Here is a 72,089-nt window from a genome sequence, read left to right on the forward strand (position 1 = left end):
ACTTTAGTTACCCTTTTATGCGACTTTATAGCATTGCCATCTGAACCATGAAATGGTGATGCTTCTAATTTTAATGACTCAATCTTAAATAATAAAAAGTCAACATCCGGATGCTAACAGGGGTGTCTCTTTTCTTTAAGGGAAGCCTTCTCGGCAGTACCTGCCAGGGTGAAAAGAAAAGAAAGCAGCAGCGATGGGGTGAAGTCATCTGAAAAAATGAAAAAACAGGCCTCCAATGCAGGGGAAGATAGAGCAATGCTGCTGGGCTTCACTATGATGGGGCTTTCAGTGCTCATGTTTTTCTTACTGGGCATCACAATTCTAAAGCCATTCATGCTCAGGTAAGTTGGCCCATCTGATGTTGAGTATGTGAAAGAATGCACAGTCCTCAAATATTGTGTTGCAATATCTGCAGCTTATGTCGCAGTGGAGATTTATTCTGTATGGTACACAGGCTTCATTTTACAAGTCAACAAAATTCTACACTATTTCATCCAAAAGTAGTAATAGAATTGTCACACTACAAATGAAAAGCAAAATAGAAAATTGTGCTCGGTGCTAGAAACTAGAAATGGGTGCCAAGAAGATGTAATGTTCACACATATCAATATACTAAAGAACAAAAATCGAGGTTGATTTAATAATATAGGTGCACCAATAGGAGCCCATGACTAAGTGCCACAAGGGCATGAAACGTGTAGGGCCTGTGGGAGATGTTCACTTAACCATTAATAAATACAAGTATTGTTTTTTTACTATATTTTTGAGGCCCCTTGGTTTTTCTCAGAGTGCCTGGAGCCCCTAACTACACAACTTTTACCAATGCAGTTACCCTTAGTAACAATCTGCAATTTGTTTTGATCAAAGATCTAATTGGTTGCATTAGTGCACTTAAGACCTGGTGTCAGTAAATCAACCTATTAAGACAGAAAAAAAACCATTTTAAACTAAACAGGAATAGTTTGTGCAAACACTATATGGCTGAAATTACTTTCTAATTAATGAAATTGTGATTTTTAAGCCATACCCATTGCTGACTCTAAAGTATAGAGCATCACCCTTCTCTCACCCTGCTAGTCCTTTAACTTGTGTGTCATCCAGACTAGCCAGTTAGAGAGCACTGGTTAACAAACTAAAAGCAAACAAGATTCAGTTCCATATTTTGCTACATACTGATTTGCATATCCAAAAAATCCAAAAATTATGGATTCAGCGCATCCCTGCAAAAAACTGATTCTCTCCATATTCATATGTTTCCGTTATTCCTCTGTCCGTCATATTCTTTTTTTCGCTAGTTCTTCTGACCTAAATAAATGCACCAATCTGTAGGAAAATATGTAATACAATTTACAACATTTGCACTAGGTCTTATAACCCATAGCAACCTATAGCGGTCTGATTTTAAACTAGACTACTCTAATTACTCTAATACTCTTTGAAATTAAGGGGCCCATTTACTAACAATTGAATTGCGTTTTTTTCCACAAATCTCGAAAAATGTGTGGTTTTGCTATATTTTGCTCTGAAAATGTTAAATTTATTAAAGGGGACATATAGCATACATTTTCACAATGCATCAAGCCATGTAAAATAATGTAAAATAGAAGAAGTAGTTTTTATTTTAATAACTTTTGGATCAAAAAAAGTCTGTATTAGCTTGAAAACTGTAATCAGCCCTCCCATTTTGCAACTTCCTGTCCAGGACTCTCCAGTATCTGAGTCTGCAGCCGCCAGTTCTTTCTGCCTAAAGGTGGCCATAGACACACAGATCCTATCGTACGAATCGAGGATTCGTCCATTTTCTGATCGGATGTGGCGTGTGCCGACATCTTTCGTCCAGCAGAGATCGGTCGTTTGGTCGATCGGTCAGGTTTGATTTTGACCCGACCGATCCCGCCGGAGCCCATGGCACATCGTAATCGGATTGTCCGGCCATATGGCCGAACGATCAGATTACCCCCGATATAGCCATTATTGCTTGTTAATGGCATATCGGGGAAAGATCCGCTCATTGGCGATGTTGCCAAACGAGCGGATCTTTGTGTCTATGGCCACCTTTAGCTACAGAACAACAGCCAGTGAGGGAGGAGTGGGCGTGTTTCTGATGTCACACTCAGTCCTTCCCTGCAGATATGGAATGCATATTAGGATATCGTCAGGGGAAATCCATCTCCTGTATGCGATCTCCTATGTTAGAGGAATGCAACGTCGGCTGCTTTTCCACTCACCCCTCCTCAAAGCAGATGTCATACCTCGCTCCACCCATGTCAGCTGTCAGGTCCTGCTCCTCAGCCATCAGTCCTGGGTCCTTGCTGCTCCCTCCTCAGCCATCCGTCCTGGGTCCTAGCTTCTCCCTCCTCAGCCGTCAGCTGTAGCTCAAATTTGATTGCTTGGCAAGAACAAGTAACTATAATCAGGGCGCAGGGCTGAATATGCACACCCTTAGGAGTGAAGAGCAAGAGCTGACAACTGAGGAAGGAGAAGCTAGGACCCAGAATGAATGGCTGAGGAGTGAGGAGAAAGAGCTGATGGCTGAGGATGGAAGAGCGAGGTGTGACAACAGCCTCGGAGCATGGGTGAGTAAAAAAGGATGCCGTCTTGCATTCCTCTTGCTTAGGACAGTGCATGCAGGACAACAATTTCCCCTGACAATGTCCTAAAATGCGTTCCATATGCAGATATCTGTTTACCCTTACTGCTTGTTTTACCTTCCCTGAACTGCTCCTTTCTCTCCCTCTCTGTACTGTTCCTTTCTCCATCCCTGTAGTGTTTGTTTCTCTCCCTCTCTGCCCTATTCATTAAACCCCCCTCTCTGTCCTGTTCCTTTCTCCCCTTTCAAAAAAAAATAAAAAAATACCATAGTCATTTTCTACACAATATTATGTTGTATACAAAAAAAGCAATCAACATCTTTTTGGTTTTCCTTTGTAACTCCCTGCATCTGTTATTATGTTATACAATTCCAAAACATCAGCTGCATTTATTCCCTTGCAACTCCCTGCACCTTAACATAAATTGTTCCATAACAGCTGCATTTTTACCTTGAAACTCTGTGCACCTGATCATAAATTGTTCCAAAACAGCTACATTTATTCCATTGCAACTCGCACCTGACCAAAAAATGTTCCACAACAGCTGCATTTTCCCTTGCAACGCCCTGCACCTGATCATAAATTGTTCCAGAACAGCTGCATTTATTCTCTTGCAACTTCCTGCAACTGACCATAAATTGTTCCACAACTGCTGCATTTTCCATTGCAACTCCCTGCACCTGATCGTAAATTGTTCCAGAACAGCTGTATTTATACTCTTGCACCTGATCATATATCAATATGCAGTTAAACAAAGCTACAGCTGCTATTATGGAATATCATAACAGTAAATACTGTACACTGTTTGTATAACTTTTATAATGAAATAGAGGCAGGGAGTTGCATGTGTATAAAAATGTATTATGGACTATAGATTATGTCCAGCTGGGCAGGTACATTGTGGCTGATGCCTATTTGCTGTGGAACACAGGAACATACTGTTGTACTTTAAATAAAAGAAAATATTACTATTGCGTTACTATTACTGTTTGTATTAACCTTCACATCTATTTCTTTATGTTTAACATTTAAGGTATATTGTTATAAGTGAATGATCAGGCAGCAGCATAAGACATAAGTTATGTGCAGGCTGGAAACACATAGGACAGAGGGTGGGAGTCCATGCAGAGTTCAGTCTGTCAATCAGTGCTGTGACCACTTCCTGTGGGAGATTGAAGAGACACTCCCACTCTTCATTTCAGCCTAGCTTGTGACCTGTAAATATCTATCTACACCTCTGATACAATGACAGTTTTAGGAGGTAAAATGCTTTCAAAACATTTTTCTTTCTGCATCATTAAATGTTTTGAGGAAGGATGAGTAACGTAGCTGAATATGGAGGTTATATAAAATGTCTCCTTTAAGTGAAAAAACATAAACCCATTACGAATATTTAGGCAGAACCGCCTTTCTTTTTATTTATTACAATTTATAGTACAATTTTGATAACTATAGAAACAGAGTATTCTAATAGCATTAGTTACAGTTATGGTTTTATAATGAGAGCAACCCATTGTACTGTACTCAAATTCTATCACATTGATGTGACGGCATTGTAATAGTACTAAAAACCCACACATGTCTCTCCCTCCCTTCTAAATCATCCTATTAGATAACGGCCATCATCTACATTAAACTTTAAGGATGCATGTGATTTCAGGATAAATTACACAGTTCTCCTAGGTTTCCTCTGCCGAGCTTTAATACAAAGGGTCAGTCATGAGGATAAAAGAATATTCAAAGAACTGTAGGACAAAGTAATTCAAAGGCACAGTGGAGATAGGTATAAATAATTCTAAAACCATTAATAACTCGTTCAGCTCAGTCAAGATGTGAAAGGAGAATAAGTGCCTGAAAATGAAGTACCTTATGCCTAGGGCCTATTGTACTAACCCAGTAGTAGAGCAACCCTATCACAGCAAAGATCTTCTATAATTCTTTTTGGTCCCCTCACTGTATGTGAGATATTGCATATTCCAGGTGTCTCTGTATTGTTGTTTCTAATTCTACCTTTGTTAAAAGTATTCTCCTTTACCCTCTTTTTCACTGCCACTACCCTTACCTTTATTTCTTTCTTCCTTTGCTTTCTGCCTTCCTTTGTGGTTCTGCTGTTCTGTCTTTGACTTTTTACCTTTTCTTCTTTTTTGTCTCTCTGTACCCACAATACTGAGGATTGCTTCCATCTGTTTGCTAAAATCAGCTTTTTTGTGTAGCACAGAGGTTCACCCACATGTTGGGATGGGGATCTACTGAAATGCATGCCGAAAGGATCAAACTGCATATATTGCATTTAGAAAAAGATTTATATATTCTAAACATGCGTAAAATGCATATAAATGCATCATGTTGATTAGAAAAAATGACATAAAATGCAGGTTTGCTGAGATGCAGGTTTGCTGAAATGCAGGTCTGAATGCTCATGAGTTCAACAACAGGAAGGATAAAATTAAATCAATCAAATCATGTATGCACTCAAGACTGATTCTCAACACACAAAATTACAGTAAAAGCTCTTAATATAATTAACTAATGTTGATGGAGAGTAAGAAACCACAAAAAAAAGATTAGTAAGCCTTCCAAATACAGCAACGAAGATGCCTAATATGTATAACTATTAGATTATTAATCAAAGAATAAACTTTCACTGTTACCCATTGATAAATGAAAAAGAACAGTGACACTAAACAATGTTTAGTCTTTTAACATAATGAAAAGATAATATATTGTTATGCTCCACTGGTAAAACTGGTGTGTTAGCTTCAGGAATTGTGTAATTGTGTAACCCCATCTTGACCACCCCCCGGTGTCCTAGGATATACACCAATAATTTCTCACCATCCACAGGTCCTGAATCCCCTTTGCTAAATGAAAGGGTACTGGGAATTTACCTCTCATGGCAGTGCCTCCACCTAGTGGGATCCCGGGAATACACCTACGGGTGCCCCACTAGGAACGAATGATTAACCACACCATTGCAGTAAAACAAATAGAACTTTATATAGAAGGAAAGAGTAAATACAATTTACAATATCAATACCCTCTACCCTGGGGAACCCGTGTGGTAGTCCAACCCCTGGCACAATCCTTATCAGATGCAGTCCCACACTCCACTCCTGGTGGACAAAGAGAGACACAGTCCCTTTTCCCCCCAAGGGCTCTTAAACTTTCCCCAAGTAGCTCTACCTGCCCAATTTACCTCTCCAGTTGGACAGAGGTAGATGCTCCCACATAGCAGGTACATGAACAATGCCTGTTCTCAAACAGGGGACACACTGGAGCCTTACACTACCCTTCCTCAAACAGACTCACCCAGGGCTCACACAGAGCTAGCAGGCATCCAATGAGCAAACCAATACTCAGACTGCGCTCCCAAGCTTTCCTAGCGGGGCACACGAAACTTGCTTAAATCTTTAGGGCACACTCCAACACTATTCTCAGTGTAAGCACAACAAAGCCCCATCTCCAGGCATCTCTTATCAGGGTCTCGTTATCCCCAATCCCACACAGGACATCACTTTCCACGAGGTTGCTTTCCATAGTTGAACCCACAAGGCTTTGGGCCCTGTACCCCTAGCCCCTCAGGGCTACTCAAATTCCTTAGGCCTCTTACATCTTAGCTACAGTCCTGCACTTCTGACTGGAATGAAATCAGGAAGTAGACTGAACTGAGCATGTGGCTGTTCAGCTGTATGAAGTTACACAACAGTGACACCTTCTGGCCAAATCTGGAATCTGCCACGGCACACTGCACAGGGACAAAGGACCCACTCCCCCTCCCTTATCCAATTTAGGTCCAGCACATAGCTGGCCATACTATGGGATTTCCAACCATGTGGTACTTTTAGGACCCTAGGGGAACTTAACCTTATGGGTCCCTAGAATTATTTATATAAACAAGCTGCTGTGTAAGCTGAAAGCTGAAATATGAGAAATTGTACAGGATACACAGCAGATAACAGATAAGCTCTGTAGTATACAATGGGATTCTTCAGAACTTATCTGTTATCTACTATGTATCCTGTGCTTGAATAGCTGTCCCCATGGCTACACAGAAGCTTGTATATATAAACTATAGTAGTGTTTCTAAAGCAAACACACCAGTTTTACCAGTGCAGGACATTGGCATTCCTTTAAAATACTTTCACTTTTGGTGTTACTGTTCCTTTAAAACCCCAGTTTCTTTACAGTGGTGAAAATCTCTGCTAAATATGCACCTTTGTCTACAAAATTAATCACAACTCCAGAGAGGAGCATGTAAACAATAGACATTTCCACTGTGACAGCGGCATTAGAAGGGTTCAACTCCATATATATTGAATATCTTTTTAAAGACTGTACTGTAAAATCATCCAAGAGACAATTGTATACAACTGAACTCCTTGAAAAATGCTGCAAATCTAAGCAACGTATTCTTATTCCTCAAGGGACACACAGAAAATCATTTGATTCAAATAAAAATAGCAAAATAATTGGAATAGCTTACCGTATATACCCGTGTATAAGCCGAGTTTTTCAGCATCCAAAATGTGCTGAAAAAGTCTACCTCGGCTTATACGCGGGTCAGCGGTACCCGACCCGAGCTGCTGAGATTGCAGTCATTTTTAATCATTCCTATACCAACAGTACACTTGGGGAGAGACTGCAATATCCCACAATGCCCTCTGTTGGTTATATGAAAGAATAACAGTGCGCCATCTGTTGGTTGTATGAAAGAATAACAGTGACTGCAATATCACACAGCGCCATCTGTTGGTTGTGTGAAAGATTAACAGTGACTGCAATATCACACAGCGCCATCTGTTGGTTGTATGAAAGAATAACAGTGACTGCAATATCACACAGCGCCATCTGTTGGTTGTATGAAAGAATAACAGTGACTGCAATATCACAGCGCCCTCTGTTGGTTGTATGAAAGAATAACAGTGACTGCAATATCACAGCGCCCTCTGTTGGTTATATGAAAGATTAACAGTGACTGCAATATCACACAGCGCCATCTGTTGGTTGTATGAAAGAATAACAGTGACTGCAATATCACACAGCGCCATCTGTTGGTTATATGAAAGAATAACAGTGACTGCAATATCACACAGCGCCCTCTGTTGGTTATATGAAAAATTAACAGTGATGGCAATGTCAAACAGCACCCTCTGCACATGGTAGTGGGACAGTGGGACAATGCACACAGTAATCCGTTTGGCAATTCTCTGTCACCATCAACTTTGCAAAGAAGTCCGGTTGATCGCTGGGGGGGTCGCTTTGGCAGAATGTGCGCTGCTGGGAGACAGGGCTGTAGTTGTGTCTAGGCTTATACTAGAGTCAATAAGTTTTCCCAGTTTTTGTAGGTAAAATTAGGTACCTCGGCTTATACTCGGGTCGGCTTATACTCGAGTATATACGGTAAATCTTGCAGTTGGACCTACAGAAACAAGAGACATGTAAAAGACTATGGAAGGAGCCAAAGCTTTGAGCCCCATTTATCATCCATATAACCTGTGATGGAAAAGGGCCCATGGTTCCCTATAAGAATTACAGAGCCTGCTGAGGGTTTTTGGTTCACTCCACATACAAAACATCAGCCATGAAAGGACAGTGTGCCATTAATTTAAAAATAAGTTTCTTTTATATTTAATTCAAGTGATCAAAGCTCTGAAATGTTGCTAAATGCACAAAATATGGGAAACAGTAAGCTGTCAAAATGACTAGAGACAAGTTCATTATTTGGATGCATGCAGGGCAGCCATCAGGGGGGGACAGGGGGGAGAGTTGTAGGGGGCCCGAGGGTAAGGGGGGCCTTGCCATGCCATACTTACTTGATTATCCGGGCCCCCCATCTTTCTGAGAGCTGCTGACTTCGGGAAGGCATGGATGTTAAAGGGGCCCTGGCCACCAATTTTCTTATAATGTGTGTGGGGGGGACATATTTAACCACAAAAGGCTTGAGAATCTGTTTTTTTTCTTTGGATGAGACCCAAAGCCCAGTAAGATCACTGCAGAACATGGAAATGAGGACTCCATTAAAGGGGACCCGTCACCCAAAAAAAATATTTAAAATCCTATTTTATCACATTAGTCAAGCAAAATGAACTTTAATTACACTATATAAATTATTTGAATCTTGTTTCCTTCAGTCTGGGAATTCATAATTATAGCAAGCAGGCAGGAGACATTTTGTGGACACTGTATCTTGTTTGTGCACCGGAATGGGGGACCCATTGTCCATCCCCATGCACTGGTTACACAATTAAATTGTGAAGAGAACAGGGGGAATGTGGGGAGAGCAGTGACATCTAAGAAGTGCTGAGTGAAAGTGAAATGCATCTAGGCATAACGGAGGGGCAGATAATATTTGATTGACAGTTGAGATTTTTAAATGCGCTTACAACAGCTATGAATGCTTAAATAAAACATAGAAATTGAATTTCATGTTTAATTTAAAAAGGACTTTTATTATATAGCTTTTTGTGTCTGGATGACAGGTCCACTTTAACCCCAAAGATGCCAGCAAGTTCACTTCAGATATTAGACAATAAGCACTGCATTATCTACAGGCATGCCAACAAGATAACTGAAGAAAATGCACAATGAACACTTCATTAATACCAGACATGCCAGCAAGATCACTGCAGAAAATTAGCAATAAGCAATAACCCTAGATACACCATCATTCCGTCCACACACTGTCCACATCAGTGGACTGAAGTGGTTCCTGCCCAATAGGATATATAAACTTGCCCAATAGCTGGAGAGATCCATGGCAATTCCATAGAACGCTCTTGCAAAGATTTAAATGCATATGTCACGATCAAGACATTCCCAGCATGTGACTTTAGGTGTAGCTATAAGGGGTTCACATACACATACCCAGTCTCTCTCTCCCACCTTACACACAGGTTAGACTGGCACACCAGCACCCACTACCTTCACAAAACTTGCTACAGCTGCTCTCAGGACAACACAATTGCTTCCACAGCCACCAAAGGGTTAACTAACATACCAACAGACCAGTGTTTCCATTCTGTATGCAGAGGGTTTAGGCATGCAGTTACTCTCCAGCTAGGATTCTTATAGAGCATCAAAGACGTAACTTCAATTCTATATTTAATAATAAAATGTATTACAGGGCACATATACATAAAGGACATGCAGTAAAGTAAATAATCACAAACAGAGATTAGGAGAGGAGAATTATATTTGAGTGTCATCAGCACAGAGGTGGTATTGGAATAGATATGAGATAATAATTAGTCTTTTAATTGTAGCATTTAAAAGGTTATTCTCTTGTAAATTAACTTTTTTAACAGAGATAACAGCGATGTCTTGAGGTGATTTGTAGTTGGTCTTTGCAGTTTAGTGCAACTCATTTACCTTAAATAGCAGTCATTTTGGTCCACTATAACTTTGTTTCAGATAATATCGCTGACTAGTGTAAAATAAATTACCCATAAAGCTCCTGTCTTTACTAAGACCAAGGCCACGATCATGCAGGACACTGGAGCATATATATATATATATATATATATATAAAATATACAAGAGCCATGAATATCTTGTAAATTATATCCTATAACGGTGAGTTCTGATGTCATCAGTTATAAACGGTGAGTTCTGATGTCATTTCTGTCCTTGCTATTTGACATTATAGTCAAATAGCAGGGGACCTTTTTACCCATAATGAGGATCACCGTACCAGAGGCCACCCCTTCAGACTAGAAGAAAAGAACTTTCATTTGAAGCAACGTAGGTGGTTCTTCACAGTCAGGACAGTGAGGTTGTGGAATGCACTGCCGGGTGATGTTGTGATGGCTGATTCAGTTAATGCCTTTAAGAATGGCTTGGATGATTTTTTTGGACAGACATAATATCAAAGGCTATTGTGATACTAAGCTCTATAGTTTGTATAGGTATGGGTATATAGAATTTAATTAAAAGTAGAGAGGGGTGTGTGTATGGATGCTGGGTTTTCATTTGGAGGGGTTGAACTTGATTAACTTTGTCTTTTTTCAACCCAATTTAACTATGTAACTATGTAACATGACTCACAAACGTGTGTTTTATAATAAGTAAAGTACCCCCAGTTGCAAAATATAAGGGATATTAGAAGTTACCTCGGAGTACCATGACCTGTATAAAAACACTCGGCCTTCGGCCCTGTGTTTTTATATGGTCATGAAACTCCTCAGTAACTTATAATAGCCTTATGTTTTAAAAGCGGGGGTACTTTATTCACTATATATATATATTAAGTCTACAGCTTTCACTGACATATGTCAGTGCGGACTTCTTGATTGCCCGCCCTCTAAAACAACAAGATAATCAGGTCAACACAGACTCTCACTGAGGAACTAGAACACTTTCAATGCTGTATAGCTGTACAGCAATGTGAGGTGATAGTTTCTTCATTGCCTGATTCTGCTTGCTTGCTGTGGAGAGTTCTGTGAAGACTATGAAGCTGCGGTCAGGCAGGATAATAGTGGTGCATGCACCTAGGCAAAAAGAAAAATGGCACAGCTATTACAGTGCAGCGGAAAATTTTCTAAAGCTTATCAACTGAAGTAGGCATTTTTGAGAGAGAATAATTTAGCAACTGAGTAGAGCTAAGTAGTAGGCATCATATGGGGACAGTATAGAATACAGGCTTTCCTTGTCCTTTAAAGGAAAATTATACCCCCAAAATGAACACTTAAGCAACAGATAGTTTATATCATATTAAGTATCATATTAAAGAATCTTACCAAACTGGAATATATACTTAAGTAAATCTTGTCCTTTTACATCTCTTGCCTTGAATCACCATTTTGTGATGGTCTGTGTGCTGTCTCAGAGATCACCTGACCAGAAATACTACAACTCTAACTGTAACAGGAAGAAGTGTGGAAGCAAAAGACACAACTCTGTCTGTTAATTGGCTCATGTGACCTAACATGTATGGTTTGTTGGTATGTTTGTGAGCACAGTGAATCGTATGATCCCAGGGGGCGGCCCTTATTTTTTAAAATGCCAATTTTCTATTTATGATTACCCAATGGCACATACTACTAGAAAAGTATATTATTATGAAAATGGTTTATTTACATGAAGCAGGGTTCTACATATGAGCTGTTTTACTCAGTATCTTTTAATAGAGACCTACATTGTGATCTGGTTGTTAGGTACCAATATGATAATGAAACTAGGCAGTGGGGGCTTGTATAGAAAGATAGGTTAATAAAAAGTAAAAACAACATTTTAATTTCACAGAGCTATACATTGCTAGATGCCAGACTCACGGATCCCCATTTAAAAGCTGGAAAGAAGTACAAGAGGAAGGCATGTTTCAAAGCCTATAAAATGATTTCAAAAGTTGCTAAGAATAGAACCTTCTACTTTTACCTGGTGTTAAGATTAAAGGATGAATCATTTCAAAATTGGGGCTCGCTGGGCTTAGGCACAGACATTTTGCACTTTGCAGTGGTGGAAAATATACAAGGGTAACTTTTATTTGAATTAACTGATTTGCCTACAAGTGATTAAGAAAAATAAGTAGCAAAATAATTTCTTTTTTTAAAGCGTCTGGAACGAAGAATCGAACTGCACAATTGTCCAGGCTGATATAATGGAAGACTGGGTTGACTGTTCGTTTACATGTGGCGCAGATTGCCATGGCCAATCAAAGTATCCCTGCCTCCAGGTATTGGTGAATGTGTCTCAGTCTGGCCAGACGGCGGTCCTACATTACAATGAAGAAGCAGTACAAATAAACCCGAAAGTAAGTTATTCAATGAAAGGTGGGATTTTGAAGGAAATTTAAAAATTTATTTTACAGCAAAAAAAAAAAAAATCATCATTTATCTAAGCAAAATCTATGGTCTTCTGGGGGTGGGTGTGCACAAATATGCACATACACACACACCTGAAGTGCAAAAGGAAAAAAAAAGCGTAATTTTAAATAAAGGATTTTAAAATAAGTATCGAGGATTGATCAGAAATATGGGACACGTTTGCCTTTTTTTATTATTTTATATAGAATAATGCTATTTAGTTGGTAAACATTATCCCAGTTGTACATATTTGTGATAAATCATTAGTTCTAAATTCAAATGTCCACAAATTAAATACATTTCGGCCTTTTCCTTTAAAATATTTGCCATTGCATTCACTTATACAGGTATGGGACCGTTATCCAGAATGCTCAGACATGCAATTTGGATCTCCATATCTTAAGTCTACTAAAAAATTATTTAAACATAAATTAAACCCAATTATTTTGCCTCCGATAAGTATTAATCATATTTTCGTTGGGATCAAGGACACAACCTGGTTTTATTATTACAGAGAAAAGGGAAATCATTTTTTAAAATTTTAAATATCTGATTACAATGGAGTCTACGGGAGATGGCCTTCCCATCATTCTGAGCTCTCTGGATAAAAGGTTTCTGGATAATGGATCCCATATCTGAACTGAATAGCCAATTGTTATACAGTTTAACTCACAAATTGCATATTATGAACAAAGTTGCAACAATTCTGTGCATCGACAATATATTTTCTGTTTAAATATAACGGATTGTTAGCGAAGGTTATTATACTGTGGTATTTCAATATGCGCAATTGTGTTGTTTTATACAGTGCTTCTATATTCCAAGGTGCCAAAGAGATAAAGAAGATTTACTGGATGGCGTCATGAACATAAAAGAATATTTTGATCACAAGAACGACACACCCTTTTTATGTTTTCATCGCCCAGAAAGCAAACCAGAGGATGTCATCTTGATTAAAAAATATGACCGTTCAGTGGTCTTTCACTGCCTGTTCTGGCCTTCACTGATGCTTCTTGGAGGAGCTTTGATAGTAGGAATGGTGAAACTAACACAGCATCTCTCTCTGTTGTGCAGCGCGTACTGTAGTGCCTCTAAAGATGAGCTTGGCAACGTTGCATCAAGGCCTGACTCGCAGCAGAGCAAGACCAAGAAGGAAGACAAGTGTTTAAGGTGGAGATTAAACTCCCAAAGCATGAGCAATGAACCTTTTAACTGAATAATATGAAAAAGAAGACTTTTTACGGTATTAGTGAAGAAAACCCCACTTTTTTTATTCCGGATGTCCCAGGCACCTCAGGTGAAAGTTTTTGTGTCAGGGACAGGTGAGGTATCTGCACTGCTGCATGGTTGGAGCTCTCACCGTCCTCCACATAATACTGGCTACCAGCGGAGGGAGTTTAGCAAAATCTGGAGGTCTTCAAGTTGACTTTCCCTGATGTACTGTAGTTATGTGACAGTAGTTTACAGCAGGAATGATACAAACATAGAAGGCTGTGGCAGTGGTTAAGTACTTTTTTGTAGCTATAAGATTATTTTTAGATAAAGGATGTAAAGTTTTTTCGGCTGTTTACAATAAATAATTATAATAGCTAAATGCAATATGTGGGCTTCTTTATAACGACATGATAGAATAGAAAACTCAGTTGGCATTTAAAAAGAATGAAACCCAGGCCCCCTTCAAATGCCACCCAGTATCTTGCCACAAGAGCAAACATGCAGCTAATTCAGACCTGGCTTCATCTGTGCATGCCCTGCATCTCTGAGAAGACCTAAAGCCGTGCATGAGAAGGTGCATGAGAAGGCATCTGCCAATCCCACTGAGCTACTCTGCATTTTTTAACCAGTTACAGTGATAGGTGCAGTTATAGTCAATGTGGTGCTGTTCCAGAGTGAGACCTTTGGAGGGGAACTAGGGTTATAAGCACTTTCATTCTCTGTTAAAGATACGTACTACAGTTTTGTTACAGAACAGTCAGTTAGTACCTAAATTACTAGTACCAGTGGGGTGTTTACATTTGCCGACAAAATCCTTAACCAAATAACCATATATTTAGAAGGCGATGGAGAGAAATAGGGAGCCTTCAAACCTACGTAAAATGCCCCAAAACCAAAAAATAGTATTTGTATTTAGAAAGGAAATCTGTTAAACAGTAGTTGCAAATGGATGCAATTTTGTAAGTGGAATACGTCAGGGTTCAGTTCTACGTATGAATATTTAGTTCATAGTACTGACCACTGTACTAATAAAAAGAAAAAAAAGTTTTCAAACAATAAAATATGATCCTATCGTCAGGCCTGAATTTGTGGCGAGGCCACAAAGGCCCGGGCAGCAGAATTATAGGGGCGTTATGCCGCCCAGCTGCTTACTGGGGAGCTCAGCTCTGGTGCAGGCGCACATGTGCGCTTGCACCAGAGGGAGTTATGCGGGCGGGCGATAGGACCATGCGGCCGGGTGCACTAAATCCGGAGCTGCCTATCGTGTGGCCCTTGTAATTGCTTCTAATCTAGCCAATGAGGATATGGACTGCATCAGTGCGCAGATGCGGACCTTGATCCGATAGGAAAATCAAGCCAGCCTGATTGATATCTGCCCATTTTCCATCCAGAAATTGGTCATGCAGTCCCGTTGGCTGGCACCATACACAGGCCAATAGACTTCTGACTCAGTACAGAAGGACAGTCAGCAGCTTGGATCACCCAATTTATGGCCACCGTACAATAGCCCAGAAACATGAAAAATGTTTGTAGTCTCTTTGTATGCTTTGATATCACGGAGCATAGATTCCCAAACTGTGGGGTCATAGTGTTCATATAGTAGGCAAAATATCGGAAATGTTCTCAGTCAAAATCTTTATTAAATTGATGTCAAATGACTATGGAAACGAATGGAGAGTTATTCCATTCCCTTACTTTGTTCCCTGCTAACCAGCTCCATATATCAGATATACACATCCAACGAATGTTGACCTGGTTAAACTATATACAATTTCAACTTTCTCAGCACTCCAAATGTGTCTCTTTTCTGAACCAAATGCAGGTATTTCCCATATCGTCTTTTCTTGACATGCTCTTATGCCACTTTATAAATATATATTTGGAGTGCTGAGAAAGTTGGAATTGATTATAGTTTGTCTTGTGCACCCAAATTTGCCTTTTCAACTACAGGATGAGCAAAATTAGTTGGATGTGTATATCGGATATATGGAGCTGGTTAGAAGGGAGTTTCTCCTTTTAAAGTTAGCTCTCCCATCCAATAGCTCCCCAACTAATAAATAGCCGATGTGGATACATAGGGGCAGATTTCCTAAAGTGACTAACGATAGCGAAAATTCACCAGCGTGACGTAATTTTGGAACTTCGCTGATTCCCCAACGGGCGCAGGTGTCACTTCACTAGCGAAGGAGATAGACGCCAGCATTGCTTCGCACTTGAACGCCAGCCGAATTTTCGATCTGGCGAACAGACGCAACTCCGCAAATTCAGTAAGATGCGGATTTTACTGAACGTTACCTCTTGTGCCAGACTTGCCTTCGCCACCTCAGACCAGGTGAAGTGCAATGGAATGTATAGGATTTCCTCAAAATCAGAGTTTCAGAGTGATAGCCTGCAAAAAATTTTTTGGGGTAACCAGGTTCCCCCATACATTTCCTAACATATGTCACATAAACTATACACTGGTCACACGTATAGGGGATTATAACAACTCTGTTGTTTTATTAAGGTATTTGCTGCAACATATACGTCCATTCAACTTTCACTTCCCACCGTATGCAAATTAGCAAACGCTGGCGCAACTTCCCTTCACTTGCTGAAGTAACACTAGCACTACTTCGCCAGCGTTCCGCGCCCTGGACGCAACTTTGCATTTTAGGGAATTCGCGTTGTCCTGGCAAATTTACACCTGGCGAAGTGTTGCGAATTGGGCGAAGCGTACACTAGCGGATTTGCGCTGCTTAGGGAATTTGCCCCATAGCTTTTAAACTAATGTAGGACTGCCTTGACACAGCTTGTGCATGTTTGTACAAACAATGTGTCTCTTTTCTTAACTGAATGCAAGTACCCCCCCCCCAGCTTACACAGAGCTTTACATAGACTAGTGATCCCCAACCACTAGCTCATGAGCAACATGTTGCTCTCCAACCCTTGGATGCTGCTCCCAGTGGCTTCAAAGCAGGAGCTTATTTCTGAATTGCAGGCTTGGAGGCAAGTTTTAGTTGTATAAAAAAAACTGTTGTACTGCCAAACAAAGGCCCCTGTAGGTTGACAATCCACATAGGGGCTACTAAATGGCAATCACAGTCCTTATTTGGCACCCCAAGAACATTTTTCATGCTAGTCAAAGCTCAAACGGTTCACTCAGGAAATCAGCCAATTAGCAGAGCTTGCTGCAAAGTGTTTTATTCACGACATGTTTCGGGCTAAGCAGCCCTTTATCAAGTGATCACACTTGATTAAGGGCTGCTTAGCCCGAAACATGTCGTGAATAAAACACTTTGCAGCAAGCTCTGCTAATTGGCTGATTTCCTGAGTGAACCGTTTGAGCTTTGAATTTGATACACCTGTGGCGGGGGTGTCCACTAGGATTAACAGCCTCGAATGTACCACACTTAGTCACCTCTACAGATTTTTCATGCTAGTGTTGCTCTCCAACTCCTTTTACTTCTGAATGTTGCTCACGGGTTCTAAAGGTTGGGGCTCCCTGACATAGACTACTGTATAATAATCATTCAGATATTGTGACATCCACCCTTTATTTAAGGTTACGAGTCCCTTGGCTTTCCCTTGCCAGCACAAATGCCGACACCATTTTGCAGTATATAATATAATAAATACCCTATTTTTCTATAAAGAGCAGTCAAACATGCTCAGGATCAGAACAAAAAACATAAATACATTTATTTATATATTCTTACATAATGGTCAAAAATGTTGAAACAATAAAGGCATAGAATAAAAGAATTGATGTGATGAGTTACAGACCAAGATTTCACCCATTTGTGAAGGAGCTGTGGCACATTGCAGTACCATCGAGCAGACAAAGAGTCACCTCTAGCCCTGGAACTGTTTGATAGAGACCATGTGAGTTGCCCTTTCACGGACATAAGGGCCTAAATGTTATTTTAAGGCAATGCATAGCAGGTTTCCAGAGCAGTGAACAATATTGACAAAGGAGAATAGAAAGTCAGCAATAAGGATTTAAAACATTTTCTTAATATCTGACCAACATCCTACATTTATAATACAAACACATGCAGATGTCAGAAATACTTATTTTGGCTCATAACATTCCTGTAAAAAAACCTTCATATACATATATTTATATATATACAGTAGTAATGAAAAAAATAGTCTGTTAATGCAACACTTGACAATCATTCATGACATTCCAGGTTCAAGAAAGTGAGCCAACAGGAAGCAAAAAAATAATAATAATAATCCATTGCTGAAGGTAAACACAGCCAAGTATTATATTACAATTCATGATCATGTTGTAAGAGAATGTAGAGGGCTGAACCTGGATACAGAACATTGATATTTAATGTGCAGCAAGCCATTTCAACTCCTATTCTTTTTACCAAAGGATTAACCACTGTTAACTATTGAGTGAAAGTGAAGCCTCTTAAGTTCATTTCCCAAATAGTTTCCCTTTTATCCAATATGTTCCCTTTCTGTTAAAAGTATGGGGGTTGTCCTGATCAAAGTAGTCAGCCCGTGTTTATGTGTTCTTCAGAAATTCATTTAAAGCCTCAGGCTGGCCAAGAGAATGGAAGTCACCAGCACTCTCGCACCCTGTTGGCTAGAAGGCTTTTAGTTACAAAGCGAGTGCAGATTTTCCATGGAAGCCAGTGAGCTTACAAGTTTACAGCCATTTACAAGAATGTCGGAGAGGTTTATTGGCATCATCTAAAAACTCTGCATCACTAGAAAAGTTCCTAATTATGCCATGTAACCTACTTTTCTCTTATTTTAGCAGACTTTAGCAGAGCAAATATTCTCAAGTTTAGTACATTGCAGTGCTAAACCAATTCATTAGTGAGAATCACCCAGCAAACAGGTATCCATTTGAGTTCCAGACTGCATGTGCCATATCAACTGTTTCTCATCCAATTGGATCAATTGAACCGTAAATAAATAAGGATAAACATTTAAAATACACACATTCTGGTTGAAGAAGGAAACACACTTAGACAGCCTATTGTCATCATGTCACACGATTTCTTCATGGATTTTCAGAAAAGACCTGGACTCCGAAAAAACATTTACCCGACAGCAGAGGGATAAAGCATAGGTGTAGGAAAGCGGACAGATGGGAGCACAGACACCTGCATTTGAAGAGGCACATGATGGAACATAGTTTTCCCTACATCCCATACCAGTCTTCCTCTAGACAGATCACATTAAATGTTCACCACTTTTCATATGATATAGAGTGATATTCTGAGATAATTTGAAATTGGTTTTCATTTTCTATTATTTGAGTTATTCGGCTTTTTATTCAGCAGCTCTCCAGTTTGCATTTTCATCAGTCTGGTTGCTAGGGTCCAAGTTACCCTAGCAACCATGCATTGATTTCAATCAATATGAATAGGAGAGGGCCTGAATCGAAAGATCAGTAATAACTAGTAGCATTAGCAATAAATGTGTAGCCTTACAGAGCATGATTTGTTTTAGATGGGTCAGTGATCCCTATTTGAAAGCTGGCAATAATTAAAAAAAAAGAAAAGAAAAAAAAGGAAGAAATGAAAAAAGTTGCTCAGGATTAGCCATTCTATAACACACAAAGTTAATTTAAAGGTGAACTACCCCTTTAAATCCAACAAAGGCTCAGTCTACAGACAACTGAAGCAAAAGTAGATGTTTAAAGGGGAACTCCACAAAAACATAACTTAAGCTTTTTGAAAAGTAAACAAAATTTCAAGCAACTTTGCCATATACATCAATTAAAAAATATGCAGCCTTTTCATGATTTTTAATGGTTTCTGACAGGTCCCTAAGCCTAGCCCCCTGCTGATCTGTCTGACTACTTAGCTGAGCTGGCTGACTACTGTTACTTTGTATCAACATCCATCTGTCCTCAGCCTGCATCCTCCAAACCCCACAATTCCCTGCACATGTGATTTCAATAAAGAACAGAACATCACAGTAAAATGCATTGTGGGTTATGTAGTTCCTGCATGTTGTCTGTAAGTTGTAGAGAAGTTGTTACAATTTGTAACATCAGTGTTTAGTCCCTCCTTCCCTGCCAGGATTTCAAATGATGCAGAAAGAGAAGAACTGTTAAACAGCTGGATTTCAGCATAGAAAATGGCATGTATGAAAATGCAATTAAAATTTTGAAAATTCATTAAATCTAGACAATTCTCTGTATTACTGAATAAAATTACGTGGGGGTTAAGCAAGCGTATATATGCATGTTGATTGCAAGTGCAAACCGGGTATAGGAAACCTGTAATAATGGATGTGCAAAACACAACAGACATACCACATAATATCATGCACAGCAGCCTTCTTATTGGAAAGGCATTGTGAAGGTAGTACAGGTATGGGACCTGTTAACTGGATTTCTCGGGATCTTGGGTTCTCTCTATAACAGATCTTCCATGATTTGTATTTTCATACTTTGTCCACTAGAAAATCATATAAAAACTAAATAAACCCAATAGGCTGGTTTAGCTTCCTACATGGATTAATTATATCTTAGTTTGGATCAAGTACAAGGCACTGTTTTATTATTACAGAGAAAGGGGAAATCATTTTTAAAAATTTTTGATAATTTCATTCTAAGGAAGCCTATGGGAGGCAGCCATTCCCTGATTCGGAGCTTTCTGGATAACCAGATCCCATACCTGTATTACTAACCAAATTCAGCAGCCTGTTTTGCTGAAGATCTACCCCATGACGAGGGAGCACAGATACTATTCAAACTATTTCAGCAACCATGATCAGATTTTGTCTTACTCTGTTCATTTTTGTGCAACGTCAACATTTCACCTGTAAAAATCTGCTTAGGTTCTCCAGACATTAAGCCTGTAATTCTGTGCCCCTTTGGAAGACAATACATGCATCTCTTTGTAAGAATTTCATTCTGTTTTAAATGAAATGATTTATGGTAAGGACACACATTACAGACCTTTGTCCTAATCATCAGAACAAACACATTCCTTTAGGGAAAAACTGGTCTACACTGAACCCTTGCATTATCTGTGTCGGACTCACTGGCCGCCAACTATTGTGCACCAATATAGCACAAATATCTTTCTACAGCTTGAGTGTCATGTGTTAGGGTGACAATTCTTAAGGAGATCTTTGAAGTATTGATATTGGTTGGTTCCTGGATCATATATGTTGTAAATGTAATCTAATGATTTACCATGTCTGTATTTCACGATGCATCTATAGATGATGAAGTAAAAAGAGGCCACATACAGTATCCATCTATTTTTTTCCCCGCAGGTAAATCTATTACATAATGAACAATAACAGCCAGTGTATGACTGATCAAGGGCTTGATTCCCACTATTGAGCTTGGTTAGATCAGGTTCTGATCAGGTTAGATGTAGAGTGATGGAAAACTGCATTAGTGTCTAAAGTGTAAATATGTGCAGGTTCCTAGCACACAGAGAAATGTATAAATAACACTAGCAAGTTGTTCTGTGTGGGCTCAGAAACTGCTAACACAGCCAAACAGAGATAGAACAAAAACTCAGTAGACAAGAGAGAAATACAGAGCAGAAGGTTAAATGACAAGTCACTGCTAAACAACAAAATGCAAACCAAGCATCTGTATAATAAACATGCCTCTATAGTGAAGGATGCCATTTCCAAATAAATAAACCTGCCCATCCTACTATGCGTGTGGACCAGGGAAAGTCGTCTCTGACCAACAAAAAGCTGTTTCGCGGTAAATAATGATCCATGAATTAGTGCAATTACATCCTGTAAACATTCCATACATATATACATGAGTTTCAAAAACAATATCATGGCACGTGTAAATGAAAGGATAAATAAAATAACCATTGATGAACACACGTAGCAAAGCACGGAAGTCAGATCCATAACATTTACTTGAACCAAAGCTTTAAAAGTATGGGAACTGAAGGTAATGTTGCTCAGAGAGGGTATTAAAAAAAATATATGCAAATAAAGTTTCAGATTTAAATAGTATTTGGCCAGATTGATGAAACATTTACATAAGTGTTAAAAACAATGGATTACTGTTCAAGACTGGGGCTTTCGAGAAATGTATGTGAATGTTACACATGGAGTTTGTGTGTCGGGTCCTGCGCGGGTCCATTTTTTGGAACCTGTACCCGACCCGTACCTGCAATCCGCAACGCGGACCCGTATTCTTACCCGCTTGGACCCACTACCCGACCGGACCCACAAGTACCTTATCCGCAACCCGGACCCGCTGACCATCAAGAATCAGGAAATGCTGTCATTGTAAACCGGAAGTGACATCTTCGGAAGTGTGCATGATAAGGAAAAAAAGGAGTAAAACAGGAAGTGCTGTCATTGTAAACCAGAAGTAAAAATCGCTATTGAGAAGACCCGCTGCCAAACCCGCGACCTGCTGAACCTCCGACTCGCGTCTATACCCGCACCCGGAACTTTCTACCTGCAGGGAACTGCAGGTTTTTGCGGGTAACCCAAGGGCACCCGACCCGCTGCAGGACTCTATTGTGTACAATTAGTGACCGAGTGATTGAAATTGTTACACAATAGTTATTAACGAAACACCAGAAAATAACATTGCCAGATCATTTGCATATAGGGATCAGAGCACCATTTTCTTTGTACGTGTAAATCCTAAATATGTATTATCCCATTTCCCATGGTAGGGACAATACACATTTAAATCAGATGGAGCAGAGCAGATACAAGACAGGATGAGAGAGGAGTACAAAGTGCAGATAAAACAATGTCAAAATAAAGCATTCTTTTATGTCTCACTATGAAGCTTTTCAGGTAGTAGAAAACTCTTTACATTGAACATACATTCTCTGGTGTGCTGCAAGAGACAAAGTACAGGTTTCCAACCCCCAAGCGGACAGCTACTTCATTTTCTTCCCAACAGAATACATACAATAGTATTTAAAAATACATGTCAGCAGTGCAAATCAGCAGCTATGGACACTGCATTTTTCATAGGTGGAATGTGAGCTAGAATATAAAAGAGGAATTCTAGATAACATCCACAGCCCAGCCAAACCATACAATACTGCACACTTTTCTATTGAAATTATTCACAGACCTCAGCCTGGGGCTATAGGAGCTGCAAACAGCATTTAAAGGAAGAGTAACATCAAAAAGTGTTTTAAAGTAATAAAAATAGAATGCAGTGTTGCCCTGCACTAGTAAAAGGTTCAAGTTACACAGCAGATAAGCTCTGTAGAACATAATGGTGTTATCTGTTATCTACCATTTAACCTGTGCCATATAGGCTTTTATCAATATCTGCCATTGCTACACAGCAGCTTGTTTATATGAACTATAGTAGTGTTCCTGAAGCAAACAGATCTGTTTTACCAGTGTAGGACAACACTACATGATATTTTCCGTACTTTACAACACTTTCATTATTTGGTGTAAGGGTTCAAGCACATGGGCAGATTCGGGGAGATTTAGTTGCCTGGCGAATAATCGCATCTTATGTGGGGCGACAATCTCCCCGAACTGCCTTCCGCCTGCTATAACGAGAAAACGCCAGCACCAATGCACTTGCGGTGCTTCGATTTCCGAAGTCTCCCAAAGTTTCCTTGTGAGGCAACTTCGGACGAGTTCGGAAATCGAAGCGCCACGATTGCATTGGCGTAGCAGGCGCCAGGCAGTTCGGGGAAATTGTCACCCTGCAGAAGAGGTGATTAGTCGCCAGACTACTAAATCACCCCAAATCTGCCTGTGTGCTAGCTCCCTTACTGTTCCTTTAAGAACTCAGATTGCATCAGTCAATTGGCTCAATAATTTTGACTGAACAACCTATGATCCAGCGATTTGACATTTGCATTTCAAAGGTAAATAAAAAAACAGAAAAAAGGGCGCAACTTAATAGCAAACAACCACTTTGGTACAAATGTATGCAGTTCCAAATCTACATGAAGAATAAGTGCTGCAACATTAAAAGGTGAGAACACAAGTTACAGTGAAACCAGAGGATAATTTACTGTAAACAAAAACACCTCATAGGATTCAGAAAATTCACAATGGTAAAAGGTGCAGAAATGTGCAGGCGGCATTACACCTTACTCATGATGTTTTCCTTAAAAAAAAATAAAAAAGGTCAAAACTGCACTGAAAATGCCAGACAGCTTTGTGCACACATGCCTTCATACACTGTATAGTATGCAAGAGCATTTGGCTGTATAAATCCTAGTCAATGAACAGTTTAATGCAAAAAAGCAAAATAAATATAAAAGGGTTAATATCTTCATGAATGACACCGTGCTCTAAGATAAGCCTTCTGCAGAGCTGGATGAAGAACATTGCACCATCACTTTCAGTGCAAACCTGGTATTGCACAAGCAGTAAGTCTACAGAATGAAGCAGAACAGAAATGAACCCATGCATGTTAAACATTGATACAAACATTGCAAATGATGCATTTCAGATGTTATCTAAGTTAATTTGAAGCTTTTAGGACAGAAATTCAATGTGCACCTGATTATTTATTCTGCATGAGATCATATATATATATATATATATATATATATATACATACATACATATATATATATATATATATATATATATATATATATATATATATATATATATATATATATATATATATATATATATATATGTGTGTGATCTCATTTTTTTTAATGTAAATATAAAAAGTGAGCCCTACATTTTGATTGATGGTATGTCATGAAAGGTTTGCAATAGATAGTCAGCACATTCTTACCATTTCAATAACAAAACAAAAATATTATACAAGAGTTACAATGTGAAAAAAACAAATATAAAATATGAAAGGCCATTGATTCATTATTTCCATGGTTTGTGGTGCTTCCGGGACTTGCCCTTCTAATTCCACTATGTAATGAGGAGTAACAATGCTACGTACAAATGACTAGAGTAAAGTATTTGCAACATAAGCTAACCTTTATCATAGCATGTCATTTTGGTATTTTAATAAAGTTGAGTGTTATAATATTTCTATAAAGAAAACTATACACAGAACCCCGCCACAAGCTATCTAGGATTATATATATAAAACATTTAAACATCAGTGGCAACAACTGGGCTTTTACCTTGCTCTGTAATTTTTGTAAAGTGCATCTGGAAACAATTAAAGGGGCGAAAAGGATGTTGACTCCAATAATAACTACTGATGATCACAAAAAAAGTTGGTAAAGTGCTCGTTTCTATTTTGTTGATGAAATAGCTCGAAGGCTGCAGTTAAATGGCCTGTAATCAAGAAATCTAGAACAGAACTGTCTCAGGAAACAACTACATTCATCCGACTGTGGGATGAAAACTTTCCATCCTACAGTTGGATGAATGTAGTTGTTTCCTGCGATTTCTCCTTCACTTCCGTTTTCTGTAAAACATCAGACACGTCGCATGCGTTTAGTCGTCTGACAGTAGGATGAATGTAGTTGTTTCCTGCGATTTCTCCTTCACTTCCGTTTTCTGTAAAACATCAGACACGTCGCATGCGTTTAGTCGCATTGCGACGGGTTTGGTCCACGCGTACCATGAAGTCCTACCCTAACTTAAGCTGAATGCAAAGGACCAATGGGAAATCATATGTTTAAGAGTTGTGCAAGTTGATTTGCAAGCTAGTTATCCCTTAAAGGAGAAAGAAAGTCATTTACCACTTGGGGGTGCCACATGTTAGGCACACCAAGTGAATGTATTTACTTACATGAAACTCCAGGCCGGTGCTCCTATAAGCAGAAAAATGCAGCGGAAAACTTTTTAGTTAAAGTTCGGCTTTTCACTCCAATGCACAGCTGCGAGAAGAAAGAGGAAGCAGGAAGAGGAGCGCTTTGTGGTGCTCGCTGGAATAAACCTCGGCTGGTGCAGTTTTCTGCTGATAGGAGCACCGGCTTGGGGTTTCAGGTAAGTAAATAAATTAACTTGGGGTGCCTAACATTTGGCACCCCAAGTGGTAGACGACTTTGCTTCTCTTTTAACTGGAAACCAATTATCCAGAGAGAGCTTCAAATTACAAGAAGGCCATCTCCCAAACAGTCTTTTTTTCAAGCAACTAATTTTTTTAAAAATGATTTCTCTGTAATAAAAATCTCTACCTTGTACTTAATGGAAACGAAGTTGAATGAATCGATATTGGTGACAAAACAATCCTATTTGGTTTAGTTAATGCTTAAAGAATTGTGAGCATGGTGAGCCAAATTATGGAGAGATCCAGTATCCCAAGGTCTCAAGTATTATTCACAGGAACCCCCACGTCCCAAGCATTCTGGATAATAAATCCCATCCTGTAATATTATATATACTGTACATGTCAATGTGTATCAGGTGAATCTTCCCTGAAGCACTGTAGTTAAAAAGAAACATGATGTGTTATTGAATCTGGAGCAACATTGCAGTAAAGTAAAGAATTCCTTGAAATACACAGTGCCTTCATTGTAAAAATCCAGATCAAATAGATTTTAAAGACTACATTTTGATCCTTTAAAGTCCCCACCTCTCAGAGGTAAAAATGTTAAGCAGTAACTGCTTTAGTAAGAAAAGAATAGAATTATGAGAAGCATTTCATTTCATGAGTAAATTAAGGCAATTTTCATCAGGGGTCCAAAGCCCAAAACATGCTGTGTGATTAAACTTTACTTGTAGGGAGATCTGCCTGGTCACTCCCTTTCAATTTTGATAGTTTGCTTTGTCTTATTGTAACTGGATGGGTAGTATAGGCAAATGTAGGATAGATTGGTTGGGGGTTAGTGCCCCACATTGATAAGCTTTTCTTAAAGGGGAACTGTTGCGAAAATTAAAATTGAATATTAGCTTCATCATACTGAAATAAGAAACAGTCAATTAAAAATTCTGTACCGTTTCTGAAATAATTTTTCCTCTCTCAGCATCTGTTTCCCCTTTATTCAGGAGCTGGGTGTCAGATAAATGATTCAATATATCTTATAGGGGGCTCCTTTTGCCTTGAAGATACATTAGAGCTCACTATTAAAACCACCAGACATCATGTCTCTCTACATGCAGAATTTGTGCAAAAGGCATTTATTTTGTTAGATTTTGTTTGTACTGGAATCAGTTATTTGAGTGAGCTCTAATTCATCAGCTAGGAAAGGGAACAACCCCTCTATAAGATATATTGGATCATTCATCTGACACCCAACTGCTGCATGAAGACAGAATGAAGAGAAACAGATGCTGAGAGAGGAATAGTGAATATAAACTTGATTATTTTCCAAACAATGCAGAATATTTAGTTGATTGTATTTAGAAAGCTTCTTAATTCAGTATGAGGAAGCTTATATTAAATTTTCATTTTCACAATAGTCCCCCTTTAAGTGGAAAGACAACTGGGTAACTTTATGTAGTTAAATTCAAGGTGGCCATACACAGTGTACCTTGGCGCCACCCATTTGATGGGCTAAAATGTTGCATATTGCCCGATTTAGCCATCTGTGCAGATTGTTACATTCATTTGGGTCATCTAAGCAGAAACAAGAAAGACCAGGACTTGTGCTCAGTTCTGTATAGGCTGATGTCCCATCTCCTTTTTTTGGAAGAGTATATACAATTTTCATTCTGGAGGGAATGCCTGACATCCTATAGACTGAAAAGGCAGTCTGTTTGAACAGGCCAAATGAAAATTATGGCTGAGATAAGCCAAACTGCCCAATTCAATTTCGTTGTGTGGTCACCCTAAAAAACTGCATAGCAGATTGTCAGATCTTTATAAAAATGTTGATTTTATATATAATAGTGTTTTCTGGTTACAGCTGCATGTGAAATGAATACAAAATAATTGATTTAAGCACACTGCATGCGTATAGGCAAGCAACGAGTCATGAACCCATTTAGAAACATTTACACACCAACATCGCTCAGAACAGTCACTGTGCTTTTTAACATCTCTTTAAAATGTGGTCTCCACATACCTTAGGAGTTTCTATCAAGGAAATCTATAAATGGATGAGTGTGTATGAATGCACCCCTGTGCATATATCTGTAATTATATACACAATGTTACACATACACAGAAAATGCAAAACCAAATGTATGTACAATATATAAAAAATATCTATACACTTAAAAGTGAATATAGATTTTTTAGAAACAATTGGTAAATAAAACGGGCTGATTACTGGAACCTAGATATCAGTGAAGACTGTTGATATACACACATTGTCAGCACTTAATAAACCAGCATTCCTCAGAATAGCCTAGGAAGACTATAAAAATAAGAGCTCTATTAAGCATGACATCCATTTAGAGAAATAAGTAGATCGCTCTTCTGGTCTCTGGGTTGGTAGTATTTAAAAATGAAGAAATACATAACGGGACAGACGCACCCCCACACACAGTGTGCTTGTTAAAGTTTTGGGGTTTTGAACACGATGGGGCTTCCTCTTAACTTCAAGTTTCACATTTTGCAATTCACAATGGTGAATTATTTGTCAAGAGAGAAAGAAAATACATAATTGTTGCAATGTTTCTCAGAAGACTTCGGTAGGATCAGTCTGAAAAATTAAAAATACGCCACTTGTTAAACTCATGTAAGTTAAAAAATACTGTGAGGCATATGAGGAGGATAATAGCCTCCTATTCCTTTTCTAGTATCTCTCCTTTTACACAATGGATCACAATCAGCATTTTGAAATGCACATGGAATCACAAAAATAATTTTTTGACGCCAAACTTTCATTTGTATCAAAGATGTTGTAACCGTGGCTAGTAAACACAAGCGGAGGTTAGCCTTCGGTTTGGGCTTAAGGCATAACTATACAGGCTTAACAATTCTTGCTCACAAAATGTAGTGTTGTTGACGACCCTGTAAGCGTTAATGATTCTGTTTAATTCTAGTAGCTGCTGTGAAACCAATGCTTTGTGTGGCTTGTGCAATTCCCATGCAGCCGTTCATTGCTGGCTGTCACTATTAACAGCACAGTGCTCAACCCACAATAGGGTTGTTAAGTCATTTGCCCGTTTCCCTGTTTGGATTAAAGATGCTTTATTGTATGGAAGATCCAGTCCATTTTTGTTGTCCAGCCACCGTGATGTGCGTCATTCATCTGCTTCATGAAGTATTCCAAAGCCTCTTGCTCAGTTTTATCCAAAGCTAATGTCTTTCGAATATAGGCAATGTCATCAAAAGATTGTAGTTCAGGCATTCCACAGCCAAGCATCATAGAGAACAAGTTGATGAAAAGGTTGGCATGCTGGCGGATTGCTAAATACGCTTTGTAACACATCTCTTGAAATCTGAAAAGGTATTTGAGAGCATAAATAATAAATAAACTTTTTTTCTAATGTTATACTAATAATCACCTACTCGGTTAACAGAATGATTGAGGTTTCAAAGGAATTGTTCAGAGTAAAAATAAAAACTGGGTAAATAGATAGGTTGTGCAAAATAAAAAATGTTGCTAATATAGTTAGTTAGCCAAAAACTTAATATATAAAGGCTGAAGTAACTGGATGTCTAATATAATAGCCAGAACACTACTTCCTGCTTTTCAGCTCTCTTGGTTTCCACTGATTGGTTACCAGGCAGTAACCAGAGACTTGAGGAGGGGGGACATGGATCATAACAGTTTGCTTTTGAATCTGAGCTGAATGCTGAGGATCAATTGCAAACTCACTGAACACTTATGCCCCATGTGGCCCCCCTTATAGTCGCTGACTAACTCAGAGTTAGAGAGCTGAAAAGAAGGAAGTTGGGTTCTGTTCTGTTAGACATCCAGCCTGACCATTTCAGGCTCAGATATGCCCTAAGAATTGCACTTCATGAAAAGGAGCATAAATTGCCTCATCTATCAGCAAAACTTTTCAAATATGATTGACTGCATGAAGCTACTAAAACATGTACATAGTTACTAGTTGATCTTTAAAGTAAACCATTATAGTGAAGATTTTACAATCTGGAGTTACTTTAATAATGGCATGTAACAAATGTATTACGATATCAATATTGGACTGTGTATTATGGATCAACCTAATAAGAGATTTGATAAGTAGTACTAAAACAAACTATTTTAATTTGGAAAGACAGTATCGCTTTCATAATATGAAAAGCATTTCCTAATATATCTATTGACATTTAAAATAATTAAGACTCCTTCTCACCTTTCAAAATCCCTGGTTTTTGTGCATTCTTGCATCCCCTTGCTGATCACAATCAGAAAATCTTGAGTTAAGACAAACGGTACCCTTTCACGTTTATAGCCAAATTTTTTCTTTTTGTGATCCAAAAAGTGGCCAAAATCTATGTGAAACAGCTGATGGGAAAATAACAGTTTAATACGCAATGAAAAGATTCAGAACAAAACTAAAAGGAAAAAGAATATTCCTTACTTGCCCATTGTCTTTAACCATAATGTTACTGTTATGCCGATCACCTATTCCAAGAATGAAAGTTGCAACACAGTAACCAGCACACGATCGAGTGAACAGATCAATGGCGGCATCATACCTAGAAGTTACACAATAAGGCAGTAATACTGGTTAAGCTATTGGTCCAGTTTTAAAGTTCTTTGTATTTATAGTTCTTTGAGTTTAGCTCAGAACAGAATTTTTCCAAATGCGAATAGGTTGTACTGTATTCCAATCCTATGAAAATTATTAAGTCATTTCTGGTCTGGTGGGTCAGCTATAGAATATTACAGCATATTTTTCATTAAGATTTAGTTGCATTGAGGTCTTAAAGGGGACCCGTCACCCAAACAAAATTATTCCAAATCCTATTTTATCATGTTAGTCAAGCAAAATGAACTTTAATTACACTGTATAAATTATTTGAATCTTGTTTACTTCAGTCTGGGAATTTAAAATGATAGCAAGCAGGCAGCAGCCATTTTGTGGACACTGTTATTAAGACAAGCCTTGTATCATCTCAGAATCTTGTTTGTGCACCAGAATGGGGGACTCAATGTCCATCTCCATGCACTGGCTACACAATTAAATCGTTAAGAGAGCTGGGGGAATGTGGGGAGAGCAGTGACATCTAGGAAGTGCTGAATGGAAAGTGAAAGTAATTGTTTGCCCCGCCTCTATGCCTAGGCATAGAGGAGGGGTAGGCAATATTTGATTGACAGCTGATATTTTTAAATGAGTTTAAAACAGCTATGAATGCTTTAATAAAAAAAAGAAATTGGATTTCATATTTAATTTAAAAAGGACTTTTATTATACAGATTTTTATGTCTGGGTGACTGGTCCACTTTAAACAATACAAAGCAAAAATAGAAATTGGAGATTTTAAAGAAGAGCAAAGGATTGGAGCAGGAAGTAGTAAAAGAGCTCAGTGGCTCCCACCAAACTCATGTAGGGAAAAGTACATAAAACACATTCATAGAAAAGAGCTTTAACAGAGGGAAACATTCAAGCTTATGTAATCACAGAACGGTGGTCAGAAAAAAAACAGTTTCTTGGACCCATACCGAATACATATTTGTAAAAATGCTAGTCTTTGCTAATCTAAAGACTGGAACCATGACTAGATTTCACTACTAACACACGGATATCCCACCCTTCCCAGAATTGTTGGTTAGAGACCTCTGTAAATAAATGCTAAAAGCAATATTTACCATCAACACACATTTAACAACAATTACAGTTATGAAAGTACAGGTATATGACCAGTTATCTAGAATGTTTGGGACCTGGTGTTTTCCAGATAACAGATCTTTATGTAATTTGGATCTTTATAGCTTATGTCTACTAGAAAATCATGTAAACATTAAATGAACCCAATAGGCTGATTTTGCTTCAAATAAAGATTCATTTTATCTTAGTTGAGATCAAGTACAAGATACCGTTTTATTATTACAGAGATAAAGGAAATAATTTTTAAAAAAATTGGATAATTTGGATAAAATGGAGGCTATGGGAGATGGCCTTTCCGTAATTCGGAGCTTTCCGGATAATGGATTTCCAGATAAAGGAACCCATACCTGTATTGAGCTACAGAGTAAACAAACTGAAACAGAAAAATTAAGGATCATTGTTAGTGGAGTACCGCATGGCTCTGTACTAGGTCCCTTGTTTTCAATTTGTTTATTAATGACCTGGAGGTGGGCATTGAAAGTATTGTTTCTGTTTTTGCAGAGGATACTAAATTGTACAGAACTAAAGGTTCCATGCAGGATGCTGCCACTTTGCAGAGTGATTTGTCTAAATTGGAAAACTGGGCAGCAAACTGGAAAATGAGGTTCAATGTTGATAAATGCAAGGTTATGCACTTTGGCAAAAATAATATAAATGCAAGTTATACACTAAATTGCAGTGTGTTGGGAGTTTCCTTAAATGAGAAGGATCTAGGGGTCTTTGTAGATAACACGTTGTCTAATTCTGGGCAGTGTCATTCTGTGGCCACTAAAGCAAATAAAGTTCTGTCTTGCATAAAAAAGGGCATTAACTCAAGGGATGAAAACATAATTATGCCTCTTTATAGGTCCCTGGTAAGGCCTCATCTGGAGTATGCAGTGCAGTTTTGGACTCTAGTCCTTAAGAGGGATATAAATGAGCTGGAGAGAGTGCAGAGATGTGCAACTAAACTGGTTAGAGGGATGGAAGAATTAAATATTGAGGGTAGACTGTCAAGGTTGGGGTTGTTTTCTCTGGTAAAAAGGCGCTTGTGAGGAAACCTGTTTACACTTTACAAGTACATTAGAGGACATTATAGACAAATAGCAGGGGACCTTTTTACCCATAAAGCGGATCACCGTACCAGAGGCCACCTCTTCAGACTAGAAGAGAAGAAATTTCATTTGAAGCAACGTAGGTGGTTCTTCACAGTGAGGACAGTGAGGTTGTGGAGTGCCCTGCTGGGTGATGTTGTGATGGCTGATTCAGTTAATGCCTTTAAGAGTGGCTTGGATGATTTTTAGGACAGACATAATATCAAAGGCTATTGTGATACTAATCTCTATAGTTAGTATAGATATATAGAATTTATGTGAAGTAGGGAGGGGTATGTGTATGGATGCTGGGTTTTCATTTGGAGGGGTTGAACTTGATGGACTGTCTTTTTTCAACTAGGTTTAACTATGTAACTATTAACAAAACATGACTTACATTTCCCCCTTGTTTTTATCCTTGAGCCATTGATGCAATGTATGACTGTTGAATTGCAATGCTCCTTTCAGACCTCCTTTGCACTGAATCTGCATAATGGTATGTGAACATCTCACTACTTCAATAAGTCCGACACAGTCTCCAATTGACAGGCAACCATATGGCAACATCCTAAGGAAGAGAGTCACGTCATTTATAAAGAAAATGCTAGAATAGGGAAAGATGTATATCAGTTATAGTATAAGCAATACAATACAGTAGGGACTGAAAGCAGAAAAAGGCACTGCAGAAAAACTGAAGTTCAGCAAAGTAGACTAGACCTAATTTTTCCAGTAAAGGTCTCCAACAATGCACTCAGCAAATCCTGTCAGTAATCTGAGTTTTGGAACTGGCTCACAATATATAAAATACATACAGAATATAAAATTCATGGTGCAAGATTGATTATTAATACATCACATAAACGTTACCCGGCAGCACAGAAATTGTGTATCATAATTAATAAGCAGCTATTAAATTCAATTTCTGCTAATCTTTAGATGATTTCCAACCATCCTAAGCTTAGCTTCTGCACATGGAGCTTGTGCAGTGCTACTAGCACACAAAAAAAGCAAAAAGATGTTAGGCAACAGTCAGAAGATGCTAAGCTGCTGTGGACATCTTTGAAGGCCAAAAAAATTACTGTTACAGGACTGCTGAACATCTGGGTTGGCATATCAAGTTTAGTATTTAAGTACAGAATGTCATGCCATATTCTTTTAATGCTTTATTTCTTCTGAATACAAGATAAATGTATATAAAAATATAAACAATATCAAATACAAACAAAATAAATGAGATAAAATATAAATTGTTAGCCTTATCAAGGCAACACAGAGGCTTGTGCTAGCAATCGCCATTAATCGCATTAATTTGAGCATTAACAGGATACATATTTCTACATCATTTTTTTCTAATCTCCTTAGATACTTACCGTAAATCAAGGCCTTGATTTTGCCAAATGTTTTCCATGATCCTTATGATCTGGAGCGTGAGCATATCTTGCCGTAAATCTTAAAAAAAAAAAAAAAAAAAAATCATAAGAGCAATTTTTAGATATAGCATCTTATTTTTAATAACTTTTTTCTAATAGCACCATGTTGTTCCATTTGACGGTTTTCACAAGGCATATTCCTGGAGGAAGCAAAGAATGACTAGCAGAATCCCCAGAGTCCCATAGTACATAACCCAAAATACATCAGGTTATTGTAAAGACTATGGAGAATTTTGGGACAGGAAGCCATGAAACCGATAAGCAGAATACAAATAGAAATGCTGTATTTTGTATACTTAACTTAATATACTTCTTTACAAATATAGAAGTTCATTAGACCTATAATAATATTAATGGTCCTAGCCTACAGAATTGTCCATAGGAACTAGCCATCAGGGCCGGAACCAGGAGAAGACAGAGGAGTCTAGGGCAAAATGCAAGGCAAATGTGTGGGCCCTTTTCTCCTACCACTCACTTTCCATTTGTGTGAGCTGATCAAAAGAAAAGAAGATATTTACTATGGACATCATTGGAGGCACAGATTTTCACTGCTTAGTGGCTCTAGTCATCTTGGGCTTGGACAGAAGTCCTAACATAATATTTAGCATTTCTAGGCTGCTTTGTTAATCTTTAGATTTCCTTAAAAAAAAAAATGATCTTAACCTCCGAACCTTGACTCACTAAGTTTGTTAATACTGGACAACTGCCGTCTTTTTTTAGACTTTCTGATACAAGGCAATCTGTAAATCATAACAACGGAGATTGCATGTCATCTGTGTGATTTATTTGTTATACTGCTAAAGAGGCTTAAGGTCAATGGACTGTTTTTTTTGCAGACTTTTAAACAAACATTAAGCTTACCATCTCCGTTTTTAAAGATGATCTCATTATTCAAAAACAGCATCTCTGACATTATATCTGGATTTTCCCAGTTTAACCAGAGTGGCCTTTTTGCAGATGACATTAGTCTGCACTCTTCAAGCCTAGAATATGTAAGACACAGTCAATCACTCATTTACAAACAAATTCTCAAGAAAAGGCTTGATGGATTGACAAGGTTTGCCTTTTCTTAAAAAAAACTTGTATGGGGGGGGAATTGTATGTTATGAACATTGTTTATCTTGCTTTGGTATATGGAATATGGCAGATGCTCATTCATTATGTGAACTTTTCTCCAGCAACAGAAAAAAAAAAATTAAAATCAGGTTCTAAACTTTTTTTGAAACTTAAATGCTGATTTACGGACTTCATTTAGGTCCCCTGAGAAAGAGGTTAACACATACAGCAATATAACACGTGAGCAAGCTTAGGGACATTTATGCACATTTCTCATTACCACTTTCCATTAACACCATTCCATGCCATGCTCCAAGCTACTGCATTATAGAGTGAATAATGTACCTTCTTTATAGAAGCATGTTTGAAGTCACCAAGGACTTGCATGATCAAGAAACACTTCAATTCTTGAATAATTCTTTAAAATATTTTTACATTACACAAGCAACTAAAAAAAAAAAAAAAAAATCAACCTTAGGTTTCCTAATTGGTGAGCAGGATTTAGAGGAGATGTAAATCCCTGTAAGGCATCCATAAAGTCTGGCCGCTTCATTTGTTCAACCAGGAACTTCATTTGCACCTAGATGTAAATTTACACAATTACACAAACAGATATTCTCCATCTGAGATACATGCAATCTCAGTACATGCACGCAAAGACTGCTAATGTGGTCAAAAAAAGGGGCAAGGCTTAAAATTCGGGCAAAGAAATATGCCTTCTTAAAATACTGTTTATTTACTATTATACATTCTACAAGCTTACACAAATAAACACCTACAATTGACATACAAGTCACAGGTGTAAGAATAGTTTGTCTCTTTAGGCCATGGACTAAACAGCTTTCAATATGCCCCAGAAAACTTTAGTGCCATGTTTTGATGTTGTCTGCCCTTTAAAAACCCAGAAGCTCTCTAATGTTCTTCTGTAACCTTTTTTTATAAATATTTAAACTAAACTCATAGCAATTTGTTTCATTAACCCTCTAAATGAACAGGCTATGCCCTGATATTAAGCTCTGCAAAAACTCTGTTTAACCAAGCTTAAGAATGATTCACTTTATATTTTAGATACCTTTTGTGTCTCATCCTTCTTCTCCTGCTTTAGAATATCTGTGAGGTTGATCAGTTTTTCCATAGCCTCCACTTGCTTGCTTAAATGTTTTAAATACATTCCACATGCACGGCAATAGGACTCCAGCAAAAGACCAAACCGCTGGCTGACAGTTTTGTTGTGCATTTCTGACCTGAAAAAAAATAAAAATAAATGAATAACAAAACTGGTAATGGTATGCCGGTCCCCGGTCCCTTGAATGTTTAAGAACAAACCATTATTATGACTAACTCAATTACTTAAGACAACAAATGGTGCTAGAAATACTGTACTAGTTATACTCTCAGTCAGAACCTACCATACATAATTCTGGGATAGCTAGCAATCTAAAGGGGAAATATCCAGCTATATTAAACATAAGCACAATCAGCTGCACTTTATAACCTTTTTTTTTTTAGTTTATGCAGGTATGTTTCCATGCAGTGGGCTCATGATGGTAGGTGGAAATACTGTTCTCAGAAACATGTTCAGGCTCCTATGTCTGTCTGCCTTGCTTAGGGGGCATAATGCTGCAGTATAAAAGTTTCCTGAAAAAGCAAATGTATATATTTCACTTGTTGCACTAAATTAGGACTACATGCTACATTTGTGCTTATTCTAGATAACATACTTTAAATGCCAGAAAAAGAAATGTCCTATTCTTTGATTGACCAGGGCCTTTTTCAGCAGAAATCTCACTAGATGGTTGTCCAAGTACTGCTCATATTTCATAACCTGCAAAGAATAATAATATAAAAAAAAAATAGACAAGTTTTTAGTTGAGTCTTTACAGCGAAGGAATATCGAAGCAACTGATGCTACTAAAAGCAGCTTCTTTAATTAAAATGTAAAATTGTATGAAACATGCTAACATTAAATATTTCTGGTATCTAATAAAGCCGACTGCAAATATCCTTTTAAAAAATCTACTTATGTTAAAATTTAAGATTCCATTTTGGGACTAAAGAACAAAAAATGTACCTGCACAAGTTGGATCAAATACTGAGATAGCTTATCATCTGTCAGATACTTCTCATTGCAAGAAACTGCAAATGATCGTACAATCCGATCTGGGTAATTAAAATCCAGCAGTTCCATTGCTTGTTCAGGCCGGATAGCAGGCCACTCTTTTAGAAGACAATACATCTGTAAAAAAGACATAAAAACAGACCACCTTAGAATCTAATAGGGAAAAAAGAAACCCTTCTTTCAAATGGGGAATAAATACCAATCAATTTGGTTGACATGGTTTAAAAGTTTGTGAAATTTGAACATGTTATAGAAGAGCCACTTCTCAACTTTTCTACTGGTCTTACCGTTGTTTAGTTTAATAGTTTGCTTTTTTCTGACACAGACAGAAATAACACAATAAACAATATGATAAAGTAAAATGAAATATGTTGCAGTACAGGACAAGTAGGAAGACAATTTAGTCTTAACATATATTTAAGATCCTGGAAGAACCAGCACAGGCACATTGGGGCTGATTTATCAAAAGATGAAAGTTTGCTACAGTTCGCCAGAGGGAAATTCCGCCACTCTTCATACACATCTATGGGATTTTTAGGGACATTTGTCAGTGAAATACAAGTACACATAAAAGTGAATAGAGTGGTGGAATTTCCATTTGGTGACCTATAGCAAGCTCAGTTTTACTTCATTATATATGTATTAAATGATACATTTATGTAGGATTTCACAGTAAACAATGCTCTCTAAAAGAGATAAATGTTCTGGTGTCTCTAAGCCGAGGCCTGTATGTTGTTGCTACAGCTGCTTTAGGCAGTTTGGTTCCCAAAAACTGTGGGAAAGGTGTGAGGCAGATAGGATCTTTTGTGCACAATTTTTTTTCTCATCTTAGTACAGACATTAAAGGAGATTTATCAAGGGTCAAATTAAAAATTCTACATAATTCTATCATATTTTTTATGGTCAAAACTGTCAAACTAACTAGGGAGTTATTCAAATTATTTTTTAAAAAAAATTCTAATTCGATTTTCGATTAAGGCCCTTTAAGAACTCAAATTCAACTATTTGCCACCTAAAACCTGCCGAATTGCTGTTTAAGTCAATGGGACGTCCAGGGATCAATTTGAAGTTGTTTGCAGCATTCCTTACAAGATTTAATTCGAAATGTGCCTCTAGGAGAAGGACAAATCTATTATAAGTAACTGAACAAGTGAAGCTACTTTTCATTCTATCTTAAAAAACAGGAAGAACAACATGAGTAGGTAATAGCAATACAATTATTGCTTGTATCTGCATGAAGAGACATATAAATGTCTGGTGATTTTAAGAGTGAGCTCTAATACATCTTCTAGGCAAAAGGAGCCCCCCTATAAGATATATTGGATCTAACTGTCAATGAATATCTGACACCCAACTCCTGCATGAAGAGAGAATGAAGAGAAAAAGATGCTGAGAGAGGGATAGTGAAGATAAACTTGATTATTTCAGAAATGGTACAGAATATTTAATTGATTATATTTAGAAAACATCTTATTTCAGAATGCGGACACTTACATAAAATGTTCATGCTAACAACAGTTCCACATTAAAATAAGCAATAAAATGTAACCTTGGTGCAAAATATTTTGACCAAAAAAAAAAAAAAGGTCTTACCTGTGAAACATCATCTCTGCAATTCCATTTCACAGACAGAAGCAGCTTAGGAAGAATTTCAGGTACATTTCGACAATACAGTCTGTGAAAGCAAAATGTATGTAGACAAGGTGGTTACAGAAAATGTAAATATGTTTGTGTGTATTATTAGAACATTGGGCTGCTGGTTCCTCTGTCGGTTTCCCTATTGGTCAAACATTATTAAATGTCCCCTAAGTTTATGCCCTGGTAGTCACTAAATACACACATTAGATAGGAAAGGCCAATTGGGTGCTTACCCATACAAATTTAAATACATCCCAATCCATATGAGCAGCCAAATATATTTTTATTTCATCACTCTCATCACAAATACATATCTCTCACTCCCATATATATGAATATTTACATATAAACATTAAGTGGAAATGATCTTGGGTAGCAATAAACATCCTCAGCAGTAAAAACGCTGAGATATATTTTGAGCATTTAATGGCTACAATAAAATACATTTGTCAGCACAGCAAGGTCAATATACCTGTGGCTCCAAAGGAATTCTTTTTCTTGTTCAGTAATTTCAGAGAGAGGGTCACGGTTAGAAATGGCTTTGAGCTGCTCCTTGTCACTTTCTCTTACTTCATTTTCTCTAACAATTCTGTTACTCTGCAAATACAAGGAAACTTGATTTTCACAATTACTGTTAAAGCCTGCCTGATCATCACTGATGTATAATCAAGTAGAAAATGGCCAGTTGCCTGCAAAGATTAACTACAATATGATAAAAATGAACAGAGCTGTTTCCATGCCATGCATTTTAACTTACATTACGTCCAGTGTTGCAGTAGATATGATCTAAGTGAAATATTTAAGGAAATATTGAACTTGGGGAGGCTTTACCTTGTGAATGGGAATGTATGTTTCAACTGTGCTGTTCATTTTCCCACTCTGAGGAGAAATCTGTGCCACAAAGTCAACAAAATACTGTTCTTCCAAAGCACAATGCAATTTGACTACCATGGCAACACAAATATGGTGGCACCTCCACAAAAACAAATACAATTTTTATCTAGTAGAGCTCTTCTGGACAATTCAAATAATGTGTCTGTCTATCTGAAAGAAGTTTCATTCAATATTTACCCGGAAAACATTTTATTGGGGGGAATAAAGTTTCACAGGTTACGCCTATTTCAAAGACTGGCTTCTAGTACCAATAGAAAAGCTCTAATTTTAAAGGAACAGTGATACAAAAATGAAAGTGTTTTAAAGGAATCACAATATAATGTACTGGTGCCCAGCACTGGCAAAACCGGTGTGTTTACTTCAGAAACACAACTAGTTTATATAAACAAGCTACTGTGCAGTCATGGAGGCAGCAATTCAAGAACAGGATACACAGAAGATAACATATAGGTTCTGAAGAAACCCATTGTATACAATAGCACATATCTGTTATCTGCTGTGTATCCTGTGCCTTTTCCCCCCTTATCAGCTTTGAATGGCCGCCCCCATGGCTCCACAGCAGCTTGTTTATATAAATTATTGTAGAGTTTCTGAAGAAACGCACAGATTGTACCAGTGCAGCAGAACAGTACATTAGTTTCATTACTTTAAAAGACTTTAATTTTTTGGTGTTACTGTTCCTTTAAGCAGCTGGAAGAGATATACAACCAGATGCGCAACTATAGCGGAAGCAAACCCGGACCGCGGGGTGTGCAGCACTAAAATTCTCCCTACGGCAAAATTTTGCATGGAGTGGACGCGCATGCTCAAGGAACTGGGTGGGGGTGGGGTTTGGAAAAGGGGGACTGTGTTTAGGATAAATTTCCTATGGCACATGTTAGGTTTAGTCATCAGTGCTTAAAGAAATTGTTCAGTGTAAAAATAAAATCTGAGTAAATAGATAGGCTGTGCAAAATAAAAAATGTTTTTAATATAGGTGTCAATATTTGTTCTTTCAACAAATAAAACTGCTTCATGTGGCAAATACAGTGAAAACAAATTATTGCATGCATGTTTACTAAAAGGATCACTTACTAGTCCAGAATGGCTGTAATTATAGCCCATTTCCCGCTCCAGAACTTTATTTGCATGATCTTCTATTGCGGTCATATCAGGAAATTTGACTGGGCTACTGAAACAGTCAAATTCTAGTTCCAAACAGGGTGTTTCCTGAAAAAATAAATAAAAATAAGAAGAATGCCAAAAGCCTACAAAACCCAATATAACTGGAATAGTAACAAGAAAGAGAATTTATTTACCTTGTTAGGATTGGAGCCACTGACTCCAATAGGATTTAGCAAGTCTTCTAACCCATGAGGCACAGGCCACAAATTTAGAGCCATTTTTCCAGACACCAGTGTATCTGTGTAGTCAAACAGGTTAATATTTCCCCATGCTAAAGGGCAGTGTTCCTGAAAGAAAACAAATATAAAATGTGAAAATTCTACAACCGCTTGCAATTACTTAGATCTGATTGCAAAAGATTGCGTCAAAAATGTAATGTTTGTATTTTAGCCTAAAAATTGGATATAAATGGTGTGTAATCTTTAGAAGAATTGCATAGTAAAGTGCCTCTTTTGGTGCTTGCACTGGAGAGGGCCTGTACCTATGCCACTGATTTTAAAATAAAGTAGTCTTGCCTAGTACCATGACTGAGGTTAAAGTTAATAAAATTCATATATCATACACCATAAATGGCAGCCATGTAATTATAAAGCACTATTGAGTTTACACAGCTAATTCCCTCTCCCTGTTATGAGACTTTCTTAAACGAAATGAGCTTTGTAGCTCATCTCCAGCATCAACATGTGTTTTAAACATACAGATGAGGAAATAACTATACTATTAATTTATCTGGAAAGGGTCATTTGATTAGGCTTTGTCTGGCTATTGCTCTTAAGAACCAAGATGATGCAAAAACAACAAAAACTAAAAAAAAACCTTGAGTTTCACACAGTCTTTTTATATGTAGCCCTGTTATGTATGCAGTCTATTACATTCTAAAACATCTGGCTGATGGTGTGCAGACATTACAAATGGCATTTAAGGAACAGCAACACTAAGGGGTTTATCAGATTTATCAAAGAGTGAGATTAGAACTCACTACAGATAAACTCACTTCCTATTCATTCCTATAAGATTTTTAGAATTGTATTTATCAACGAAGTTCACCATTTGATAAATATGCTTTTAAAAATCCCATAGAAATGAATAGAAAGTGAGGGAGTTTTTCACACTGACACATCTGCCCCTAAAAAATGAAAGTCTTTTAAAGAAATGAAAATATAACGCATTGCTGTGCTACACTGGTAAGACTGGTGTGTTTGCTTCAGAAACTGTACAATAGTTTATGTAAACAAGCTGCTGTGTAGCCCTGGGGCAGCTATTCAAAACTGAAAAAGGAGAAATGGCACAGGATACACAGCAGATAAGCTCTGTAGTATACAATGGGATTCTTCAGAACCTGTTATCCACGGTGTATCCTGTGCTTGAATGGCTGCCCACATGGTTACACAGCAGCATGTTTATATAAACTATAGTTGTGTTTCTGAAGTAAACACACCAATTTTACCAGTGCAGGACAGCAGTACATTTTATTATTATTCCTTGAACTCACATTTGTTGGTGTTACTGTTCCTTTAATAACGGACTATAAGGCTTTCATATGAATTTATCTGTGTTTACATTTATACTAGTGAGTAGGCACTCACATTATTTCTAGCTTGTTCACTGCATAGTGTTGTCGATACATGTGGAGTTGCATGATCTGCACGTATACACACACAGGTGTGGAAGTTTGATTTTTTTTTATGTTGTCTGATTTTTTTTATGGTATGCACTTCCCTATAGGTTTTAGGTGTGCTTCAAATGCCTAGGGGCAAAAAAGGGAAGCTGCAAGGGACATTGCTTTATTACTATACAAAAAGAAATGTAAATGTTTTTCATTCTGATGACAGTATCCCTTTCTATACAAAATAAAAACATTAGGATTTAAATTAAAACAGAAGAGATTAGTTTGGTGGATTTGTTTTTTCATTTAATGACAGTTCTCCTGTAAAAGGACAGTATGGGAACACTTTTTGCACCCTTTAAAAAGAGCAAATAAAAACCCTCTAAGGATTTAAATTTGCAGCATTAGACCTGTATGTACATATATTTAGCTTACACACAGGTAGAAGTGAGTTGGGATCCTATTACATGTCATATTAACATGTCATATTTAACATATATACAGTTGCACATATTCATTGTATTGTACGTTAGTGGTAAAAGCATTGTATTAGTAAGGGCTGAACCCCATGGTGCGGCTTGTTCCGTTCCGACGCAATGAGAGGAAGCGGATGCGACAAGATGCATGCGCCAAATATAGAGATGGGCGAATTTGACCCGTTTCGTCAAAAATTTGTCGCCAGCGAAATGTCGCCGACGCCCATTGAAGTCTATGGGCAACAAAAAAAATTGTCGCACGTCTTTTTTTTTTTTTTATGACGCACAACACCATACAAGTTTATGGGCGTCATTTCCGTGGCGAAACATGGCGAAAAAAATCACCCATCCCTAGCCAAATATAATTTAAGTAATAGGAATGTCAGAAATACAAGCTGCGTGCATCCGACACTACTGTCGGATGAAGACACAGTACAAGGGTATTTTGGGATGTTTTAAGTGTCTTTGTTGGATTTTTCCACAGGGGACAAAACATCCCATGTATTCAAACCCTTGAAGGGGTTGTTCTCCTTTCAAACACTTTTTTTCAGTTCGTTTGTTTTCAGATTATTCAGCAGAAATAAAACTTCTATTTTTTTTAAAAATTGCTATCCACTTTTTCCAGAAATTAAGCTTTAGGGTAAGGGCACACGGGCAGATTTGGGGAGATTAGTCGCCCCTGCGACAAATTGCTTCTTCTTCGGGGCGACAATCTCTCCGAACTGCCTTCCCCCGGCTATAATGAAAAACCGCCAGCGGTATGGCACTCGCAGCGCTTAGTTTTCTGAAATCGCCTGAAGTTTCCTTGTGAGGCAACTTGGGGCAACTTCTGAAAACGAAGCGCCGCAAAGGCGATTTGGGCGACTAATCTTCCCGAATCTGACCGTGTGCCCTTACCCTAAAGTTTCATGTTAATGTCTCTGGTGTTTCAGTCTGGCAGCTCAGTTATACAGGTTTAGAATCTGAACTGTTACAATTTGACACAATTAGTTGCTACATTAGTTGCTGCATTTATCAGCAGTATCTTTGAAACATTAGCAACTATTGTATCAGTTCGAACAGCTGTCGTTAATGAAGCTCAAGGATTCAGCTCAGCAAGGACAAAGATAACAAAAATGTATATAAATGTATCAATTTAGAACAGTTAAAGAGTCTGTGACTCCCTCCGCCCAAGAGTAGCTTTAGAAAGTGAAAAATGAAAACTTTACACTTCAATATTAGAAAAACCATCACAAACAGAAAATAGAAAGTAATAGCAAAAAGTCTATTTCTCGTAAACTATCTGAAAACAACTAAACTGAAAAGTGTTTGAAGGTGAACAACCCCTTTAATGTTTCTGTATTCTGTTTGAACAAATGGATATTCCGAAAGCACAACAGGACTTATTAGTATACAGTCAGTCCCTGGGTTACGTAAGAGATAGAGTCTGTAGGTTTGTTCTTAAGTTGAATTTGTATGTAAGTTGAAACAAAAGAATTTGTATGTAAGTTGAAACATATACATCTACTTATTAAATGCATCTTAGACCGATGTGTGTCTTAACATAGTATTTATTTGTACCTTTCTGTGCTCTGCAGTAGACACCACAGAGGATTGGGGCAGGTGGTTTATTAAAGCTAAATGCTAATAAAAGTCAAGCAAACCACAGTATGTTACTGAAATAGCCTCCGTTTGTTAGTGTGAATTGTATGTAAGTCGGGTGTTTGTAACTCAAGGACTCCCTGTACTGTTACACAATCACATGAAGACAAGGAAATGAATGTAGGCATAAAGTGACCCTCCCCATCCCAGTAAAGGAATCTGAACAACTTTACACACAACACTACCTAGAAATAGGTTACCTGTTCACAATGCATTTTAAATTCATGTATCTTGAAAATCATCTTTGGAGATTGTTACAAATGCTTTAACTTTTCTATTAGGGTACTTACTTCTTTGGCGCCCTTCCGTCCCTTTACGGAGCAAATAGAGAGGCAAAGTCGTGCAGCTCGTGGTAAATCAGGAATGAACATATCATATAAAAGCCATTCATTCCATCTGAAAAAAAAAATGCAGTTGCAGAAGAAAGAAATTATACTTTATCCTGAAAAGAGATTTCAAAAACCAAGTGACAAAAAAAATATTCACTAAGTTATATACTGCTTATATTTGGGGGCAAAAAGGTATAATAATATTTTTACCTCTTACAAAGTGGAGATGATAACTGGGCTGCAAGGGGTTTGTTTACCCTCCGTTGGGATCAACTTAAGTTATAAACGCTGAAACTTAATTTTAATTTAAATTAAGATTAAGTTTCAGCGATTAAGATTAAGATTTTTAGGTGAAATACACTAGAAAGTGAAACACAGTACCACTGTAGAAATGATGTAATATTTAACTAAAATATGTAAGGTGGTCCAGATTTTTTAAGTGGTAAAATAAAAAAACAAGATTTAAAAAAAAAAAATTGTGAATTACCTTGGATTTGAGCAAGGCACCCTCTGAGTGTTAACATTGTCACACAACGGCTCAACCCCATGATAGATACCAGTTCGAACATAGATCTGCAACAAATAAAGTGGATAAATCTCAAATTCTGCTTCTTTTTTTTTTTTACTCTAATAAATTTGAATGTACTCACAACTCGAATGGGAGTTTATTTATGAAAAAACTCGAATGTTTAACATTCGATCAAATAAGAATGACCCAAAAATTTTAATCGAATTCTATTTGAGTTTTCCTCTGAAAAAGAACCTGAATGCCAGGAAGGCTATTAACATCTTCAAATGGTTCAACTGACGTCTGCGATAGACTTTTACATGAATTCGAAAGGTTTTAGGTGGCAAAATATTCAATTAGAACTGTTTCTAGGGTCGAGGTGTGTGATGAATTTCACATTCGAATTCAAATTCAAGTTGCTGGTTTTAAATTCAACATTGTGAGTTTTGACCCTCAGAAACTATTAGAAAATTCGAATTTATCATTCAAACCTTAGTAAATCTAGCCCCAAATATTACATTTTAATTGGATATATCATATGACATATGATGAGTGAGAAACATTCAGGAGACAAATTAGGTTAATTAATATATGGCACTTTTTTTCACTAGATGCACTTTATATTTAATGTATTCAACTGATCCGTGAAGAATTGTATTTATTGACACATAAATTAACACAAGCTGTTTTTCTTACATTACACTAAGAGGCCCATTTATCAAAGGGCGAATTTCGAATTCATGTTGGTTTTTTTTTAATCTAAAAAATTCGAATATACTAAAAATTCAATTGGGAAGTTATTTAAGAAAAAAATTGAATATCTAAAACTCAAATGAACATTACTGACCCAAAAACTCGAATCGAATCAGAATTGAATTTGACTAAACTCAAAAAACTTGAATGTCAGGAAGGCTATTAACATGTCAAAATAGGTCACTGGAACTCTCCCATTGACTTATACATGAACTCTGCAGGTTTTAGGTGGCGAATAGTCGAATTTGAATTATTCCCAGGGTATAGGTTTGATAAAGCTCGAAATTCTAATTAAAATTTGAATCGAGTTTGGATAATTCACAATTCGAATTGAGAGTTTTGACCCAAAACATTTTTGAAAATTCGAATTTACTATTCAACACTCGGGCATATTTATCAAGGGTCGAATTTCGAATTGAAAAAAGGTCCAAATTCAAATACAAGAAGACCAACCGAAATTGAATTGAAGGTTTTTTTTGGTCGAATAGGTCAGTTTTCGTTCGAATAGGTTCGTATTCGGCTGAATTCAAATTGTTTGAATCGAAGGAATATCGCATTCGATCAAATTCGATTCAAAATTTTTCCAAAAAAACCTTTGATTTTTCAAAGTCCACCAATTGACTCCAAATAGGTTCTAGGAGGTCCCCCATAGGCTAAAACAGCAATTCGGCAGGTTTTAGATGGCGAATAGTCGAAGTCGAATTCGAAAGAGACAGTACATTGAATTTTTTTCATTCAACCTTTGATAAATCTGCCCCTAAATGAATTTATTGAATGAAAAAAAATGTTTCACATGAGTTGCATTGATCACTTCTTTTTTTCTCCATTTCCCACATTTAACTTATTTTTATTTGGACAGTGCCACACTTATAACTCTTCTGTCAGTTCCTCTCTCTCTTAGGTAATTTAATAATTTTTAAAAGACTGGTTCAAGGCCAACGTAACATGGGCTACTATAAATAGTGATTCACAAGGGATGCACTGAATTATGGCCAAGTCTTTGTCTGCAGAATTTGGATTTGGCCAAAATTAATATTACACAAAAAGCCATGAATATCCTGTATATGGCTCTTAGTGATGTCATCAGTTACAAACGGAGTGATGTAATTTTTGTCACATTTTTTGACTCACTAAAACTTTTGTATTTTAATAAATAAAGTACCCCCAGTTACAAAATATGAGGATATTTAAAGGACCCTCGGAATTCAATGACCTGTATAAAAACCCTTGGCTTGTGCTTTTATATGCTCATGGAACTCCTCTGTGGCTTATAATATCCTTATATTTTACAAGAGGGGGTACTTTATTCACTATATAAACATACATTTCTAGCTAAAATGTAGTCAGTAGATTCTGTAGATACAGAATTGCAGGTTAACACATTACCTTATCAATGTCTCGAATGTTTACATTGACATATGTGGCACAAAGGATTTTTATTCTAAGAGTACTGTTGATTGCCCACAATGATTTTGCTGAAGCTTCTCCATTCATGTATGGTGCTGCCATGGAAATCCTCCTTGAATAAGATGGCATTGTAAAGCTATCCATAGGAAGTTGGCTGTACAGGCTGTCTTTGGCCATTAACATTAAATTAGGCATCCGACCAAGCATTATACAACTTCTAATATACTGGCGGGGAAAAAAAAAAAGAAAATATATGCACAAAGTATTGAATTTACATTTGTTACTTTTAAAATTATTTTACACATGACTTTGCTTAATCACTGTACTACATGCATAACACAGACTTTTTTTCAAGCAACAGTACAATGTAAGGAATTCATAACAGAGAATTGCAACAGCCCTGTCCTAAAAGTATAAACCTGCATGGTACCTATTAAACCGACTTTAGACTGGGAATAATTGTTATAACAGACGAAGAAGCTAAAATAAACTCAACATTTCCTGTCTGCTTAAGATACTGGAGTGCCCATGTGGCCACTAAAACTAAACTAAAAGAGAGGATAGGAGAACACAAAGAACAACATAGAGAAAGGAAATATGAAACACCTGGTATCAAAACACTTTCAGGAGAAACACAGTAAGAGCCTGACAGGTTTAAAATGGTAGGGTGTAGAGAGGGTTAATAAAGACTGGAGAGGAGGAAACTTAACAAACAGTTGGTGGATACATAGGATAAAGTCTTTGGTTCCATTGGGTCTTAATGTGGATTTTAATCTAAGAGCCTTCCTAGAATAATGCTGAATAATGACTGATAAAGTTGCGCAAAGTTCGGTTGAGAGGTCACAGGAGATAAAGCAACAGAGAACAAGGGAACATCATCGCTCAGGAAGAAGCCATTTATCCGAAACGCGTAAGCAGGACTACGTGTGTTCGGTGCAGAAGCGACCCTTTTATTTGTGCATGGAACTTTGAGGGACGCCGAGGAGCCTTAGTGTTATCTGGGACGCACACAGAAAATTTTCAGTGCGGATACAAAGAAACTGTTTGTGAGTGTAATTTTGAATTTTTATTAAACTGTTTTTATGTCATTCTGCACATGCTGTTTTCATCTCTCTATATGAATAACAGAGGAGGATCCCGGAACACGGAATAGAATATCGATAATAGGGATGCACCGAATCCAGGATTCGGTTCAGGATTCGGCCAGGATTTGGCCTTTTTCAGCAGGATTCGGCTGAATCCTTCTGCACAGGCCAAACCGAATCCAAATCCTAATTTGCATAGGGGTGGGGAGAGAAATTGCATGATTTTTGTCACAAAACAAGTAAAATAATTTTCCCCTTCCCATCCCTAATTTGCATATGCAAATTAGGGTTCGGATTCGGTTCGGTATTCGGCCGAATCTTTCACAAAGGATTTCGGGGGTTCGGCCGAATCCAAAATAGTGGATTGGGTGCATCCTTAATCCCTAATTCTGCCTGTCTTGACTCACGTCTGGTGAGTGTATGGTGCCACTGGAGGCACTAGGATCCCAGTGGTTATTTCTTTAATTTCTCTTTCCTAGATAATAATCCTTTCGCCAACCCCTAAATTACGTGTGAACGTTACAATCTATTGGGGTCACGGAAGAGTTAAACAATTCTACACAGGATTGTATATATAGTTTTAATCACACACCCGAGGGCAAAAGTAACACTGGTGTTTGTGAATTCTTTTTTTAACACAGTCCACGGAAGGTGATCCGTATGCACAAAGTGTCACGTGAAAGATTTTATGTAATAAGGCACAAATGTTGTGAATATCACTAACGGTGAAAATTCTAAGTGTTTAATATACTACACTATATATATCTTCTGTTATTCCCCTTCCTCAAAGTACTTGTTATTTTGAGGAAGACAGCGAACCCTGTTCTTTTAACATATGAGAAGGTCTATACAGGAGGCCTAAATTGGCCGTTTCAGCTTTTAAAGGGGTAATTCACTTTCACCTTAAATTAGTAGGATGTATACATTGATATTCCGTGACAACTTGCAAATGGTCTATATCTTTTTTTTATTTCATTTACTTCTGTAGTATGAATAGCAGAGCGAATGAATAGGAGAAGCAATAATAATAAAATATTAACCTCACAATATTTTTTGGCTGCTGGGGTCAGTGACCCCCATTTGAAAATGGAAAGAGGCAAGGGAGGACTTCAAATAATTCAAACTCTATTAAAAAAAAAAATCAAGACCATATGAAAAGATGTGACGTCGCCAAATAAGCAGCTCTTTGTTTATGTATGGTCAGCTTAAACTTACCTACACACATTCTTTTGTCAGATATGTTTACAGATACTAAAACAGTTACTCAAGTTTTCACGGTGCTACGATACTATACAGAATAAAAAGCATTTGTTTTAAAAATCAGACATCAAAAAGCGACATGTTTTGCAACATGACTTAATATTGGCAGACAATACCAGGAAATGTCAAAGTCTAACAATACATTTAATTACACTGGTAGTTTAAGTTGATCCAGGCAAAATTGAACAAGAGAAACTGATGTATTCTTCCAAATTCAATTCTCACCTTATATTGACTCAGTGGATACTTTTCAAGCAAATACTCATCACATCCACAGACTTTCAAAATGTATTTTCCTTGGTACTCTAGAACACAAAGCTTTAGTTGTTCGGTGGACAGCAGCATGCTTCTTGTTTTCTTCCGGATTGCTTCAGCGATGACATGTTCTGGCACACAATCATGGTTAATCTTCAAAGAATACTTCTGCTTTTCGTTGTTGGGGGATACAATGACCCATATGACCACAATTATTTGCCCTAAAAGAATAACTCTCAGTCAAAATATGGTATATGATACAGTAATATTGGCTTAAAAAAAAAAAAAATACAGAAACAACACATACATAAAAAAAATGGTGAAATTCTTTTGAGATAGAGAAACAGTGTACATTGACCCCACCGTGCATATTTTTTTTAATTTTGGCAATTGCACTCTCTGCACTAACTATGCGCCCCCCAAGCGCCGCATCAGGCAGTTTTAAGGGTAAGGGCAAACAGGCAGATTCAGGAACATTAGTCGCCCCGTGATAAATCTCCTCTTCTTTGGGGCAACAATCTCCTCGAACTGCCTTCCCCTACCTTCTCACTGGCTATAATGAAAAATCACCAGCGGGGTCGCACTCGGTTTTTCCGAAGTTTCCTTGTGATGCAACTTCGGAAAACGAATCGCACCTCTACCTCTTCAGGCAGAGGTGAAGTAATTATTAGTAAGTCAGCCTTGTAGATAAAGAGACATTTATCTTGCCAAATATTTTTTTTTTCAGTACAGGTATAGGATCCGTTTTTCCGAATTACGGAAAGGCCGTCTCCCATAGACTCCATTAATACAAATTTCTAAAAACGATTTCTTTTTCTCTGTAGTAATAATAAAACAGTACCTTGTACTTGATCCCAACTAAGATATAATTAATCCTTATTGGAAGCAAAACCAGCCTATTGGGTTTATTTAATATTTACATGATTTTCTAGTAGACTTAAGGTATGAAGTTCTAAATTATGGAAAGACCCATTATGCAGAAAGCCCCAGGTCCCGAGCATTCTGGATAATAGGTCCCATACCTGTACAATTCATAATATGAAAGCGTGCAGAAGTAGCTTTGTTTATCAAAGATTCATGCACTTATTAATATTTTCACATAAAACACAATTTTCTAGGGGAAAATGTAAGCTAAGTACCTTACCTTTATCTAGTTTGCTTTCTATGTGTTTGGGAAGCTCTGAAGAGGATTCTACATTGGGTGGGTAAACATATAATGCTCTGCTGATCGGCCCATTCGCATCACGAAGTTCAACTGAATCTTTACAAACATTAAGGATGTTTTTTCTAAAGTCCTGAACCTCGGAGTCCTTAACCATATCAAATTCACACACTGGCATTCCAATGGCGAAGCCTTTAAAAGAAAAAAAAAACAAGCTTACATGTAGGAATTAAAGTTGAATGCTTAGTATTTATTTCATGAACATTTGCAGGTCAGGGTGATACGGACACTAAAAAGCAATTGATGCATCAGATATATATGCATGTGCATATCTGTTTTCTCCTGTGTATGGTCTACAGACCATACTCAATTTTGACAGAAACTGTTGCCTCAATAGAAAAGTGCTTTGCCTGTCAGAGGCACTGTCCAAAGCTAATGAACAAGAAAGAGCTCCAGATGGATCCTTTGAAAAAGGAAATTCTGGGGGGTGTAGTTTGTCCTGAATCTAGATGCAGCTTAGATTTGGGAAGGTCTGTTGAATCAGTTATACCTGTAGCTGATACATCAAAATAGTTTAGTGACTCTGAACTGAGTTTTATAAGGTAAGTAACAGCATCAAATTGAGTGATAAGAAACTATACTTTATTTTTTAATTACAACAGCATCATGATCTTGCTGCCAGAAACCCTTACTCTTGGATTCAGACACTGCAAAAGATAACATTTGTTATAGCTTAAATTTAAGAATCAATCACAACACATGAGCAGTTACAGTTAGGGGCAGATTTCCGCATTCTTTTCTATGGGGACTACACCCACACGTTTTTAGAGAACTGCAGAACATGCATGAAAGCCATTTGTAAACCTCTATATGTGAAAACGGCAAGAACTATTTGACTAAGCAAAATGCTCACATTTTACTTTAAAAGTAAAAAGTTACTTTAAAGGAACAGTAACACCAAAAAATGCAAGTGTTTTAACGTAAAGAACATGTAATGTATTACTGGCTGCACTGGTACAACTGGTGTGTTTGCCTCAGAAACAATACTATAGATTATATAAACAAGCTGCTGTGTAGCCATGGAGGCAGCCATTCAAAGCTGAAAAAGGAAAAAAGGCACGGGATACACAGCAGATACGTTCCGTAGTATACAATGAGATTCTTCTGCACTTATCTGTTATTTACTGTGTATCCTGTGCTTGAATGGCTGTCGCATGGCTACACAGCAGCTTGTTCATATAGTCCATTATATTGTCATTCCTATATAAAACACTTTTTAATTTTTTGGTGTTACGGTTACTTTAAAACAGGCTCAGTTTGACCCGTTCCTCTTATAAGCCAAATGAACAAGGAAGTGCAAGTTAATACTAGGTTTTATGTTCACTATTTTAGATCAGCTTTATCTCTCTTGAACAAAGTTCATTTGCTAAGATTTTCCCTTGAGGAAGCAAAGCCATTTTTATTTATGACAGATCAAGAATGAGTGTCAAATAAAGGGGGGATCTGTAGGCCTACTCCTTGTTTGTTGTTTATCCAAGGTTTTAACTCTACACTTCAAGTAGACTCGCAAGCCCCAAATGCCTTGTTTGAAATCACATGCTAAATGTAGACCGCCCCATCTGAGTGTTACAAGGCAAATGGAGGAACATTACCAACCAAGCATCTATAATCCAACAAACATGGTCCTTACCAATTTCTCGATTAAGAATTTTCTCTTCTCTGTTTCCTACAGGCTCAACTACTTTCAAGAAAGGTTGGAACAGTCGAAGATCACAAAGACGGCGAGTTTCGTCAAAAAATTCTTCTCTTTCCGCCTCCTGTGTAACACTCACAAAAATATAAGAGGACTCATCCTGGAGTAGATGGTAAAGAGGGTACTTTCGGGCCTCTTTAAAGAGCTCATGTTTGATATTTACAAGGGTCGCTTCACGAAGACATTCTAACACCACCACCATTCCATTTGGTAATAAGCATTCCACTAGAATTCTTGGGGGCATCAAATGAATGCCCCATAGCTCCCCGGAGGAAGGTCTTGGCGGCATGATTACGTAACTGCAATTTCCCTCTCAAAAAAGGCGTTAGATGTCATAAAAATTCATTATTCTTGTATGTGTACATGTGGAACCTAAAAAGAAAAACATACTCAGATATAATGTACTATAAGAATTAAAACTTGAAAAGATGTTCAGTCTTCTTTGGATTTGGTTCATGATTAGCCTGAATTACTAAATAGGTGTATTCAGTGCATACCCTCCTATGTGCAAAAACAAAAACTGGGTAAATAGATAGGGTGTGAAAAATAATAAATGTTTCTAATATAGTTAGCACAAAATGTAATCTACAATGGCTGGAGTGAATGGATGTCTAACATAACATAATAGAACACAACTTCCTGCTTTTCAGCTTTGACTCTAAGGGGGGGGGGGGCCACATGGGACATACCTGTTCAGTGAGTTTTCAATTGATCCTCAGCATTCAGCTCAGATTCAAAAGCAAACAGTTATGACCCATGTGCCCTCCTCAAGTCACTGATTGGTTACTGCCTGTACTCAATCAGTGGAAACCAAGAGAGCTGCAAAGCAGGAAGCAGTGCTCTGTTCTGTAATGTTAGACATCCAGTCACTTCAGCCTTTATACATTACGTTACTAACTATATTAGAAACATTTTTTATTTTGCACAGCCTATCGATTTACCCAGTTTTTATTTTTACCCTGAACAATTCCTTTAATGGCATGTAGAAATAAAGTAACACAACACGACAGATGGAGAAAATATTAAGTCTTAATGCATTCTTTTCACAAAACTTGGGGGACATAAGTGGCAATTAATGCAGAGCAGCTCACACCTATGAGGAAAAGCTCAATAAAACTTCCCAGTGTTCTCCCACTGAAACCCTTTCTACAAAAGCATCCAAAAAATTGATTTTAAAAAAACAAAATCATTTTCATTAATATCAATGGAATGACATTCACTTGAAAATGCAGGCCAATCACAGTGTGCATTTTGTCATGGTTACAAAACTCCACAAAAAAAAAAAACTTGTCATAAAGGAACTGTTTCTACTAAAACACTCAAAACGCATAATCTCTTGGAAACACCATCTTATGCATTTTTGGGTGATTGTGTGATTTAATTTATTTTAACAATTCCTAGTATTGCCTACGGCAAGGTTAAAAAATGCTTTATTTTCTTATGAAAAATCAGTTCAAAAGTTAGCCAGACCCCATGAAAGTCTGCAAGATACAAAAACATAAAAGAATATGTAGCCACCAAAAAACAAAAGCTTTTGCACACTTTTAAATAAACGAGCCAGAAATACACAACAATAACTTACAGTAGATTATGGTAATCATAGAAATTAAATGAACAGTCTGTAAAAATCACTAGAAATGTTTTGTCGATGTTTAAGTTGTTGTCCTAAAACCATCCCACATCCTCATTTCACTGTGTTTCCTTTATTACAGGAAGGGAAGCATGGCAAAGGGAAACCCTACACCTACAACGAGAACAACAAAACAAGGGAGGGAAACAATCATGTCTTAAATTAAGATTCTGTTAAAAAAATGTATGCTATTCAGCAGCTCAAAACAAGAATATAAATAATGTTAAGGATACAGAATGAAAATGTACCATGAAATGTATAATGTTAGAATATGTACTGGATTAGCTGGTCTTAGTTTCATTCTGTAGCCCATGATGTAAATTTTGTGTAATGCTACAACACAGTACTTTGACATAATGCATTTGAACAGAACTTGAGCAATATAAATAGATGATAAAAACAGACTAGGGACCGCAGGGATTGGTTTACGGTTTCATGGCTCATATTTCAAACTCTATCTTATAGTACTGTATGCAGCATACAGGGAGTGAAACGAGCAATGTCCATTTTAACAAACAAGCACACTATCTTTGCAGTGAGTCAGACTTGCTCCTAGTGAATTCATACCAGACCACTAATCCCAGTGCAATAGCAGGGAACAAAAGAAGCCCAGTGCCGGGAAAGCAAAAGTTTTAGTTTCAGGTTAGATCTCCTTCTAAAACACTGGTAGGAATAATTGAAGTCATAACCAAATACCAATAAATTGATCAAAGGCAACAATATTAACTTTAGGCTTGTACAGTTAAACTTTAGCTTAGCAATTTACAAATACAGATCAAAAACAGCATTTGGTGTGTATGTAGGTATAAAGTACAAGGGAGTTACCATAGGCCCCTTATGTCTGCAATGACTTTGCATCTACTTGGAGTCACCAGCAAGAGTTGCTTTTGAAAGCTGACAGTTACAGACAATTTTAAAAAAAAATATGTATGGTGGGCTGCAAATTACTACCAACTCCTCCTTGTTTATCCATTGATGCAACAGCTCCTTTCCTTCTGATGTCATATGCATTTAAAAGGAAGGATGTATGCAGGGACATCCAGGATGAAATCTTTACAGGCAAACGGATAGCCTCTTATAGAAATATGTATAGCAGTCAAACAATGGACATCATAACTTAATAAAGTTAACTGACAGTCAAAAAGAGACTGTTGAGTGAAGAAATATTTTGGTTAGAGCTACAAATATTACATAAGATTATTAGTACAGACCACTAACATGCCAGCAACAGCTGTAAAATTCATGGTCTTCCTACCCAAATCTGACCGTTCATATTCTTTTACTATTACTACTGATCGCATGACCATTAATTCTGTTAATTCAGCATGCTGCCTGGGGGGGATATACTGCACCAGTCAGTTTTCTTTCCTAACTATATTAATGCTATTGCCAAGACCTGACGCTTTTTCCTATGTAATATTGCCAAGATATGCCCCTTTATTTCACAAGGAACAGCTGAAACACAAAACAATGTCTTTATCCTATGCCATTCAGACCATCATTAGATCCTGTCCTAAGAGGAAACCTGTTTGTCCACTGATTAAATTCCTACCCCTGTTGCCTGTTAAGCAAAGGATAGCATATGAAATCTTTCCATTAACATTCAAAGCTCTTTACTTCCGTTTCTGACTGTCTCCTTTGCTACGAGCCACCATTTTTACACCATTTACACCCACTGCTATCTCGCTTCTAAATCCTTTCTACCTTGCAGCTCCTCAACCCTGCATTTCTATCCCTGGATTTCTCTGTAGAGAACGCTCAGTCCTTTTCAAACTTTTTCAAAAAGAAAGTCAGGTCCTGCCTTTAGAATATATTCTGGTCTAGTCCTGGCCCCTAAGGGCCACATCCAAATCTTTGTAAAGGTATTCCTTTATTTTGTGTCTGTATGTAATCCACCCGGTTAGACTGTAAACTCTAAGGGGCAGCGACCAACTATGTCTTTTAGCTCGACACAATCTCTGTATATTTATTCATTACTATGCTGGTTACATTTTTAGTATTCATTATTATGCTTGTCTCCTGTTCTACTCTGTAGTGCCATGCAATTTAAACAAAGTTATACACATGTACATAACAAACGTGTTCATGCTACATCATGTGCCAACATGTTAAATGAGAAAGCAAATGTTAGAGGAAGAAAATGAGGCACAAGAGCTGGCAAACACTATGAAACGCAACAGACTAAAGCCCAAGTGTGACTCAAAAGAGCTGCTGGGGCTGCTTTGTTCCACAGTTGCGGTTAAACTTGCCGCACAATAGCAGTAGCTGGGAAGAGACGACAGTAAGACTTGCAGGCAGTTGACAGCAAGAGGATTACGGACAACCATAGGCCGATATACCTGCCAAATAGTATAGTTCCATACAGATAAAAATAAAACACACAGCTGACAGCTTTAGGTGACCCATCAAATGGAAAGCTTAATATCACATGAGGATGTCCAGAAACATAAATGGCAGATGATGACACAGGCTTTAAACACAGCATGCTGGGCGTTCTAGCATAAAACACTATTTCAGTAGGAAGAACATAAACCCCACATGCTCTACGGACATTCAATAAATAGTAACAAAGCACATGGCTGCGCCCATGGAGGCAACATCCTGTTTGATTGAATATCAGTGGCTTAGGCTGCTCGCTGGCCACAACCATGTCCATAGAACATTGTAGGTAACAGGGAGACATCCTGCGCTGGAGTTTAACAAGAGGGAACGCCTGGCAACCCAAACAGAGCTGGCTCTGCATCAGGTGCTGCTGGAATTTCCAGTTCAACAACAGCTGAAAACCAACAAGTTTGATGTTGCTGCTGCACGGGGATGTCCACAAAACATATGACTGGGCAAAACCACATAAACTCACCCGCAGCCGCCCTGCTTTTCCGCGGGACAGTCCAGATTTTCTGAACAAACCCCGCAGTCCGGAATAGCTGCCCCGCAACACCATTAATGTGCAGCGCTTTGGCTTCGGTCTGACAGCTAATCCCGACGCCACAAGTCTCATCTCGCGAGACGGCGGCGTCACAACTTCACGTATATAAACGCAGTGACGAGACACGTAGCTGTCTTAGCATCCTTTCAAATTGTTTCCTGTGCTCTCTGCTCACTAGAGCTTGGCTCCCAATTGTGGCTTGACGTTAGAACTCCTTTATTTATTTCTGCGTTTTTAGAAGTTACGCTTGCTCCAGGGAGAGGGAATAAAAACGCCAGATATTTCACAAATTAGAGACAAAACAATGGCTGATTTAAAGGAAAACTATACCCTCAAGATGAATACTTAACTAGCAGATAGTTTATATCATATTAAGTAGCATATTATTAAAGAAACTTACCAAACTGGAATATACAATAAAAGTAAATATTGCCCTTTTACATCTCTTGCCTTGAGCCCCCATTTTGTGATGGTCTGTGTGCTGCCTCAGAGATCACCTGACCAGAAATACTACAACTCTAACAGGAAGAAGTGTTGAAGCAAAAAACAGAACTCTGTCTGTTAATTGGCTCATGTGACTTAACATGTATGGGTTGTTATTATGTTTGTGTGCACAGTGAATTATATGATCCCAGGAGGTGGCCCTTATTTTTCAAAATGGCAATTTTCTATTTATGATTACCCAATGGCAAATACTACTAAAAAAAAAAAGTTTATTATGAAAATGGTTTATTTACATGAAGCAGGATTTTACACATGAGCTGTTTTTTGCAATATCTTTTTATAGAGACCTACGTTGTTTGGCGGTATCACAATAGGTGACACTGGAAAAATATAATCTTGAGGTTTTATGCTCCCCCCCACATACAGTGGCATCAGAGGGCCCAGTAAAGTTGGGTGAAATGAATCAAAAGTAATTGTAACTCTTTGTTTACTCGGATCCTTACTTCAAAGTGTGTAGACTTCCTGTCATACTTTCTGCAGCAGAAAGTTCTGGGTCCCCAAGAGGGTGCATCGATATCCAAGTCTACCATAAAGAGAAGACTGGGTGAAAGTAAATACAGAGGGTGCACTGCAAGCCACTCATAAGCATCAAGAATAGAAAAGCTAGATTTGACATTGCTAAAAAAAACAAAAAGATCTAAAAAAGCCAGCACAGATCTGGAAAAACATTCTTTGGACAGATGAAACCAAGATCAACCTCTACCAGAATGATGGCAAGAAATAAGTATGGAGAAGGCATGGAAAAGCTCATGAGCCAAAGCATACCACATCTCTATAAAACATGGTGGAGGCAGTGTGATGGCTTGGGTGTGCATGGCTGCCAGTGGCACTGGGACACTAGTGTTTATCCATGATGTGACACAGGACAGAAGCAACTTGAAATCAGAGGTGTTCAGAGACATACTGTCTGCTCAAATCCAGCTAAATGCAGTCACATTGATTTGGAGGTGTTTCATAATACAGATGGACCATGAACATACAGCCAAAGCAACCCAGGAGTTTATTAAAGCAAAGAAGTGGAATATTATTGAATGGCCAAGTCAGTCACCTGATCTGAACCCAATTGAGCATGCATTTCACTTGTTGAAGACTAAACTTCAGACAGAAAGGCCCACAAACAAACAGCAACTGAAAGCCGCTGCAGTAAAGGCCTGGCAGAGCATTAAAAAGGAGGAAACCCAGAATCTGGTGATGTCCATGAGTTCAAGACTTCAGGCTGTCATTGCCAGCAAAGGGTTTTCAACCAAGTATTAGAAATGAACATTTTATTTTATTTTAATTAGTCCAATTACTTTTGAGCCCCTGAAATGAAGTGATTGTGTTAAAAAAGGCATCAGTTCCTCACATTTTTATCTTTTTGTTCAACCCACTGAATTAAAGATGAAAGTTTGCAGTTCAACTGCATCTGAGTTGTTTCATTTAAAATTCATTGTGGTAATCTAAAGAACCAATGTTCTCTGCCCAAATTTTTATGGACCTAACTGTATGACTTTATACTGCATAAAAACCAGATGTGACCTCCAGCACACCATCATCTTTTGTTGGGTCAGTCCTGCCTTTGACTATTCTCCCACAATTAGTTTTTGCATTTTTTCTACAGGATGATGTTGGTTATCTTGGTTCCAGCAATTGGTGAATGAGTGCTGTATTTACCATGGTGATCATTTGCTTGGGTCTTATCATTGAATACTTAGATCTAGCTATTTGACCTGTTTTTGGGTCCCCTAATGGACTGCTTCTTCAATCTAGACTTCTAATATTGTGGTTCACTCTAATTTCTGTATATTTCTCTCTGCTCTCTTCTTTTTGTCTGTTTTCCCTAAGGCTATTTTTTCCCATCTGGGTCCTCCAATTGTATTTGCTATCATTACAACCAACTGGTCCTTTTGGAAATCACAAAATCTTTGCGTGTCACTCTAGTATAGCCCTCTCTATTAGTTTGGGTTGGACTGTCCCTGTGTGGCCAACACTGGCTCTTTTTGTGGCCACATCTATGGGATAACTAGGTGCTATAATTGTGCAATCTGTCTTTTGATTGCTTTAATATGTCATTTAAAACTGCCATATACACAGCACTGTTTGTTTGTGTTTTATTATACAGTATTGACAAGCATTGTCTGACGATCAGCCATGGTTCACCTATAGTCACACCAAGTATTCCTGTAATAATGCAATCTGTCCTTTTCGCTGCATTTGTTGGCAATGAAAAACCGCCTTATACATAGTTCTCCCTGTGCCTGCTTTCTATTACATTTTTGACAAGCAGTCTGATGATCTTCCAGGTTTCACATTTAACCAATTTTTTGCCCTTTGTCAAGCACTTGACAAAGGGCCTGCGAAGGCCGAAACGTTGCCTATGGCATTTTAGTAAAGTTTTTCACTATTTTCAATAATACCGGAGTGCTGCTGCTTTATTTGATATATGCATAGATTGCCTTGGCAGGTACAGCTTACACCCGGGGCTGCAAGGAGCCTAATCTGCTTTTGAAGCACACTTCAATTACACATGCTGCACTTTTGGGACTAGGCGCCCCCATTAATACACTGCATCAATTTTTACAATATTGTTTTACCAATGGTTCTGTGAGGTATAGTTCAACCAATGACTTTCTTTTTTTGTGTTTAGGAAGACTGACCTCTAGTGGCTACAGTGTTTAGGTTACTTTATTCCCTGATATGTGTTTCCTGCACTGTCTCTAGCTACATGTGTTGATGCCTCTTATTTCAGATTCTTACACTTTCTGTCACTTGTTGGTTTGGGTGGTGTAGTCCACTCTGTGCATTTTAATAGTTTAGCACTTTTGGGATTGCGCTCAGTTTTAGGTTCCAGATAAGGCCCTTTTTCCTTATCTTGTTCAATATTTTTGGACTCAATGTCTGGGCAACAATCCTTTATCCTCAACCTGCTATACAATACCTAATTGATCCTATATACCTCACTTGGTTCTTTGACTATCCCCATGGAACTGGATTAACTACTTTGTTCCCTTGTATTTTGTTATCAATAATCCTACAACAGTTGCTTGCTTTAAATTATTTTTTTGGTACCATGTTTTGCACAGGGACAGGGTTTTTACACTCTTTGTTTTTTTCACTATGATGTGATCAAAACGTTGGAATTTCTTTAGTTTGTTTATTAAAATCAGTTACTCTAAATGAGCCTGTTGAGTGCAGTACTTTTTTGTTATTTTGTACACTTTTTACCTGCACCCAGGCATGCTGTTGTTGTTGTGAGTGCTCCTACACGCAATCAGCATCAGAATTCAACAATCTGCCCTGTAGCATCAGCTTTTTCTGCTTCATGATTGGGAGAATCCCTAGGCTTACCTGCCCAGAATGTGAAGTGTCACTGACACTCCTAACAAAAATTTTTTTTTGTATGAACGCATAGAGTAATAACCAATTTTTCATCCCAATATAGTTTGAGATTAGTAACTTGTTTGCAACGTGATAAAATTAAGTTGATGAATTTTAGTTTGCCCTTTGATGTGTATGTACCAGTATCTGTAATGTGATTCTGCATTAAAGCATTGAGTAGAAATTTTATTTTATTTTACAAAGATTCAAAACTGACAGCCATCTGAGAAGAATAGGTAATTATTTCATGACTAAAATGTTCTCTAAAGTGAAAAAATGTGCTAGCATGAGTCATTTTATGGGAGTACTGGGAATTGAGGGATCCAGAGAAGAATTTGTTGTCTGCATAGCATATCAACTTTTTTCTGTCCAGAGTCAATTCATCAGGCAATAAAACTTTGCTCAGAACAGAGTTTAAAATTCTAATGCTTGCAAAATAACTTGGCAGGAGGAGAGCAGAAAGGTGCTGATAAGGAGCTAACTGAAAGCTATTAAAGGGGTGTTTCACCTCTACGGTAACTTTTATTATGTTATAGAACAGCCAATTCTAAACAACTTTTCAAGTGGTTTTCATTATTTTATTTTTTTATAGTTATTTGCATTTTTTTCTGACTCTTTGCAGCTTGAAAATGGGCGTCGCTGACTCCCTTCTAAAAAAACAAATGCTCTATAAGGCTACAAATGTATTGTTTTTGTTACTTTTTATTACTGATCCTTCTATTCAGGCCCTCTCCTATTCAAATCAATGCATGTTGCTAGGGTAATTTGGGCCCTAGTTACCAGATTGCTTAAGATGTAAATTGAAGAGCTGCTGATTAAAAAGCTAAATAACTCAAAAAAAAAAATGAAAACAAAGGTGAACAACCCCTTTAATGAATATATACTGAAAAATGACCAAGAATTACAGTGGCTTTCATTATGAAAAAAGAAACACACTTTCTGGGTGAAGGGCTTTTCCTCTAAGGGCTCTTACAGACGAGAGTTTTTACCTGCGCTCCCCTGCATTCCGTTTTTCTGCGTTCAGCCGCAGGGGAACGCAGGAATAGACGCATTACGTTTTTTCCAATGGGGCTGTACTCACACAGGCGCGTGTAGGCGCCGAACGCAGGAAAAATGCAGCATGTTGCGTCTCAACCTGCATTCGGCGCCTACACGCGCCTGTGTGAGTACAGCCCCATTGGAAAAAATGTAATGCGTCTATTCCTGTGCTCCCCTGCGGCTGAACGCATAAAAACGGAACGCAGGGGAGCGCAGTTAAAAACGCTCGTCTGTAAGAGCCCTTAGAGGCAACACATGGAGATATCCTCCAAACAGGAATGTAGAATAAAGACATACATGTGGGAGACAGCTCTGGCCACTCATCCGGGTCATAATCTTTGGTAAGGGACGTCAAATGGAAAGCAGGAATTAGCCCACTACTTTTTATTATAGGATAACACTTGATCTGTTTGTCACAGATAAACAAACTATTAGGGCTCGTACACATGAGCGATTTTGCTCATTCAGTGGCAGGAAAGGAATGCAACATATTTATTTAAAAGGGTCCCTACACAGGAGCATGCAAGAGGCAAACACAGATGGAACGCAACATGCTGTGTTCCACCTGTGTCTGGTGCTTACATGCATCTGCAACCAGACTTACTATGTTACTATGTATTAACTATGGGAAAATCTGTAACTGAATTAGAAGATGTTTTGCTCATCAAATTGAATTTGACATATAATATTTCACAACCTTTTTATGACTTCATTTATTGCGTTTGCAGATAAAATGGTGAGACTTCTGCTTTTTAGAAGAAATACCATCACCCTGTAATAAATATAGTAGATCTGCATGTGTGCTTTAAATGGCCTTAATGTAATTTAGAGTATCACTGATAAGTCAAGCACGTCCTACAGTGAGCTACAAGCTTACATGCAATGAACATTATGATTTAGTCGGACAGAACTACAGACTGAATGTGGCAGTCAGCCAGTTGGAGGGGCTGGATGTCCTGTAGACTATATAGCAGTGGAAAAGGTACTCTGATGTCACTGCCTCAATAGCTAGAGCTACATAGAACAGAAAACTACTGGGAATCCTGACTAACTAGGAATGAGGAGTTAATCCTCCTGGTCCTCCATGCAGCCATGCAGTGCTGTGTGAGTAAAGAGCATTCCAGAACTTATACTGATCCTGCAAATCACCAGTCATTCAGGCTGTCAGAGTTAGATCAATAGTATTATCCATTTTTGTTAAATATCATTGAAATAAAATGAATATTATAAAGACAAAAGGCAGAGTACAATCACTTCACTAAAATGTAAGAGTCTTAAGTAAAAATATGATTTTTATTCACAGATCACCTCATCCTTCATTAAGACGTTCTCTTGGGTATTGAGAGATGAAACACGACAGCAGATATAATTTATAGTAATGACAGATGGGAGATGAGATGCCTGCAATAAATCTCCTCTACTGTGTGCAACTAATCTCCTGCACATGTTTTATCACAGACAATAGAGTAAATCGCCCGTGGAAAACTTGTGTCGCTTTGTTTTTATAAAGTCACCCAAAGTTGCGAGGAAATGTAGGGTGCAGCATGTTTCCCCACTGGTGATTTAATTTGTTGCCCACAGGAAAGCATTTACTGGAGACTAGTCACCCACGGTAGTGGAGATTTATTGTCTTTAAGTCTAGCAAAAAGGAAAGGGTTAAAAGATGTAATGATGATCATGAAACCTTAAGACAAAGGGGCACTATTGTAGTGCTCAGTTATTCCTTAGCAATGAATAGAATGTTATCTGATAGATCAGTGGGTCAACCAATGATGTTTAACTTGGTGGCACAGTATAATAAAAAATGAAAGACCAGAGTGGGAAAGGAGTTAGTCTACTACTATCCTCAGTGAGCAGTCCCACCTAGTGACCTGATCATCCACTGCTAATTCATAGTGATTATATTGCACTGACCTGCCATCAGTTTTCTAATATTTCCCTAAGTTTCTCAAGTCTGCAAGGAAGCTGCAGCCCGGAGGTTTGGGAAAACAACTTGGCTTCTGTGAGGGGCAAGTTGTTTTACTGTGGCTGGGTTGGCAAGGCATGTTATGACATCAACTGTTGCCAGAAATTGGGTGGCTCACTAGAATTAGTTCTGTATCAGAAATTTTAGTCATCCATGTGGGGGGAAATGTCTTTGGAGCAGTTTCCCAAAGGGATTTAATTTGTATTATAAAGAGAAACATACATAGGTTATGCTACTTGTTTTGTATGAAATCATCCTCTGCTTAAAGGGGTTGTTCACCTTCCAAACACTTTTTTCAGTTCAACTGTTTTCAGATTGTTCCCCAGAAATACAATTTTTTACTAACAACTTTTTTTACAGTTTTTCCAAAATCTAAGTTTAAAGTTGAATGTTCTTGTCTCTGGTGTTTGAGTCTGGCAGCTCAGTAATTCAGGTGCAGACTCTAAACTGTTACAATTTTGCAATATTTAGTTGATACATTTCTCGGCAGCATCTCTGGAGTATTAGCAACTATTGTATCAATTCTAACAGGGGTGTCCAACCTGCGGCCCAGGATGGATATGAATGCGGCCCAGCTTGAAAGAGAGAGAAAAGGAAGAGAAGGGAAAAAAGAAAGAAATTAAGAAATAAATGTATGGAAATACAGAGAAAACTAGAGTGAAATAATGCTTTGTGCTCTCTAAGCCCAGACACATTAACCACCTCAGTTTGTTGTCTTATTAGGAACACTCTTACTTTGCCAGGTTGTAACAATGTGGTGACCTATGGAGTAGGGAGGAGAGGGACTCTGTCCATTGCCCAGTTAGTAATAATAATATAATAATAAGTCTGTTGAAAGGGATTCTGTCATCGGAAAACATGTTTTTTTCAAAATGCATCAGTTAATAGTGCTACTCCAGCAGAATTCTGCACTGAAATCCATTTCTCAAAAGAGCAAACAGATTTTTTATATTCAATTTTAAAATCTGACATGGGGCTAGACATTTTGTAAATTTCCCAGCTGCCCCCAGTCATGTGACTTGTGCCAGCACTTTAGGAGAGAAATGCTTTCTGGCAGGCTGCTGTTTTTCCTTCTCAATGTAACTGAATGTGTCTCAGTGGGACATGGGTTTTTACTATTGAGTGCTGTTCTTAGATCTACCAGGCAGCTGTTATCTTGTGTTAGGGAGCTGCTATCTGGTTAGCTTCCCATTGTTCTTTTGTTTGGCTGCTGGGGGGAAAAAGGGAGGGGAGTGATATCACTCTTACTTGCAGTACAGCAGTAAAGAGTGATTGAAGTTTATCAGAGCACAAGTCACATGACTTGGGGCAGCCTGGAAATTTACAATATGTCTAGCCCCATGTCAGATTTCAAAATTGAATATAAAAAAATCTGTTTGCTCTTTTGAGAAATGGATTTCAGTGCAGAAGTCTGCTGGGGCAGCACTATTAACTGATTCATTTTGAAAAAATGTTTATTTCACATGACAGTATCCCTTTAATATCCAGGTGTTCCATATTCCAATGTATAGCTTGCTCCATCTGGTTATCCAACTGGTATTGTAGTTCTTTTCTGTGTATTTTCATTAATTTTACAAATCAAAACTGTTTGTGTATTTCATGTGTGGCCCCAGACAATTTTTCTTTTTCCAATGTGGCCGAGAGAAGCCAAAAGGTTGGACACCCCTGCTTTAAATTATGTGTTTTGCAACCAGGCCCGGACTGGGAATCTGTGGGTTCTGGCAGATGCCAGAGATGCTGCTATAAGGTGCCATAGAAAGTCAGTATTTAGTGGGCTGGTGGGGGCTGTTTGGGCCTCTTTGTGGGCTGATTGGGCCTCTGTGAACCTGAAATGCCAGGGCCTATTCTCAGTCCGGACCTGTTTGCAACTAAAAGCAGCGTTTGTCTGTCCCTTTCTATTTCCTGCCCTGGTCTGGCTTTTGAGACAATGTAACACAAGCCAACGGACAAATTTTTTTTTTTTTTTTGATTTCCATGTCCTTTAAGAAATATGTACTGGATCTGCTTTTGAGCAGAGACGGTGAGGTTTATTTGTTAGGCATGATGGTTAGGGTTGCCAGGGCGGTGGGCTACCAATAGGGTCCATATGACGGATGTCAGAATTGACTTGTTTATATTAGGCATACAAGGTGGAAATGAGAGAGGACTCATTGCATGTGTGGGGTCCCAGACCACTTAAAGATGGGTCAGGTGATGGAACCTCCTTGGGGTATGGATTGTATGGATTGGAGGCAAATGGTCCATAAAGCAGAGATACAAGCTGACCTATTACCCTTCCATAATGTTAAGTAGCAGTGTCTGGCATCAGTCCATTTTATAGATTCTCCAAAAGCATTCCATTTGGAGAATCTGTTGTACTGCTAGTAAGCAAGTTGGTGTGTTTATCACTGTGCCAGATGAAGGAGCTGCAGCCTTTCAATTCCATCTTGCAATAGTGTATTTGTAGGGAAAAGGGAGGTCACAAAGGTGACTGTATAGAACAAAATGCCTGGGAACTACAAAAGCCAAAATCCTGAATTGTACACTTGGTTAAATATTAAGAGCAGAGACACTGATGATGATGATGATGATGATATAGCCATAAAGAAATTAAAGTGTGTTTTTCTCTTTCTTCACTGACACAAGTAGAAGTTCTAAAAAGCATAAAAAACCCTTAGTTGTGGCCAGTATTGCCCGACACGACAACTAGCACTAAAAATACAATTTTCTTCTTCAAAAGTAGGAGCTGTGGGCAGAGAGGAAGCAAAGCGAACGGAAACTTGCGTGCCCTCCATAGACTTCCCAGTGACACTAACATATTGTGTTATACTAAAGTAACCGCGTCTAGTTTCCCACGCCAAAAAGGCGAGTACGCGCTGTATTTATATACATGTAGCTGACGCCGTAGTCTCGCGAGATGAGACTTGTGTTGTCGGGATTCAGCTGTCAATCTGGAGCCAAAGAGCTGGACATTAGTGGTGTTGTTGCGGGACGTGTAATCAACGATCCGGGATTGGGGGATTTTTGGTGTCTGGATCGTGGGGACTATTAGGCGGCATGAACGTTTCTGATGCATTCCAGGTAGGAGAAGGCAGTGTTAGCAAGTTGGGTTCAATGGTTGAGTCATATTGTCAGGAGGGGTTAGCGGGTCGGGTCAGGTGATGGTAGCGGTAGCGGGTCGGGTCAGGAGGGGTTAGCGGGTCGGGTCAGGTGGTGTTAGCGGTAGCGGGTCGGGTCAGGAGGGGTTAGCGGGTCGGGTCAGGTGGTGGTAGCAGGTTGAGTCAGGAGGGGTTAGCAGGTTGAGTCAGGAGGGCTTAGCAGGTTGAGTCAGGAGGGGTTAGCAGGTTTGGTCAGGAGGGGTTAGCAGGTTGGTCAGGTGGTGGTAGCAGGTTGGGTCAGGAGGGGTTAGCGGGTCGGGTCAGGTGGTGGTAGCAGGTTGAGTCAGGAGGGGTTAGCAGGTTGAGTCAGGAGGGCTTAGCAGGTTGAGTCAGGAGGGGTTAGCAGGTTTGGTCAGGAGGGGTTAGCAGGTTGGTCAGGTGGTGGTAGCAGGTTGGGTCAGGAGGGGTTAGCGGGTCGGGTCAGGTGGTGGTAGCAGGTTGAGTCAGGAGGGGTTAGCAGGTTGAGTCAGGAGGGCTTAGCAGGTTGAGTCAGGAGGGCTTAGCAGGTTGAGTCAGGAGGGGTTAGCAGGTTTGGTCAGGAGGGGTTAGCAGGTTGGTCAGGTGGTGGTAGCAGGTTGGGTCAGGAGGGGTTAGCAGGTTGAGTCAGGAGGGGTTAGCAGGTTTGGTTAGGAGGGGTTAGCAGGTTTGGTCAGGAGGGGTTAGCAGGTTGGGTCAGGAGGGGTTAGCAGGTTGGGTCAGGAGGGGTTAGCAGGTTGAGTCAGGAGGGGTTAGCAGGTTGAGTCAGGAGGGGTTAGCAGGTTGAGTCAGGAGGGGTTAGCAGGTTTGGTCAGGAGGGGTTAGCAGGTTGGTCAGGTGGTGGTAGCAGGTTGGGTCAGGAGGGGTTAGCAGGTTGAGTCAGGAGGGGTTAGCAGGTTGGGTTAGGAGGGGTTAGCAGGTTGGGTCAGGAGGGGTTAGCAGGTTGGGTCAGGAGGGGTTAGCAGGTTGGGTCAGGTGGGGTTAGCAGGTTGGGTCAGGGGGGTTAGCAGGTTGGGTCAGGTGGGGTTAGCAGGTTGGGTCAGGTGGGGTTAGCAGGTTGGGTCAGGTGGGGTTAGCAGGTTGGGTCAGGAGGGGTTAGCAGGTTGGGTCAGGTGGGGTTAGCAGGTTGGGTCAGGTGGGGGTAGCAGGTAGGTTTGGCTTAGCATTATGTAGCTGGATGCTTGCAAAGATTCAAATGCAACATTATAAAGCAGTTTCAGTGAAGGTTGTAGGCTGCATTTATTCTCAGTCAAACAGTGTAAGTTGTATTATTCCTATTTAACTCCCAGCATCCTCGAACTGCCATGAGTAACAGGATATTATATTAGGTGTAATTACAACCACCAAGTATTCGTAGCCGTTTCTAATCTTGCATTCATCCTTATGTCTGCTTTTTGAGAAAATATGTTAATATTAACAGGGGTCAGTCTTCCCTCATTGACTGCCCAAGTTTTCAATCTTTTTGTTTTTTAACGTTAATGTTCCTGTCTCTAGTGTTTCAGTCTGGCAGCTCAGTGATCCTGGAGCATCTGAACTGTTACAATTTGCTACATTTAGTTGATACATTTCTCATCTGTATCTCTGGAGTATTAGCAACTCAGGGATTCTGCTCAGCAGAGACAAAAATAACAAAAGTGTCAACTAAATGTATCAATTTAAAACAATTAAAAAAGCAGAAAGTAATTGGAAAAAAATCTATTTCTGGTGAACTATCTGAAACCAACTGAACTGAAAAAATGTTTTTGATGGTGAACAACCCCTTAAAAATGTTTTCTGTCCACATTTGTAGCATTATATAAATACTTATAAGCCAACACTTCTGAAACAGTGGGGATGACCCCCTGAGGAGAATTGGGGCAGTGTCATTGGGAGGCTCAACCTGGATGACATTTAGGGGGGGGGGGCTGGGCAGAATGCTTATTTGCTCTCTTAAATGTACCAGAAAGCCAAGCTTTTAAGTAAATTATAGTGAGATTTAGCGTGAACAATTCTTTTTGTCCTTGGTATTCTTGGGAATATACAGATATTTTTCTATATTTGGATCATATTTGGATTCTTGACAATCCTGGCCAAAGTTAGACCTCCAAAGGAGAGATGGTTGTACTACTAAGTGCACATACACTTAGTCACAAAAGCTGCAACCTGGCAACATGGCAGAATGTTGAAATAAAAAGTAATTAAAACCTGTTTTTTTTTATACTTTATTTGTAGGTCAGATCGCATTCACAGCTCAAAACATTTGTGGCCACCTGATCTGTCCTTGTTTTAGTGGCAAAGTTCCAGAAACTTTCTTGGCAAATGATTGTGCTGCAACATGCCAGCCCTCCACCGCATCCAGAGTGCTCTGCTTGTCCTTCCACCTTGGGAATAGGCGAAAGGCAAATCATGATCCCTACTGCCATTCAGTCTCAGAGGAGTCCTGTTAATACTTCCCATTTGACCTCCTTAGAAGTTACTCAGGATGAAGAATTTGCAAAGTTTTTGGAACAAGATCCCTCACTGGAAGATCTTTGTAAGCATCTGTCCTGCAAGCTGTGTAACGTTACTCTGAACTCAGCACAGCAGGCTCAAGCTCACTATCAGGTGAGGAAAAAGAGGAAAAAATGGTTTATTTTCTGAGCTATTTCATAAAAATATCTTCAGGAGGAAGACGTGTTTAAAGCATGCTAGGACTATTATTCATGGCCATATGTTCTGGATATATGAAGTGGGAAGGAGCACACCAAAATGTCCAGGCAATGCCTTAATTCATATGCAGATTTATTGAGTGCACAAGCTTTCGGGGTCAGAACCCCTTCCTCAGGTGCAATTTTTGTTGATCCATATGTTCTGGATATCTGTGTATATTTATAAACACACAATCAAAGACACATATATAATAGAGTTCGCTAGCTGTTAATAAAGCGGTGGCATAAATAGCATTTGTGCTAGAGAAAATATTTAATTTGTTGATTTGAATCACCAGTTTTTTGCAGAAAAAACAGGAAAAATAGCATAAATAAATAATGAAAATAATGGCATAGACAACTTTAAAAGAAAAATAGTGATTAAGCAGCAACAATTTGATATCAGTCTTTGAAATCCAGAAATCCTCAAATCAGTAAGTTTTGCCTACAAAATCAAGCTTTATACTGTTGTACCATGGGAACAGTAAATTTCTACAATTTCTAGCTTAAAGTCAGAGCAGCCACAAACACTATCCAGCTTTAAATTGAATATATTTTGCTGAGATAGCACAAACCACAACCACAGCTGTTTATCTGAAAACACAAATATTCTGTTTGTAAGCATCTTAATAAATATGCCTCTAACATGACTTGTTAATTTTACAAAAAAAAGCACAAACATTTGTACAGTATGTATTTAACCGTTTGTTTGTAGAGACGATGTTTTTAGGGCAGAGACACGCGGTTAGATTCGGGAAGATTAGTCGCCCGGCGACAAAGCTCCTCTTCTTAGGGGAAACTAATCTCCCTCAACTGCCTTCAGAGACTCTCCATGGATTACTGAGTTGGCGAACTGAAACACAAGAGACAGGAACATTAAACTTTACTTTTAGAAAAATGGTCAAAATTGAAACACAGAAATTAGTTTATGCACATTCTAAAAACAATGCAGTGAACAATCCCTTGTAAAGGATAACTGAAGCATAACTAAAGAAGTAGCTAGAAATGTTGTACACTATGTTTTGGGCTTCTGTACCAGCCCATGGCAACCACAGCCCTTTATCAGTAAAGATCTGTGACTCCAAAGATGTCCCAGTAGCTCCCCATCTTTTTTTCTGCTGATTCACTACACTTGTTCTGTGCTGCTGTCACTTACTGAGCTTAGGGACCAACTCAAATTATACAGTACCCAGAATATAAAGATCACAATATAAGGCTGATTAGTAATTTAATTACTACATGGCAGCACATACATCAGTGCAACTAGCATCAGGAATTAATACTCAGGTGTGTAGCATCTGCTTATATTACAGACATTTTTTGCTTGATAATTTGCAACGACCCCTAAGCTTAGCTTCTCAACAGCTGCTCAGAGCCCACTGAGCATATGAGTGTCACAGACACTTTCCAAGATGGTGACCACCTGTTACAAGCTTGAAGTCCTGGATCATTGTTGCTATTGAGAAGCTGAAACTTTAGGCTGGTGCAGTAAGATCAATTTATAGAATGTGGCATTTCTAGCCATATTAATTTTTAGGGTTTAGTTCTCCTCTAATGCCGAGGTCCTTTGACATGAATGGCAATAAAGCTGTGTAAGTTTTCTTAATTGAACTGGATCGAAACTAGCAGTCTGTAAAGCTCATTCATGTATGGTTGTGGCATCACAGTCACCCAGCTTTATAGATTTGTGACAGATATGGCAGCTGTGTTAAAGGGGAACTATCGCAAAAATGAAAATGGAATATTTGCTTCAGCATACTGAACTAAGAAACTTTCTAAATACAGCCAATTAAAAATTCTGGACAGTTTCTGAAATAATCAAGTTTATCTTCTCTGCATCTGTTTCTCCTCATTCTGTCTTCATTCAGTTGGGTGTCAGATGAATGATCCAATAAGAGCTCACTCTATTAAAATCGCCAGAAATCCTGTCTCTTTACATGTAGAATTTGTGCAAAGGCAGTTATTTTGTTAGATTTTGTTGTGCTGGAATCAGTTACTTGAGTGAACTCTAAAACATCTGCCAGGAAAGGGAGCCCAGCCATAAGATATATTGGATCATTCATCTGACACCCAACTGCTGCATGAATGAAGACAGGAAGAGAGAGAAAACAGATGCTGAGAAAGGAAT

The 72,089-nt window shown here is 38.3% G+C and overlaps 3 protein-coding genes across 4 annotated transcripts in view; 2 read left to right on the top strand and 1 right to left on the bottom strand.

The window, feature by feature from the left end:
• Nucleotides 1–13,974, top strand: part of kcnmb3.S (potassium channel subfamily M regulatory beta subunit 3 S homeolog) — a 17,806-nt gene extending 3,832 nt beyond the window's left edge. Inside the window, exons 2-4 of the mRNA XM_018265690.2 lie at nt 141–341; nt 12,141–12,339; nt 13,200–13,974. Coding sequence (XP_018121179.1) covers nt 141–341; nt 12,141–12,339; nt 13,200–13,607 — 808 coding nt within the window. The 3' untranslated portion in view covers nt 13,608–13,974. The remainder of the gene's footprint in view (nt 1–140; nt 342–12,140; nt 12,340–13,199) is intronic.
• Nucleotides 13,975–27,280: 13,306 nt separating this feature from the next.
• pik3ca.S (phosphatidylinositol-4,5-bisphosphate 3-kinase catalytic subunit alpha S homeolog) lies at nt 27,281–57,360 on the bottom strand. Of its 2 annotated transcripts, XM_018265692.2 has the most exons (22): nt 57,249–57,360; nt 54,344–54,505; nt 52,699–53,133; nt 50,991–51,200; nt 49,817–50,067; nt 47,226–47,471; nt 45,066–45,151; nt 44,540–44,645; nt 40,661–40,813; nt 40,437–40,571; nt 38,941–39,065; nt 38,424–38,505; nt 36,783–36,947; nt 36,433–36,536; nt 35,784–35,955; nt 35,185–35,291; nt 34,517–34,638; nt 33,596–33,674; nt 32,623–32,793; nt 29,903–30,020; nt 29,675–29,826; nt 27,281–28,810 (listed from the first exon to the last, which is right to left on the bottom strand). In XM_018265692.2, exons 3-22 carry the CDS (start codon nt 53,048–53,050, stop codon nt 28,549–28,551), a joined length of 3,198 nt encoding a protein of 1,065 aa, XP_018121181.1. In that variant the 5' UTR covers nt 53,051–53,133; nt 54,344–54,505; nt 57,249–57,360; the 3' UTR covers nt 27,281–28,548. The 2 variants fall into 2 exon arrangements, with proteins under 2 accessions (XP_018121181.1, XP_018121180.1); XM_018265691.2 differs by lacking the exon at nt 54,344–54,505.
• Nucleotides 57,361–67,067: 9,707 nt separating this feature from the next.
• zmat3.S (zinc finger matrin-type 3 S homeolog) overlaps nt 67,068–72,089 on the top strand; it is a 17,493-nt gene continuing 12,471 nt past the window's right edge. The window contains exons 1-2 of the mRNA XM_018265693.2: nt 67,068–67,242; nt 69,507–69,878. Coding sequence (XP_018121182.1) covers nt 69,594–69,878 — 285 coding nt within the window. The 5' untranslated portion in view covers nt 67,068–67,242; nt 69,507–69,593. The remainder of the gene's footprint in view (nt 67,243–69,506; nt 69,879–72,089) is intronic.

This window comes from Xenopus laevis, chromosome 5S, assembly GCF_017654675.1.
Source record: "Xenopus laevis strain J_2021 chromosome 5S, Xenopus_laevis_v10.1, whole genome shotgun sequence".
NCBI lineage: Eukaryota > Metazoa > Chordata > Amphibia > Anura > Pipidae > Xenopus > Xenopus laevis.

Coding starts and splice junctions, on each gene's coding strand:
- pik3ca.S (XM_018265691.2), bottom strand. CDS start 53,050: ATGCCGCCAAGACCTTCCTCCGGGGAGCTATGGGGCATTCATTTGATG. Junction 35,956..36,432: donor TTCTTTTTCTGGCATTTAAA/GTATGTTATCTA, acceptor ATTTTTTTTCAG/GTCAGAAATGCACAACAAAA. Junction 32,794..33,595: donor AATCAAGGCCTTGATTTACG/GTAAGTATCTAA, acceptor TCTCTTCCTTAG/GATGTTGCCATATGGTTGCC.